The sequence below is a fragment of the Schistocerca cancellata genome, chromosome 5, assembly GCF_023864275.1.
Source record: "Schistocerca cancellata isolate TAMUIC-IGC-003103 chromosome 5, iqSchCanc2.1, whole genome shotgun sequence".
NCBI lineage: Eukaryota > Metazoa > Arthropoda > Insecta > Orthoptera > Acrididae > Schistocerca > Schistocerca cancellata.
Window position 1 is genome coordinate 455,458,769 of NC_064630.1, and position 72,089 is coordinate 455,530,857.

Genomic DNA, 72,089 nt, shown 5'->3' on the forward strand with positions numbered 1-72,089 from the left:
CCTACATAAAAAATGCAAAGGACCTTTTACAGGAATGACGTGAAAAAGTGATCCTCAAATATGTTTTCTTGAATAACTCGAAAACCGTGGACTCTAGAGAAAACGTATCTCATTACAAAATTTAAATGCGTTAGATTTTCTACATAAGGGACCAGTTCATTTTTCGTAGGACTGACAGTTTGCGTGTAGCGAGCGAGAGAATAGGAAAATCTCTCTCGTGGTATTTGAAGGTGTTGCAGGCTGCATAAATTCCGAGACACCTGAACAAGGGCATACACGGAGTGCTAGAAATGACACAGCACATCGCTCTGACCATCCGTTTTTTGACTAACGGTATTCCAAGTGAGCGCCAAGAGTTCACCCGAAACATAAATCATACAGGATAACAGAGTGAAAGTAAGCGAAGCAAGCAAACCCTCGCATTTCTGCATCAGAGACAATCATATTTACAGTGAAGTGACTGGTCCAATACGAAATTTCGAAACTTGCTCTGAAATGTTTTGTACGGAAGAATACATCGAAAGAAACACAAAGTCAAAATTTTGGCTGCTGAGACACACCGAGCGATTTTTTTTAAAATGTTGAAAATTGACAAATTCGTAGCTCGCCAGGTGGCTGGAGAAATGTACATCCTTATCGTAGCAGACAGCACATGCGCATCATGGCCGACACATAGCCTTGATTGACTGCACATCTGTAATGCGATCGTAATTTGCAAAGCGACTTTCAGTGTCCCTTGTCAGTTTCTCTGACACAAATGTTCGCACTCGAATCTGCAACTCATTTAATATCCACAATAATTAGCAGTTGCCTTTATAATATCTCTGAGTGGAAACAATGGAGACAAAACTGAATTAATTTTCTTTGTGTTTTCTTCATATACGCTTGTTAATAGCATCTGCCTCTGTGCAGGTTCCAGAGTTTCACAGGAATGTGGAATCCTATTAGAGTTTCCAACCTTTGCAAAGACGAAATATGAAGAATGTAGTAGTCAAGAATGTGATCTGTAGTCAAAATCATCTGCTTCTCCCGAAGACCTATATATGTAAGGTATTAAATTTTATTTATAATACAATCACTTTCTTATGATACAGTCATAACAGGTTCCGGCCTTCAAAGGCGATCTTCAGATGGTATGAGTGAAATTTGATGAACAAGTGTTCATGCACTGTCAACACATGAACACTTGTTCATGAAATTTCGCCCATAGCATCTGGAGATGGCCTCTGAAGGCCGAACCACTTTCGTTTGTATCATAAAAAAGTGATTGTATCAAAAATAAAAGATAGTAACTTACAGTAAATCTGTCACAATCTCCGCAACCGGAATGTCGTTTTTTTCCAAGACCGACGTATGTGTTATTTATTAGCTAATTTTTGGACGTTCATTCGAATGATGTCGAAATTTCGTTAGAAACATTAGAAGATACGGGAAATAACTGAGACCATTCCGTGAATTGTTGTCCGAACGATAAATGTTGTGCTGTTTAAAGTCTAGAACAAAACACTCTACCTTCCCAGTTCACAGAAAACATCTACAGTAACAGCTATCAGTGACGAAGGAAGCTGTAAATTTTCTGTTTAAACGAAGGAGGGAGAAAATGCTTAAAGTTAAGCAGTGTGCAAAGCCAGTATCGTCTCCTGACATCTGAACGTGAAATGTGTAAATGGAAGAAAGGTTAGCATGCAGTATGAAAAATGCGCATGAATGAAACGGGCAAAATTGTAAAAGGAAATGTTTTCAGAAGATGTAGAGCTGTTCGTGAGAGTCAAGGCACTTTTATCGATGGAGGTCTATGAGACTGGGCGCTCTGAATTACAAGTGAGATAAACACTACGGATACCAGGTTCAAATGGCTCTGCGCACTATGGGACTTAATTTCTAAGGTCATCAGTCCCCTAGAACTTAGAACTACTTAAACCTAACTAACCTAAGGACAACACACAACACCCAGTCATCACGACGCAGAGAAAATCCCTGACCCCGCCGGGAATCGAACCCGGGAACCAGGGCGTGGGAAGCGAGAACGCTACCGCACGACCACGAGATGCGGACGCAGGATTCGAACCTGCGACCGTAGCGGTCGCACAGTTCCAGACTGTAGCGACTAGAACCGCACTGCCACCCCGGCCGGCCGGATACCAGGCTGCTTCTATCTTGTTAAAGAGATTCAGGAAATTATTTGGAAAATGAAGTCAAAAATTACGAAGTTTACTTCAAGTATATATCTAGAGAAGATGTCATCAGTAACTAATAGTATAGACAAATTCGTAGCTGATGTGGAGATGAAGCTTCGTGTTATCATCTAAAATGCAATTTATGTAACTAGTTACTGAGGTTTCGTGCAAGAACTGCATGCAGACTGTGCATTATTATTTCGAGAAAAGAAAAGACAGAGGTGCTTGTGCTGTCAATGAATGCTTTGACACATTAATATACAACGGTGCCTTTGATAACTATCAGTGGATTACTGTTTCTGCAGTTTTCGGGAACCGGAAGCCAGATTAGGACAAAAAAGACTTTATAGTTGCAAAAATCTTGTAATAGACGTACAAAAATCTAGAAAAACGGGACTGAATACATTTGAGTTTTACATGTTCAATATTACGTCCTTTTACCAGATGCAGAAAATAAATCGTGGGTTTTGTTGGATTCTTCGCCGGGACACAACGACATTTCTGTCTTTAGGAGGAAAGCAAAAAGATTGATAACACGATTTGGGTTCCACCTGGAACTAATTCTATGATTCAGATTCTCGATAAATAAATTTTTCAGAAAATTGTCAAGCAATATCATTTGCGATGGCTCTTTGCCGTTTCAGGTTTATCAGTAGAGCACTATTGTAAATTTCAGTCATTTGTGCATGGTCAGTTGGCATCGACCGATCTTACGTACTTGATCAAGTGTGCCTGGTACACAGCACGACATGCCGAACGAGGTCTACGCATTTTTCTTACCCCGTCTCTATTTCTGTCGAAATAAAACTAGTATTTACTATGAAATAAATGAAACAAATAATTTTTCTTTTATCAGGTGTGCTTGGTGTAAGAAAATCACATGTTTCCGGCATTCATTACACACTTCGCATTTTTCTGACAGCTACAGGGAATAGAGAAGGAACTGTTTCATTGTTAGGAAAACATACATTATTAAAAAATTCTGATAAGACGTGTGCTACAGGAATTTCACGTCAAGAAGTTAAAGTAATGTAACATCATAACATCATACATTTCCTCGATTTTCTTTGCTCTGCAGGTCACCTATGAGACATCTGAATGAGGAATTGAAGGTGTGGTAACTTTTTGATCTCTACTTTCAAGAGGAATGTAGGTTACTGTCATAATGTATTTTGGCATAAAATATTGTGTAAGGGTAGCTTTGTTGATGTTCAGACTGTACATGTAATTTTACAATGCATCATTTTGTGAGCTTATGTTTACTTGCTACTATATGTTATTTTGGTTTTTATCTGTTAACTGAACAACATCTTAGCCCAGTAATATGTTCTAATGAACTTAAATTTTTGGCAATTACGATGTTTTGTAATACACAAAATTCGCTAATGTGCCTTATCTGATGTCAATTAATGGGTTTGTATGGTATAAGCCGATTTCTTTTCGGAAGTTACGATGTATTTTAGATTGCAAAAGTCGCCACTGTGGCATTTCCTGGTGTATTATGATTTTACATATGTGTTTTCAGGATCTATCTCACTAATGTACGGTGTTTTCGTGGTACCAAAGATTATAATATACCTCCTGTTAAGTGAATACTGCTATTGCCAGTATGTAATATAGTTTGTATCTTTCGCATGGCGCTGTCTTTGACATCCCTGGACGGTTTGCCTCATTACGTCTCTCAGCTAGTGGACTTTGCTTCTTCACGAAAACTACTGTACACAGCTATTATTGTACAAAACTTTTACTACTATAGTGGGTTCAAAAGAGCAAATTACGCTTATTATGGTATGACTTTCCAACCGTTTATGCCAGTAAGTGATACAACATTTAACCTTACATTTACACGTGAACTGTGTAATCTCTGTTGATTTGATTTCTTCGTTTTATGCTTATGCTTGATAATGATCATTTGACTAAAGCTAGTAGTGTAGCGAATTGTGCAAAACAAAGGACAGCTTAAGTTCCACTATGAATTTTAACATCCACAATAGATCAATTATCGATACGAAGAGAAAATTATTTAAAAAAATTTTCGTTTGACACATTTATCGTATGTTTTAAGTGCCTATAATTCGTGTTTCTGCACATTGGACTTCTTGTTACAAGACACTACGCGCTCTTATCATGCTGGTGTCTGCTTATTCGCGCGTTCCGAGCGCTAGGCAGGAAAGGTTGCAAAAATCACTGTTATAAGTTATTATTGGTGCGGAAAAAATGAGTAACTTTATGATTTTAAAAAAAATGTTTGACAGTGGATATCTTTAGGTGCATTTTTCCTGTGGAATAGGTTTCGACATGGATTGGATCATTCCCTTGTCAGTTTCTGTTGGTGATCTTCAGCGTGATACTTCCAAGAAAGCTTACCAGCTACCATCAATCCTAAAACGTCTCAAGACTTAGCTGAAAGTATGGCCTCTTTGGAGCAATTAAATTTCGGTTAGGTAATAGTTCTGTGTCCGAAACTGTATTCATTGCGTTTGGTTTCAGTTGTAGAGGTCAGGGGTGAATTATTTTCACACTGGAGAGTTTTTCTGAGCTAATACTGCTCAGGAAGGCCTGCAGCTCATCATCCTGGGCGTGGTCGCAGTGGTTTGGTCGGCAGGTACGGGGCGGGTGCGTGCCGGTCGGTGATGAAAACTGCGTTTTGTTCCATTCCAAAATTCATAACCTGCGGTGGCGTAGATGGAGTACAGGGCATCCAAGACGCCGGCCGGATTCGTACAGTGAAGCGTGCTTGGCTCAGCAAGCAGCCTCTAATCACAAATGTGTGTGAAATCTTATGGGACTTAACTGCTAAGGTCATCAGTCCCTAAGCTTACACACTGCTTAACCTAAATTATCCTAAGGACAAACACACACACCCATGCCCGAGGGAGGACTCGAACCTCCGCCGGGATCAGCCGCACAGTCCATGACTGCAGACCGCTCGGCTAATACCACGCGGCCTCTAATCACAGACAGTGGTGGCGTCGCCCCAGGCAGCAGTAGAGACAGAGGAAAACCGACCGGTTAAAACTGGTACCGGTATTTTAGGTATGAATAACCGATATTGTTCGGTGTCTGTTTAGTCTCGATTATAACAAGTGTTTCTATTGTTTATTTACTAATAACCGTTTAAAAAAACCGAAATATCAGTGAGCCACAGCAGCAATGCTAAAATTTTTAGTTTTTAAATAAACAGTTTTTAAAAAAGCAGTAACTTTTATTCCTAAAATTAGAATTGATTTGAAAATTGCGTTGTTACAGAAAATAAGAAATGCTGTTTTAGTAACAACGACAACAGTTAGAAACGAGCAACAAACACATGGCTTAAGAATTGGTACGGCTTTGCCGTGTGTCGTAGCTTAAGACACGCTTGTACGCGTAATGATCAAATTTTCCTCCATCTGGCATATAAGATAATTTCTGACTGTCGTTGCCAGATATCATTTGTATGACAAAATAGCACCAACCCTAGTCTGGAAAGATTTTTACAAGTTGTAATTGCACAGAAATACGGTGCTTCGTATGCTCCAAGAGATTAAGGAGTTGTCTGCCATTTCTGTGAAATAATAAAAGAGGAAGCAAATTATGATAACAGTAATATATTAAAAACCTTAAAACAATTATATATAGTATACGACAAAAACAGAAAATAGCTGATCTGTTGCCTGTGTCTACATATGATGTCTTTATCTGCTTGTAACCCTTGAAATCGGAGAAGTTAACACGCAAAACAGAATTCGTCAACCTCAGTTTTCACCCTGTAGCACTGACTAATGGTAATGCCCAAATAGTAGTATTATCACCTATTACAACATGATTATTCAGCAGAGTTTCAACAAATTATAATCAATAGGAGAATGCTGGTGGTTTTTTGTAGTATTCAGTCACTTGTTACTTTTTCAGGTAGCAACAGACGGTGGACGGAAAGTTTTCTTCTATTTGCCTATTTCATTTAGTATTTTGATTCTGCGTATCTTAAATGTGAGAGAGTCCAAATTTATGTTCGATTTCTAAGTTTGTTACAGGAAATAATAGGAATAATAAATTGAAAGTGAACAATATGTATAAATGACATAGCAGATAGTGTCGGAAGTTCCATGCGGCTTGTCACGGAAGATGCTGTAGTATACAGAGAAGTTGCAGCATTAGAAAATTGCAGCGAAATGCAGGCAGATCTGCAGCGGATAGGCACTTGGTGCAAGGAGTGGCAACTGACCCTTAACGTAGACAAATGTAATGTATTCCGAATGCATAGAAAGAAGGATCCTTTATTGTATGATTATATGATAGTGGAACAAACACTGGTAGCAGTTACTTCTGTAAAATATCTGGTAGTATGCGTACGAAACGATTTGAAGTGGAATGATCATATAAAAATAATTTTTGGTAAGGCGGGTACCAGGTTGAGATTCATTGGGAAAGTCCTTAGAAAATGTAGTCCACCAACAAAGGAGGTGGCTTACAAAACACTCGTTCGACCTATACCTGAGTATTGCTCATCAGTGTGGGACCATACCAGATCGGGTTGACAGAGGAGATAGAGAAGATCGAAAGAAGAGCGGCGCGTTTCGTCACAGGGTTATTTGGTAAGCGTGATAGCGTTACGGAGATGTTTAGCCAACTCAAGTGGCAGACTCTGCACAGAGGCGCTCTGCATCGCGGTGTAGCTCGCTGTCCAGGTTTCGAGAGGTTGCGTTTCTGGATGAGGTATCGAATATATTGCTTCCCCCTACTTATACCTCCCGAGGAGATCACGAATGTAAAATTAGAGAGATTCGAGCGCGCACGGAGGCTTTCCGGCAGTCGTTCTTCCCGCGAACCATACGCGACTGGTACAGGAAAGGAAGGTAATGACAGTGGCAAGTAAAGTGCCCTCCGCCACACACCGTTGGGTGGCTTGCGGAGTACAAATGTAGATGTAGATGTAGAAAATCGGTTCTTTCAGATATCAGTTACTTTGAGCGATTTTAACTGTCACGTAAAACTGACAAGAAAAAAGACCGATTTAACCGAAACCTGGTTGTTTCAGCGATAGCAGCCATTCCTAGGAAGCTGCCGGCAGGGTCATCATTCCTGCAGTGTATCGCTGGCCCTGGCTCTAAAGTGTGGCGGATGAGGCAGCCAGAGCTCAGTATGAGTTGAAGCAGAGCGTGCAGAACCAAACTGTGGAGAATAGCACGGACAGCGGTAAACGCCGAAAGCCGTCAAAATTTGTTCCAAAGAGTATTGTCAACTAGGTGGCTAGGCGGTCCAATAATGTCCACGGTCCCTAAAAGTAGGCAGCCACTATCAGACGCAAGCTAGCCAGTAGGTAGCCCGCCGGTCGCTAGGGCCGAAGTCAGCAGCATTCGGACAGCCCGTATAGTAGGCCGACAGTTCAAAAAATGTTCAAATGTGTGTGAAATTTTATGGGACTTAACTGCTAAGGTCATCAGTCCCTAAGCTTACACACTACTTAACCTAAATTATCGTAAGGACAACCACACACACCCATGCTCGAGGGAGGACTCGAACCTCCGCCGGGACTAGCCGCACAGTCCATGACTGCAGCGCCTAAGACCGCTCGGCTAATCCCGCGCGGCAGGCCTTCAGTTACTGGAGGAGGAGGAGTACGAAATTAGCGTTTAACTTCCCGTCGACAGCGAGGTCAGTAAAGACGGCACTGCTAGTAGACACAGCGTCTGTTGGAGGCAGCTTGCATGCCCATTTCTTGCCTGTCATAGACTTCCCCTCGTAACTGGCACCTGGTTGCGGCTGAATACTGCCTATCTAAAATGAGCAGTACTTATACGAATTAGGACCTTTTTCTGAAACGGCAGCGCTTCTCTCCCCTAAGCTGTAAGAGAATCGTGGCGCTAGGTTTGGCTGTTGACCAACCATGACATCACTGTTCCATTCTTTTCGTTGTGTCAGCAGTTTCACAGCCCTCTCTGTGTAGTACTTTCTCCTTTCAGAAGTCTTCGGCGGTACTTCTGCAATGTCAGTTTAACTTGAATACAGCTTCCTTCGCAAGAACATTTGCCCTTTGATGCTTAGATTCCTTGAGTCACCGTCTTTGTCACGGCTCTTGTTTAAGTCGGTCTGCTGCTACGACAAGCGAGGCCATGGCGCAACACAGTTAAGCGTTAATTTGTTCTCTAAGAGGCAGATGCTGGTATTACTGATTTACCTTATTAGTTGCATTATTTGACCTACATTCTACATTTCCAGAAAAGTATGTGAGATCTACAGAAACAAAGACTTTTGAGCCATGTATCATTGCTGTATATCTGAAATAGACATGATGAAGTCAAGACTGGCCACAGATACTATTTTTTGTAATGCACCGCTACTCTGAGATATTTGAAAAAGGATATCGTCACCATCAGTGCTCCTGCTATAGTAACAATTACTTTCTTTTCTGGTATTCATTTCAGTCCATCTAGATATGCACACAATATGGGTAACAGATTTTACCCGTGTTTCTCAAGATTATAGTACATAATTAGCTGTGACGGGTGTTGCCCTAACACAATGCGCTTCTTGAGCGTTTTCGAGAACTCGAGATTCAAAGATTCACGAGCCTGTTTTAATGCCGCACGAGAGCACCAGTCATCAAACAGTGAAGTTTGCACAACAATATGACGCTGGCTGATATGCATTAGAGTATTGTCATCTTCTTTCGTAATCTTGCTCCAAGCCCTCATCATGCTGCTTCATAAAGTAATAATAATAATAATAATAATAATCCTTCAAAAGAGGAATAATAATAATAATAATAATAATAATAACCATAATGTTAAGTTCGTGGTGAGATAAAATAAGAACCCGAGACACCATTCTGTCTCCTATGCAAGGCATATTTTTATAAACAATGCATTGTACTAAGAAACGACGGGAAACGGAAAAAAATGGCTATTTTATGAGCAAAACCTCTCCTGCAACTATTGCAGGATGTTTCTAAATTGTTGCACGACAAAAGAGAAGTATCTTCTCACGAACATTGCATTAGTCCTCAGCCGCAAGTACTGTATCAGGCCACAATTCGAACATTCGTATCTATGTTGAAATACACATGACTTTTTCTAAGCATTACATCTGAACAGCCTTTCTCTTTAAACGTCATTGTGGCGTTCTTTCCGATATTATTATTAAAAATCAAACGCACATGTCGATAAGACCTATTCACATAATGGATATCGTGCAACCCTGAACTAAATGTTTTATGCTATTATGGTATGTACCACACAAAATACTGTCAGCCTACCAAAGACGACGATTATTTATAAATACAAATTCTTCACTGTGATATCGTTGTAATATATGAGTGAATATGTCGATAACTAAATTTTTACTATCATTCCTTTGCAAGGTGACCTAAAACTACGATTCCTCAGATGTCACTTCACGTTATTATTAATGCATCTATGTAAATGAACATCTAATTATTAATTTTTGAGAACATTTCTCGTAGTGAAAAGCGCTTTCTCTTAGTACTTTAAAAATGAACTGTCTCGACTAAAGAAACCTGCAGTTGGCCTTCGTGGAGTTCTCAACGCCTGCTCCGTTCCCGCACCGACCAGCACGGTATGAGATCTGAAGATGGTCAGTAACTGACCGAATCCGGTAACCAAGAAATTAAGGCTTCTCGTGGTCGAAACTGTTTATGTTCATTTTAAAGAGCCTCTAAACTTTCTACTAAAATCTGTGACCCTCTTATACAGGTCTTTCATTATAAAAATAGCTTAAAAAGTTGTCTATAACAGTATTACGCTCCTCTGACAATCAGTTGAAAGATACATGTTTTGCTGCTTTTAGACGCTAACCCCTGTGAGCATTTCACGTCATTACGGCGTGTGACACAGGTGGACAAATCTAAAGAATGCGATACCAACTCGATGCGAGAGAGTGCGCTCAAAAACAATGATAAAATTAGTATTCGGGATAGAATAGCGAGGCCGCAACAAAGACGCGAGTACCACTAGTGAAATAACTGAACAGTTAATTTGACAAAGTGCTTGACATGATTAAACAAAGTGTATACAGTTGGTGCCGGCAAACAAAGTAAAAAACAGTAATTTACAATTCCGAACGAACAGTTGGTTTCTTCTTTCATTTAACCATTTTCCCATAAAATGTCATCACACAAAGATCGACCAACTCAACCAGCGCTCGCCGCCAGTTTGAAGGTAAAATAGAGCTCATTATTTCTTCTTTCATTTAACCATTTTCCCATAAAATGTCATCACACAAAGATCGACCAACTCAACCAGCGCTCGCCGCCAGTTTGAAGGTAAAATAGAGCTCATTATTGGCATTCTCTGGAAACCATGACTTAGAATGTAGACGACGGGTAATAACACACTTTTTACATAAAAGATATGGAAGTCATTGCTCAAACATAAATATTGCATGTTGCCGACCCCTTCACTAACATACCCTTTTGCTGTCAGCTTGGATCAAAGAAACATTAAAACTGTTAAGCAAACAAAAGGAAAAATTGAAATTTACACGATGACAAGCAGTAATGAACAGAGCTAAGACGGAACGAACACTCAAAAGTGGTGCAATTAATTAATTATATTAAACCTGCCAGTTAACTATGGACGGGATTCGTGCAGTAATTGTACGTATACATGTCACACCGAGCCACGTAAATATACAGCAGCTGTATTAGACCCTGCCACAAACGTGCCCTATGATTGTAATTAGCGTTATTTTTCCTCTTTGAAGAAACAAGATTCAATGTAGTGATTCCAGTGTTTGGTACTGTATTATGGTACGAAATATTACAAAAAATGGTCAAACGTGTAAAATAAATTTTTAGGAACGTTTGAGACAGTTCGTTAGCTAACATGATTTCGACAGTCATTTGACGGCGAGTCAAATGTTTCTATACTCTATTTTACTTCTTACTTTTGGCTAAATCATTTCCCAAAATATTTGGCTGACAGTTTTTCAACTTTTATTTCAAGTTTTGTTCAGAAACCATCTTATTGGCACCTCATTTGCTTCCCTAGCATTTTCTGTTCTCGAAATATCCTGTATTTAGAACCTGATTCGAAGGAAACCATTTTGACAGTTAAATATAACACAATGTAACATTTTACTCGCAAAATAGCTGGCCCTTGAAAAGATAGACTTTTGACATTTAAGCACCAACAGCTGCTCGTGAAATATTTCAATTTCCACTCAGATCACTAATTAACTTTTTCATCTGAACGCTTTCAAGCAATTAAATATTTTTATGCAAAACTAGACGTCAAGCTAGTCAGTCTGATGTCCCTTTTGTCTATTTCCCATTCTTCTTGTGACCATGGAAATTCTGACAAGACATTGTGTAATTTATACGTTTTTCTTTCGCTCCGCTTACAGATTTCACCAAAAAGTCGAAATTCAAACGTAATACGGGCATATTCCAGGCTGTCGCTATAGCTAGTTGCGGTAAAGTCGCTGCTCGATGGCTGATGGTCTCGTGTGCTTCTGAACATACTCGTATGTCATTGAACTTCTGTTGCTCGAAAACATTTAAAAAGTGTATCTTACCAGAGCAGAACTTGGTGCATGTAAGTATTTGCCACAACTGCGCGAAAAGTGAGCAAAATAGGTGGCCCATAACTGACAGTCATCCACCAGGACATATTATAAGGAGCTTGTGATTTCATTTTTGTATATTCTCACATATAACACTGGCATAAAAAAAGCAATGCGTGTTTGGTGGTCCTCATATTGTTTCCCCTTGACTGAAAACTGTCGCATTGTTCGTTATTTCTGATTAATCGTTATGTAATTCTGTTCTGTTCTATGTCCATACAGTGAGTAGAATGTCTGAAGTCAGGACTTTTAACATCTCAGAAACCTAATCCAGGTTTAATACAACAAGAAATATGCAATATAATACAACTATAGTTGCCCGCGACTGATTAACGTCGTCGACCAAAACAGTCTCCCCCCCCCCCCCCCCCCCAACCATTTGTTTGTTCAGGAAATTACTGACTTGTAGACAGCACAAATGTTCCGTTACAATTTGTATTTTTATATTTGCAACAGTACACTCTTACACATCGCCTATGGCCCGCGAATCTTCCTGGACCATCTTGTGTAGAAAGCTACAGTCAATTGTACGTCATACTTCTGAACCTAAAGAACATAGCGTCTTCAGTAGGACGCTAGGATTCTTGAGTACGTGTTTCTGGATAATATACCTTGCATTCACTCAAATTACACTTTTTTCTGTGTTATAGACTTAAAAATTAAAGTCAAGTAATTACTTTGTTTTCTATACAGAGTTTACACGCTGAAGAAAAATTTTGTGACATGCTAAATATTTATTTTTTCTCGTCTTTGCTACGAGCATTAAAATTTGAAACTGTCTTGCAACGCATCGATAATGCTTAAGTGTACCCGAAGCATGAATCATTCTGATGTGACCAGCATTAAAATTTGAAACTGTCTTGCAACGCATCGATAATGCTTAAGTGTACCCGAAGCATGAATCATTCTGATGTGACCACTCTGACAAATGATCGTTAATGGAATGTGTCTGAAAACGGTTTTTTCATTTCTTTCCGTAATACGTGTGTATCCATTATCGTCAGCATTACGGCATTCACTTATCTCCCTAAAATATGAAATTAGTGTGCCATCTCATTGAGTGACTGATGTACACTTTATTCTGAGAAAACCCTACGACATTAGAGTAAATTATTTGATGGTGAGACAAATTGGGCTATTAAATCCAAAAGAGAAAAACGTGAAATTCATAGTTCATTTAACAGTGCGCTGAAATGCGGTAAAGTACAATCAACAAAAAGAAAAACTGCGAAATACCGGTTTGATTCAGATGACATTTGATACTTCCAAGCACATACACTCTCACGTAAAACGCATTGTGAGACTCAATGCCAGAGACTCAATGTCAGAGGGTCGTCGGTTTATGGCGTTTACTCACGGTTCAAGGTTGTGTTAAGATATATGCAAATAGTGGATAGGACAGCAGAGAAAAAAAACTGTGAAACCTACTTGTGTTAAGCCCATCACGTAGGCGCTGTCAATTACTATGCTGTTTACCTGAAATTAAAGCACTACGGAAGAGAATGTTAAGTATAATATTGAAACATGCTTAACCTTGCATAATACTTGGTAAGACACATAAGGTGTTTCACATTTGCAATGGAAATCAGCAAACTTTTTATTTACTTACTTTTTCGCTCGCTAATACTTGTTCTACTGTCTGTAGACCACATCCTGAGTTATTGATTACTGATACCACGCTAGTGTATCTGCATTTCGAGAAATATTGAGAAAACATTAATTCGTGTGACTCCTGTTAGACAAAACAGAGAGGTAATACGCTTCTAAGAAGTGTATAGTAAACGATCTCAGAAACATAACTCACTGTAAGAGAAATAAAAATTTCGATCGAAATGGCAAGGAATTTTGATTTAGAAATAGTAAAATTCTTATTTCTCATTGAAATGATGTTATTCTGCATTGATAAAAGTCTAAAAGTACAATCCTATGGTATTTAATTAGAAATACAAAAAACATATTCATCTATGTTTCCATGCTTTTTCTCTGTATAATAACATACTCTGATATGCAGGACTGAAACTGTCGATTGATGTAATAAATTAAAAATAGCGCCTTCGTAGAGGCTCAAAAAGTGGGAAAATCTGAGAATGTTTCCTTCTGTCACAAAGTTTAAAGTTTTCAAGTAACGGTGTATTTGATTACTACAGTTTGGTTTTCCCAAATACTGCTGATGACGATGTGTAGCTACTATGAAGAGTGATCATTATTTTCCCTATGATAATACACTGATAAGACAAAATGACCACTGTCCATCGCGACGTTAGATGCCTCCTTGTGGCGTTGGGAGCACGTGGCAAAAGTATGTAAGGGAAGCAGACACGAACGGGGGATCACACTAGCGAAAATATGGGCTCCAAATGGAGAAATCCATTGACATAAGCGACTTGGACGAAGGGCAGGTTATTATTACGCAACCTGTGAACTAGCGTCTCGAAAACGGGGAAGATGATCGAATGTTCACGTGCTACTGTCGTGAGCAGCCACGGAAAGAGGTAGAATGCCAGTCAAATGTCGTGTGGCTAGCGCCTCCCGTCGGGTAGACCGTTCGCCCGGTGCAGGTCTTTCGAGTTGACGCCACTTCGGCGTCCTGCGCGTCGATGGGGATGAAATGATGATGATTAGGACAACACAACACCCAGTCACTGAGCGGAGAAAATCTCCGACCCAGCCGGGAATCGAACCCAGGACCTTCGGATTGACGTTCTGTCACGCTGACCACTCAGCTACCGGGGTCGGACAGAATGCCAGTGAAACTACCACTAGGACGTCCACGATTCTTCACAGAACGTGGGTTTCGAAGGCTCGTCTGCTCTGTAAAGTGGAATAGTTAGTGGTCTGTGGCATATATGCCGAAAGAGCTCAATGCTGGTGCTCGTACAAGTGTTTGAGCACACCGTCCATCGTACGTTGTTGAAGATGGTGCTCCGCAGCAGACCACTCTTACGTGTTCACCTGTTGACCCATGACCCAACGACATCGTCAATTAGGTTGCCTTGGGTAAGGAATCATCGGGATTCGACCGTCGATCAATGAAAATGCGTCGACTCTTTGGGTGAATCGCATTTTTCCTACACTAGGTCGCTAGTCGTCTCCACAAATGCCGTCATCGAGGAGAACGGCGGCTCGAAATGTCCAGCGCGCCAGGGACGCAGACTGCTGGGAGCGGTATTATGCTACGGGAGACATTCTCCTGCGCTTGCATGGGACCCGTTGTAGTAATCGGAGACACACCGACAACTGCGAACCACCCGCATCTTCTTCCCAGACGGCGATGTCATCTTTCAGCAGTATGACTGTCCGTGTCTCGAGCCAGAGCAGTGTCACAGTGGTTTGAGGAGCATTATAATGAACTCAGGTTGATGTGTCAGCGACCAAATTCGCTTGATGTAAATCCTATGGAACGCATGTGGGTAGCTGCCGAGCGCCATCATTGCGTACGCAAGTCAGCGGCCCGCTATTGACGCAGATTACATGACCTTCCTCCACAAACTTACCAACGAACTGTCTTATCCTTGATACACAGAATTAGTGATGTATTTCGTTCCAAAAACGGACAAACAAGCTATCAAGTAGGTGCTCACAATGTTTTTGTTCATCAACGTATGTAGTGCGTATTACATCCTTCAAATTTATTAGCTACACTCCTGGAAATTGAAATAAGAACACCGTGAATTCATTGTCCCAGGAAGGGGAAACTTTATTGACACATTCCTGGGGTCAGATACATCACATGATCACACTGACAGAACCACAGGCACATAGACACAGGCAACAGAGCATGCACAATGTCGGCACTAGTACAGTGTATACCCACCTTTCGCAGCAATGCAGGCTGCTATTCTCCCATGGAGACGATCGTAGAGATGCTGGATGTAGTCCTGTGGAACGGCTTGCCATGCCATTTCCACCTGGCGCCTCAGTTGGACCAGCGTTCGTGCTGGACGTGCAGACCGCGTGAGACGACGCTTCATCCAGTCCTAAACATGCTCAATGGGGGACAGATCCGGAGATCTTGCTGGCCAGGGTAGTTGACTTACACCTTCTAGAGCACGTTAGGTGGCACGGGATACATGCGGACGTGCATTGTCCTGTTGGAACAGCAAGTTCCCTTGCCGGTCTAGGAATGGTAGAACGATGGGTTCGATGACGGTTCGGATGTACCGTGCACTATTCAGTGTCCCCTCGACGATCACCAGTGGTGTACGGCCAGTGTAGGAGATCGCTCCCCACACCATGATGCTGGGTGTTGGCCCTGTGTGCCTCGGTCGCATGCAGTCCTGATCGTGGCGCTCACCTGCACGGCGCCAAACACGCATACGACCATCATTGGCACCAAGGCAGAAGCGACTCTCATCGCTGAAGACGACACGTCTCCATTCGTCCCTCCATTCACGCCTGTCGCGACACCACTGGAGGCGGGCTGCACGATGTTGGGGCGTGAGCGGAAGACGGCCTAACGGTGTGCGGGACCGTAGCCCAGCTTCATGCAGACGGTTGCGAATGGTCCTCGCCGATACCCCAGGAGCAATAGTGTCCCTAATTTGCTGGGAAGTGGCGGTGCGGTCCCCTACGGCACTGCGTAGGATCCTACGGTCTTGGCGTGCATCCGTGCGTCGCTGCGGTCCGGTCCCAGGTCGACGGGCACGTGCACCTTCCGCCGACCACTGGCGACCAACATCGATGTACTGTGGAGACCTCACGCCCCACGTGTTGAGCAATTCGGCGGTACGTCCACCCGGCCTCCCGCATGCCCACTATACGCCCTCGCTCAAAGTCCGTCAACTGCACATACCGTTCACGTCCACGCTGTCGCGGCATGCTACCAGTGTTAAAGACTGCGATGGAGCTCCGTATGCCACGGCAAACTGGCTGACACTGACGGCGGCGGTGCACAAATGCTGCGCAGCTAGCGCCATTCGACGGCCAACACCGCGGTTCCTGGTGTGTCCGCTGTGCCGTGCGTGTGATCATTGCTTGTACAGCCCTCTCGCAGTGTCCGGAGCAAGTATGGTGGGTCTGACACACCGGTGTCAATGTGTTCTTTTTTCCATTTCCAGGAGTGTACATTGAGCCCTACGCAAACTGTGGCAGTTATGGAATAATGAAAGCACTTATCAAGTGAGAGTTCATTTCAATGCTGCCATACGATCTGCTATTAACTACACTTGCAAGGGCTGTGGGTCTTCATATACATGGAATGTGTCGGATGATGCTGAGTGAATTAGATTAGGAAATGAGACACTTTAAGTAGTAATGGAGTTTTGCTGTTTGGGGAGAAAAATAACTGATGATGGTCGAAGTAGAGAGGTTATAAAATGTAGACTGGTAATGGCAAGGAAAGCATTTCTGAAGAAGAGAAATTTGTTAACATCGAGTATTGGTTTAAATGTCAGGAATTCGTTTCTGAAAGTATTTGTATGGAGTGTAGCCATGTATGGAAGTGAAACATTGAAGATAAATAGTTTGGACAAGAAGGGAATAGAAGCTTTCGAAATGTGGTGCTACAGAAGAATGCTGAAGATTAGATGGATAGATCACATAACTAATGAGGAGGTATTGAATAGAATTGGGGAGAAGAGAAGTTTGTGGCACAACTTGACTAGAAGAAGGGATCGGTTGGTAGAACATGTTCTGAGCCATCAAGGGATCACCAATTTAGTACTGGAGGGCAGCGTGGAGGGTAAAAATCGTAGAGGGAGACCAAGAGATGATTGCACTAAGCAGATTCAGAAGGATGTAGGCTGCAGTAAGTACTGGGAGATGAAGAAGCTTGCACAGGACAGAGTAGCATGGAGAGCTGCATCAAACCAGTCTCAGGACTGAAGACTACAACAACAACAACAACAACAACAACATACTTGCAAGTCAGTGTTCACAACCACTTGCAGGCGAGTTCTCAAGCTGCACAGTTAAGGGTCCATTCTCCTCAGACAGACAATGAAACGAGCGAGTTTTACGATTATGTTTTGGGGAAACGTATGAAGCAATTAACTTAAATAATTTTGCACATTATTTATTGTTTCTTGGACAACATTTCATCATGATGCCCCATTGTAAGAGTTAAATTAGTCTGTTCAGAATGAGGTGTGTCCATGATGGAAGTCCTACAGTCTGTGAATCTTACCTAAAATCAAAACATTTATTTATTTATTTATTTATTTAACCTGATCAGATTAGGGCCATCAGGCCCTCTCTTACATCGGACCAGTGTTCCACACATGCAGCATTTCACACATCAGAGTTACATCATGACAATAGTTTAAATAAGAAAATTAGATTATTCTAGTGACTAAGACTTAATAAAGTAAATGCTGGCAGTATTTTTACAACAGATGCTATACATACAGATTATGATAAAAGCAGTAATAATAACAGTAAAAAAAGTCAAATAATAATGATAAACATGAGAAAAACTGGCAATAGTAATGAAGATTTGTGTAGATTTACATTAATATCTTGGTGTGTAAAGTAGATGTTTACTAGTATAGCGAGTTTTGGGGAAGGGAGATTTAAGGAGGGGGAAAGAGGGAAGTAATGAGGTGAAGTGCATTCATGTACAGAGGAAGGCATTACTGTTGCTTAAGTAGATACGTCATTAACTGTTTTTTGAAGCCGGACATGTTTTTAAGTTCTCAAACATAACCAGGGAGGTTATTCCAGAGTCGGGTTCCCGCTACTGTAAAGGACTTGGAGAAGGTGACTGAGCGATGCAGTGGAACAGAGAGGATTTTATTATGATGGGAACGTGTGTTTCTGTCATGTCGTTCCGACATAAGCGTTAAGGACGAGGAGAGATATGCGTGCGTTTGTCTGCACGCAGCCAGGACAATTTTGCATATGCTGGTGAAATGTGATCAAAAAGTTGAACGTCACAGATATAGCGGACGCAGGCATTCATTACCAGTTCTAGACGTTGCGAATTTTCCTGAGAGAGGCCTTGTAGGATAATATCGCTGTAGTCAATGATTGGGAGTATAAGCGTTTGTACTAATTTCTTTTTCAGATCGAAAGGGAAGAGTTTTTGTATTTTTGTAGGACATGAAGGGATGCTGATGCTTTTTTACACACTGCAGTTACGTGCTCTGTCCAATTTAGATTTTCATCTATTTTTACTCCCAAACTCTTTGCTCAGGGAGAGAAGTTAATATTTGTTCCATTTAGGGTAAGAGATGGTACAAATTCCCTATGTTTTGGGGTAATGAGCTTAGAGTGATCAACAAGTACCGCTTGGGTTTTAGATGGGTTTAGTTTTAGTTCTATGTCCTGTACCCATTTTGACAGTGCATCGAGGTCAGTATTGAAATTTTCAATAGCTTTCTTGAAATTGCTTGGTTTCGCACTTAGATACAACTGAAGGTCATCAGCATACATATGATATTTTCAATAGGTCAGAACCGATGGCACATCTTTGACATACAGAGAGAAGAGTATAGGACATAATACTGAGCCTTGGGGAACGCCTGACACTACCTGCCGCCATTGTGATTTTATATGCCCAGACAGGACGCGTTGCTACCGAGAGGTCATGTATGAGCGAAACCATTGCACTGCACTTGGTGAGAAATGTAGACGCTAAGTTTGGCTGCTAAGGTGTCGAAGTCGACAGTATCAAACGCTTTGCTGAAATCTAAGAAGCAAATGATAGTCGCTTATTGTCTGTCCACGGCAAGTTTCAGGTCATCTGTCACCTTTATCAGTGCGGATGTTGTGCTTCGATGTTTACGGAAACCTGATTGGTATTCGTCTAGTAGGTTGTTAGTAATTAGGTGGTGAGCTGGTCATGGACTGTATACTCTAAGGCCTTTGATAGTGCACGAAGAAGGCAGATGGGGCGGTAGTCAGAGGGTGCTGTGGCGATGTCCTTTTTAGGCAGTGGCTCAATTTGTCCCAGTTTCCAGGCCTAAGGGAAAACACTTGTGATTAATGAATCGTTGAAAATGTCTGTTATAGAGGGCAGTAGTTGGTCAATAATAAGTTTTACCATCTGGACAGTATGCCATCATGTCCAGTAGATGCTGATCTAATCCGCATTATGGCTTTCTTGACAGTACTGCAAGTGACATGCTGTAGATAAAATTTTTCTTTGCTACAGTCGTTCATCCCCATGAAGTAATCAGTGATTCTCAGGTTTTCTTTTTTTTTTTTTTTGCTGTTCAATTGTGGTTGTATGTAATGTGAAGAATCGGATTAGCTCTTCAACTGCGACCATGAGATTTTCTTGATGTAGAGGACATTGCGCACGGTGTAATAGCGCAGTCTTTGACGCTGCAAAAAATTACAAAATGGCAGACGTTTGAAACCAATATGTACTTTTGTCGTATGTTTTTGGTCAAGCTTTCCGAAGTAGCTAATGAATAAATTAAAATAAAAACATTAGCCTACTGCTTTTTGTGGACTTGCTCTAGGAGTAATTCAGTGAAACTTCAGGAAGATATCTTTATTGATGTGACCGCAGTCCATTCCATCAGCTTGAAAGACAGTGTACTCCAGAAAATATTTCATAACTTCATAACCGCCCGGTTTGCCGTGGGATCTAACGCACGGCTTTCCGGCCAGGAAGGAGCGCCTGGTCCCCGACACGAATCCTCCCGGCGGATTTGTGTCGAGGTCCGGTGAACCGGCCAGTCTGTGGATGGTTTTTAGGCGGTTTTCCATTTGCCTCGGCGAATGCAGGCTGGTTCCCCTTAATCCGCCTCAGTTACACTATGTCGGCGATTGCTGCGAAAACAAGTTCTCCACGTACGCGTACACCACCATTACTCTACCACGCAAACATAGGGGCTACACTCGTCTCGTGTGAGACGTTCCCTGGGGGGGTCCACCGGGGGCCGAACAGCACAATAGCTCCGGGTTCGGTGTTGGGTGGCGGGGGGTGAAGTGGACTGCGGTAGTCGTCGTGGGGATGTGGACCACTGCGGCAGCAGCGGGGACGGAGCCTCTCCGTCGTTTCTAGGTCCCTGGTTAACATACAATACAATACATACAATGTTCATCTAATTTCACGTAAAGGCAGACTGATGATGATACCTTTGTGTGCCGCAGGGGAGTGTCATAGGACCGTTGCTATTCACAATATACATAAATGACCATGTGGATGACATCGGAAGTTCACTGAGGCTTTTTGCAGATGATGCTGTGGTGTATCGAGAGGTTGTAACAATGGAAAATTGTACTGAAATGCAGGAGGATCTGCAGCGAATTGACGCATGGTGCAGGGAATGGCAATTGAGTCTCAATGTAGACAAGTGTAATGTGCTGTGAATACACAGAAAGATAGATCATTTATCATTTAGCTGCAAAATAGCAGGTCAGCAACTGGAAGCAGTTAATATCATAAATAATCTGGGAGTACGCATTAGGAGTGATTTAAAATGGAATGATCATATAATGTTGATTGTCGGTAAAGCAGATGCCAGACTGAGATTCATTGGAAGAATCCTAAGGAAATGCAATCCGAAAACAAAGGAAGTAGGTTACAGTACGCTTCTTCGCCCACTGCTTGAATACTGCTCAGCAGTGTGGGATCCGTACCAGATAGGGTTGATAGAAGAGATAGAGAAGATCCAACGGAGCGCAGCGCGCTTCGTTACAGGATCATTTAGTAATCGCGAAAGCGTTACGGAGATGATAGATAAACTCCAGTGGAAGAGTCTGCAGGAGAGACGCTCAGTAACTCTGTACGGGCTTTTGTTAAAGTTTCGAGAACATACCTTCACCGAAGAGTCAAGCAGTATTATGCTCCCTCCTACCTACATCTCGCGAAGAGACCATGAGGATAAAGTCAGAGAGATTAGAGCCCACACAGAAGCATACCGACAATCCTTCTTTCCACGAACAATTGGAATAGAAGGGAGAACCAGTAGCGGTAGTCAGGGTACCCTCCGCCACACACCGTCAGGTGGCTTGCGGAGTATGGATGTAGATGTAGATGTATTGTGTCTAATAAATCCTACCAATATGCTATTTATAGTAATGCCTAAACGAAACAATGATTAAGCGAAACAAGGTTTTTGTTATTTCCTGTAATTTGCTCCTAAATTCAGGACTTGTCATATCACTCTTTTCTTCGGATGTTGAATGCAGTCTGTTACAATTAAAGTCAGTCGTTTGCAACTTTTTCGACCTGGAGTACTCCTTTGCAAACCCAAAATATCTCATGACTCCTATGTTTATTTTATTTACTTATTTACTATTTTTGCTTCGTTCGAAAAATTTACTTGACAGTAAACTGCAATCCACACTATAGGAATAGAGTGTTACCCAATATAGAGTAATAGGGAACTGTAGAGTTTCAGAGGACTTGGTAAATAACATAAGAATATAAAATTTTTGACTTGTCAGACCGTATGTTACTGCTTTCTTCTGAGCTCTCTGTGACCCCGCTATAGATCCCTCACACCACCCTTGTTGGGAACCACTGGTTTAAGTGATATTAGATGCTTGATACATTAGCTCATGAGACCGATGATAATTAACCATGATTTAAAATTTGATCTAGCAGACAAATTCTTCTCTTGTTTCAAACTACAATAGACAGATACATGCTCTTAATACTGTTGCTGTACCTGAAGTCGTTCAATTTTTGTGTGAAATCTCAGCTACACAAATGTTACAGTTCAGAAATGCCGTACTCTCAAAACGGCGTGAAAACGCACCAAATTCCCTCAATGTAAATACTGGGGCGTTTTCTCTGAAAATTAATCGTTCGGTTTTCTTACCCCATCTTTCCTCCATTCGAGCTGTTTCTGGTGACACAATGCTTGACGGGATGTTGCGATCTAATCTATCTTTATTTCCGCGGTGCCCAGTTGAAAAGAGTCGGCAAGTAAACATTGAACTCCAAACTCAAATTAAGAATTTAGAACTTTTAAATACATTACAGAAATGATAATCCAGTACTACAGTTGTACGTCACTTGTTTATTGAAACTCTTTCGGTCGATCAACAGACCATCATCTGACATTAATAACGATGTTAATTAATTAAGCTTTGAAACTTTCCGGCAGATTAAAATTGTGTGCCCGACCGAGACTCGAACTCGGGACCTTTGCCTTCCGCGGGCAAGTGCTCTACCACCTGAGCTACCGAATCACGACTCACGCCCGGCCTCACAGCTTTACTTCTGCCAGTATCTCGTCTCCTACCTTCCAAACTTTCCAGAAGCTCTCCTGCGAATCTTGCAGAACTAGCACTCCTGAAAGAAAGGATATTGCAGAGACATGGCTTAGCCACAGCCTGGGGGATGTTTCCAGAATGAGATTTTCACTCTTCAGCGGAGTGTGCGCTGATATGGAATCTCCTGGCAGATTAAATCTGTGTGCCCGACCGAGACTCGAACTCGGGACCTTTGCCTTCCGCGGGCAAGTGCTCTACCAACTGAACTACCGAATCACGACTCACGCCCGGTCCTCACAGCTTTTCTTCTGCCAGTATCTCGTCTCCTACCTTCCAAACTTTACAGAAGGTCTCCTGCGAATCTTGCAGAACTAGCACTCCTGAAAGAAAGGATATTGCAGAGACATGGCTTAGCCACAGCCTGGGGGATGTTTCCAGAATGAGATTTTCACTCTGCAGCGGAGTGTGCGCTGATATGAAACCTCCTGGCAGATTAAAACTGTGTGCCCGACCGAGACTCGAACTCGGGACCTTTGCCTTTCGCGGGCAAGTGCTCTACCATCTCAGCTAACGAACCACGACTCACGCCTGGTCCTCACAGCTTTACTTCTGCCAGTATCTCGTCTCCTACCTTCCAAACTTTACAGAAGCTCTCCTGCGAACCTTGCAGAACTAGCATGGTCAAGCAGTAGGCTGACAGTGTTCCAGTAGAGAAGTCACATACAACTATTGTGCCAAACCGTGATCTTCAAAATTAGAGACCCCGTGCTCACTACCGTTTTACGGCCGTCGCGGGCTCCGCCGCTTCCCTGGCAGCGTGAGTAACACAGTCAGCGCCCTGGGCTACAACGACGCCGGTGGCCGCGCATTCCAGCAGCCGGCGCCCAAATGGATTCCGCGAACCGCAGCCAGCCTTCGCGCGGTTCTCGAGCGCTCAGCCACAACTGCAAAACCAGACGCTGCCTCAGAACAAGCGCGGACGCCACTGCGTTTGGAAACCGAATACGCAGCAAAACATTTCCGAACAACTCTTTCCGAAATTATACAGGCCGAGTCGTGAATAGTACTGTCAGAGTAATACTTTGGGGAATTTATAAACCTCCTCCTCGTACCAAAATTCGCATGGTAGGAGCTGTGAAGGAGTGGTAAGGTGCCGGGATAATATAAATTAAGACGTCCTTCAAAGCAAATTTATTAATAAAAGTTCTTACTCAACAGTTATTAGAACACATTATCTTTGAACTCAAAGCAATTATCGCATCAGTCAAAAGTTTCAAGTCAAACTCTATAACTAATTTTGGTGAAGGGTTTAAAATGCCGAAGGCTATTTCAAAACGCATTTTACAATAATTAGCCTATAGCAATTCATCCCTAAAAACAGTATTCAGATAAATCTAATTTAGCCAAAGCACTTGAAATACATAACAAATTACAACGAGACATCCTTATCAGAAGTTTTTTTCCACGCCTCTCTTTGCGCCACAATTTCAAACAAGATTACGTTCAAACAGCTTCACATGAACAAGTTAAGGGGCGTGGATTATTCAGTTACAGAGATAATTACTTAACTCAAGAACAAATGAGCAGCCGGCCGCGGTGGTCTAGCGGTTCAGGCGCTCATTCCGGAACCGCGCGACTGCTACGGTTGCAGGTTCGAATCCTGCCTCGGGCATGGATGTGCGTGATGTCCTGAGGTTAGTTAGGTTTAAGTAGTTCTAAGTTCTAGGGGACTGATGACCACAGATATTAAGTCCCATAGTGCTCAGAGCCATTTTGAACAAATGTGCAGCATTAGAATTCATCCGCTGCTACCTCAGTGGGTTTACAGAGCCGTAAACTTGCTGCCTTATTTTATTTCACACACCAGTCTTGCGCACACTTCCTGGCAATACTTTAAACACATCATTAAACTGACGTGATACGACCTGAAACATAAATCAGTTACCACTGGTCCCACACACGCATACAAACAATGGGCCCCACCAGGGTAAACTCAATGACAACCTTGTAACATTAACTGTTAAAACCAAACAAATAACCAGTCACGAAATAGTGGAACTAATGGCACTCCACAAGAGCGGACTCAATTCCGATTTTGCAGGGTGAGCAACTAAAACACACAAATAGGAGAGTACTCAATAATAATGTTATCCAACTTCAACAGGAGTTATCAGAACTTGTGTGTCAACGCAACCAGAGCGTTGCAACAGTATATTGACGGCTGTACAGACCTACAACCGTTGCTTTAACCGCCGATCTCCTTCGGCCAACACTAGAATTGTACATGCAAATGGGGAGCTCCTTTCCAAATTACAGCTTCCCAAACAACGGTTCTCAGCTACAACTACGCCGCGCTATCACTCCAGGTGCGCCCATCGTTTTCAGCTCATACGTGGGCTGCTCCCAGCACTGGGCCCCGTTCGCCACCTTCCTCATGCCGCTGCTAGCTCAAGATTCCTCCGCTGCCCGTGCGGTTCTAGACGCTACAGTCTGGAACCGAGTGGCCGCTACGGTCACAGGTTAGAATCGTGCCTCGGGCATGGGTGTGTGTGATGTCCTTTGGTTAGTTAGGTTTAATTAGTTCTAAGTTCTAGGCGACTGATGACCTCAGAAGTTAAGTCCCATAGTGCTCGGAGCCATTTTGAACCTCCGCTGACCGAGCCTCGAGGATGACATTTGCACCACAAGCCTCTCTGGCAAAGAGATTCTACACCACCAGCGATTCCAACAGAGAGGAAAAAAGTCGAAAAATACCAAACTTGGAGGAAGGTTTCGACGCACGGCACAAAAATATTCAACAGCAAAGCGCTTTCTGACTCGTCTATTATGTACATGAACGAAGGAGTGGAAGAGATCGTCATCGAAATCGTTGCGTACGGAGCAAAATCTCAAATCGTCATCAAAACTTTATGTACCGAGCAAAATCTCAGAATCACGAGACCGGCGAAGAGAGAGAATCGCCATGAAATTTGTCAAAGTTCATTTACTTAAGCTATGCTAACGCTTAATTTGGTTAGTTTGATAAGGATTTTAAATGTCTCTCTTGCGACAGCTCGTCCATTGCCTTCGCTGGATCCATCACATCGTCTGGTTTCGGAGAAGTGGTGAATCAGGTTTTTTAAATTTCATTTGAAGAACCTGCAACTAATGGCCTGAAAAGTCACGTAGCTAAGCTGCTGATCGTTACGTATCCTCGGGGATCACTTCTTTTTTATCGTGACAGGTATTTCCGAACTTCAAAGTCATCGCGTCGTGCCTGTAGATTCGTCATTACTGATTAATGTACTTTCTTTGGCACAGGAGAATCGTACCTTGGACTGTACGTTCGAGAAAGAAAAACAACTATTTTAAATTTTGCTTTCTCACCTTTTAGACGATGCTGTCACGCGATCCGTATCGCCTGTTTCATCTGCTCAAGTTTATTAATTCCGCACGTTCCTTGTGGATGGACGATTTTGTTTTGATGTTTTATAAACTGCGTAGATGTGCATAAAATCAAATTCTCAACTGGTTTCTCAGTTTTCATCTAGAACTCTACAAATTAAAAAATTCCTACTAGTGACGTCAAAGATTTTCGAGTTTTTAGATGTAGTAAACTTCTGAAATCATTTGTGAAAGAAGAAATGTTTTCTGGAGTGCAGAAGTTTAAAGCATCTCACATTACGGACGTTAAAAAATGGCAGGATAGCTTTTTAAGTTCTTCTGTGACAACCAACAATGTGTATCTCTTCAACGTCTCACTGAAGATGATACTTCCCTACTGTTAAAAAAGGAGTACATTATTTGTTAATTCAGAGAAGATGCACAGTTGGAACCCCACGTTTTGTAGGTATTGGTTTGTGGAGATCTACACGTTCATTTCATCTATACGTTTGGTTCAGAGAAGGCCTTATAATTACGTGTGGAGAAGGAATTGTAGTTCAAGTATACTGAAAATTTAACTCAATAAATGTGTATCTTGTAATTGTAGATATTAGCATTACAAAACACGTCTTATAGGTCATACGCTGGTTCAGCTTAAGTACTCCTCCACCTGCTCTACTGAGACAAAAAATGCTACGAAGAGTATCAGCTCATAAATGCAAAAATCTTTTCCTGGGATATTGTAGTTAGTACGAAGTTAAATGTGAATTTATTTACTCTGTATCTGTTTTAAAGTATAATAATTCATATGTCTTTAAGGCTCCTGCGTCATTTCCAATTGACTCAAAAAGACTGTACTAATTTTCTCTTTCTTTAAAAAGTAATAATTCTAGTATATGAAAATTTCCGTGTACTGTGTAGTTCTGCAATCACCTTTAATTGTATGCTACTTTACGCGATGGTTCTGTAGTTAGGACGCTAGAACTGTATTCAGGAGGAGCACAATTCAGTCTCCGTCAGGATATCTTGATTTGAATTTTTTTTTTCCTGAATCGCTTGAGGCAAGTGGTTCATAGTGCCTGTGCGAAGAGCACGGCGTACTCTTTTCACATTATTTCTTAATCTGTGTCAGCGTTATATCTCGAAAGATCATGTCGACAACTTCCTATTTCGTATACAGCTATTTCATTAGTGGGACAGACAAAGATTGTGTTAAAGTTAGATATGAAATATCAGTGTGGATCTTGTTGCGACAAGAACCACTTCGCCTGTTGTAATGACAGTTAAAAATATCGTACAAGTCTGTACTTCAGATTCAAAGCAAGAGAAGGGATCGGCACTAACATGCAGGAGAAAAAGTATTGTGCTTTTAATAGCACGGAGCTCTGTCGATGTAGGATTTGAAATCAGCATAAAAGCTCTCCTAGAAACATAAGAAATTTCTTTGGCTGCTTATCTCTTTCACTGAGCAGCTCGTATAGACCATTAAAATCCAGTAATCTTACATTATCTACCCCAGAAAATAAGCAGGTACTGTTGTGGCAGAAGTAAAACTTTTCGTTTCCCTGTAAGCTAATTTTTGTTTCTTCACTTTCCATGCACAGTCAGGTCGTGGAGAAAACGATTGTTTATAAGTCTCTGTGAGCGCTCTTAAAAGTCTAATTTTATCTTAATTGCCTTCGCGGAAGAGAGACGTAGGGTTCCGAAGAATATACTGTGATTCCTCAATGATAACCGGTTCTTGGAATCTCCTAAGAAGTATTTGTCTCTGCAATGAATTCAGTAATAGATGATTTATTTTCTGTGTATTATGACACATTACTACCTCCTGGATAAATTAAACGAAATTATTCTCTTTCAAATTCTAAGGGTGGCAGGGGTAAAATACAGGAAGCGAAAGGCTATTTACGATTTGTACAGAAACCAGATATCAGTTACAAGAGTCGAGGGACATGAAAGGGAAGCAGTGGTTGGGAAGGGAGTGAGGCAGGGTTGTAGCCTGTCCCAGGTGTTATTCAATCTGTATATTGAGCAAGCAGTAAAGGAAGCAAAAGAAAAGTTCGGAGTAGGTATTAAAACCTATGTTCGCCGATGACATAGTAATTCTGTCAGAGACAGGTTCAAAATGGCTCAAATGTCTCTGAGCACTATGGGACTTAACTTCTGAGTTCATCAGTCTCCTAGAACTTAGAACTACTTAAACCTAACTAACCTAAGGACATCACACACATCCATGCCCGAGGCAGGATTCGAACCTGCGACCGTAGCGGTCACGCGGTTCCAGCCCGTAGCACCTAGAACAGCTCGGCCACCTCGGCCGGCTGTCAGAGACAGCAAAGGACTTGGAAGAGCAATTGAACGGAATGGAAAGTGTCTTGAAAGGAGGCTATAAGATGAACATCAACAAAAGCAAAACGAGGATAATGAAAGTAGTCGAATTAAGTCGGATGATGCTGAGGGAATTAGATTAGGAAATGAGACAAAGTAGTAAGAGTTTAGCTATTTCGGGAGCAAAATAACTGATGATGGTCGCGAAGTAGAGAGGCTGTAATATGTAGACTGGTAATGGCAAGGAAAGTGTTTCTGAAGAAGAAATATTTGTTAATATCGAGTACACATTAAAATGTCAGGAGGTAGTTTCTGAAAGCACTTTTATGGAGTGTCGCCATGTATGGAAGTGAAACATGCACGATAAATAGTTTGGACAAGAAGAGAATAGAAGCTTTCGAAATGTGGTGCTACAGAAGGATGCTGAAGATTAGATGGGTAGATCACATAACTAATGAGGAGGTATTGAACAGAATGAGGAGAAGAGGAGTTTGTGGTACAACTTGACTAGAAGGAGGGATCGGTTGGTAGGACATGTTCTGAGGCATCAAGGGATCACGAGTTTAGTATTGGAGGTCAGCGTGGAGGGTAAAAATCGTACAGGGAGACCAAGAGATGAATTCACTAAGCAGATTCAGAAGGATACATGTTGCAGTAGGTACTGGGAGATGAAGCAGCTTGTGCAGGATGGAGTAGCATGGAGAGCTGCATCAAACCAGTCTCGATACTGAAGACCACAACAGTAACATTCTTGGAATATATTTGATCCGTTAGAGCGACAAACAACACTACTGAAAAAACAGTTGCTATACAAAGAAGGTGTTTTATGACGTAAATGAAAGTTGGTAGGCATGTTTCTCCATCTGAAAGATTATTCATATTTTACGCCAGTCGAATAAGAGGGGCTCTAGCACCGCCACCAGGAGAATGCAAATTACGTTTGCCTTAAATACACGGTGTAACGGTCGTGAGCGTTAGTTACCTTTGGGACTGGACGTAGTGAGCAGCTGTTAGTCAAGAACGCCTTATCAACACGTTTGAAAGAGGTTGTATAATGGTGTTACGAGAATCTGGACGGTCCTTCTGCGAAACTGCAGAAAGACTTGGGAGGTATGTAGCCACTGTATATGATCGCTGACAGCAGTGGTCACGATAATTGACGGTCTCAGGAAGACCGGGCTCCCCTCTGGCACATCGTACTGCGTCTGCAGCAGCAGTCTGAGCAGCAGCTGGTACCACAGTGACATAGATCGGTTACTTGAAGGACAGGTCCGTAGCGTGCGTTTCACTGACCCCTGACCCCCGCGACTTAAATGGTGTCAAGCGAAAGTTCATTGGAGGGCAGGGTGGAGGTCTGTTGTGGTTTCTGATGAAAGCAGGTTGTGCCTCGGGACCAGTGATGGCCATATGTTGGTAAGGAACAGCCCAGTTGAGGGTCTGCAACCAACCTGTCTGTGTGTTGGACACACTGGGCCTACACCTGGAGATATGATCTGGGGTGAGCTTTCGTATGACAGCAGGAGCACACTAGTGGTTACCCCGCGCACCCTGACTGCAAATTTGTACGTCAGTCCGGTGATTCGACCTGTTGTGCTGCCATTCATGAACAGCATTGCAGATGGTGTTTCCCAACAGGAAAATGCTCGCCCATTTACCACTGTGTAACCCAGAATGCTCTACAAAGTGTCAGCATGTTGTCTTGGTTTGCTGGATCAACAGATTTGTCTCCAATGGAACAGATGTTGTTGTTGTGGTGGTCTTCAGTCCTGAGACTGGTTTGATGCAGCTCTCCATGCTACTCTATCCTCTGCAAGCTTCTTCATCTCCCAGTACCTACTGCAGCCTACATCCTTTTGAATCTGCTTAGTGTATTCACCTCTTGGTCTCCCTCTACGATTTTTACCCTCCACGCTGCCCTCTAATACTAAATTGGTGATCTCTCGTTGTCTCAGAACATGTTCTACCAACCGGTCCCTTCTTCTAGTCAAGTTGTGCCACAAGCTCCTCTTCTCCCCAGTTCTATTCAATACCTCCTAATTAGTTATGTGATCTACCCATCTAATCTTCAGCATTCTTCTGTAGTACCACATTTCGAAAGCTTGTATTCTCTTCTTGTCTAAACTATTTATCGTCCACGTTTCACTTCCATACGTGGCTACACTCCATACAAATACTTTCAGAAACGACTTCCTGACACTTAAATCTATACTCGATGTTAACAAATTTCTCTTCTTCAGAAACGCTTTCCTTGCCATTGCCAGTCTACATTTTATATACTCTCTACTTCGACCATTCAGTTATTTTGCTCCCCAAATAGCTAAACTCATTTACTACTTTAAGTCTCTCATTTCCTAATCTAATTCCCTCAGTATCACCCGATTTAATTCGACTACATACCATTATCCTCGTTTTGCTTTTGTTGATGTTCATCTTATACCCTCCTTTCAAGACACTGTCCATTCCGTTCAACTGCTCTTGCAAGTCCTTTGCTGTCACTGACAGAATTACAATGTCATCGGCGAACCTCAAAGTTTTTATTTCTTCTCCGTGGATTTTAATACGTACTCCGAATTTTTCTTTTGTTTCCTTCACTGCTTGCTCAACATACAGATTGAATAACATCGGGGAGAGGCTACAACCCTGTCTCACTCCCTTCCCAACCACTGATTCCCTTTCATGTCCCTCGACTCTTATAACTGCCATCTGGTTTCTGTACAAATTGTAAATAGCCCTTCGCTCCCTGTATTTTATCCCTGCCCCCTTCAGAATTTGAAAGAGAGTATTCCAGTCAACATTGTCAAAAGCTTTCTCTAAGTCTACAAATTCTAGAAACGTAGGTTTGCCTTTCCTTAATCTAGCTTCTAAGATAAGTCTTAGGGTCAGTATTGCCTCATGTGTTCCAATATTGCTACGTGATCCAAACTGATCTCCGAGGAACAGATATGATACATTATCAGACGACAAATCCAGTGTCATCCACGAACAGCATTAACCGTCGCTGTATTGACCAACTAAGGGCAGCAGACATAGAACTCCATCCTACAAACTGAACCGGTGTAAGCACATGTGCATACTTGCATGTGTTACCTAGATGAATGCATTCCCGAAATTTTATTATCCATCACTCTATAAACAGGGGCTGGGAGGATATTGCATAGCATATTTGAGTTCTGGATATTACCGCTTCTTTAGAAGTTTCTTCTATTAACTACCATTAATGTTTTAGGAAAAGGGTGTGTGGCAAAATTACAGCTAAAATGGAATCGCAACAAGATGTTTGTGTAAGTCCATCATCCGTTACCACCGTGACTCACTTCGGTGGGACGCAAATTATAGAGAATTATAGCCTCGGCATTATGTTCTTACACAACACAATTTCGTGAAGGTACCGAAAAGTGGACAGCCTTGATACCAACACACTCTACAGAACGGAGGTGGGCAAACAACATACAAGGATGCAGGGTGCTTAACTGCAATGTCATTTATTACCAGTGTTCTGTTACCACAAAATATGTTTCGGAACTTAACTGAGAATCTGCACATTTCGCGTTTGATTAGATATTCATTAATGTGATTTATTTGATTCCGTGACATCGCACATGCTACACCCGCGGACCATACTATTCCCTCTTACTCTTTCGTTGTTGTTTTCCACAATGTTTGCTTTCTCTGCTCCACCGAATGACAGATGAACTGTGAATTTTTCCGTAGAAATTTCCCTAAATATTATATTTCTCTCCAATATAATCCTTACATTACTTTTTTCTGAAATACCTTTCTCGAAGTGCCATGTAGCAAATGTATAGTTTCCAAACTACCTCCCGCGTTAAAGCCTACTTTTCGCAACAACAGTAGAGTTGGAAAACGGATGTTTGCTTCTTAAATATCATAATAGTTTCACTTGTTCTGCTGCGTCTCTGCACAGTGCTGACATATTGTTTGTGACTCGTTTCTTCAGCGTGTTTGTTTTCACTTTCTGCAGTTTTCAATCAAACGTGTGTCCCTCTCTCATTTTGGGACCATTCCAAGTTCACCTTATTCAGTTGACATGACAACTTGATTTACGAAAATTATTGCTGGTTCTTGACTTGTTATACAGCTATCCTTGATTCAGACGTTATCATCGCCTTCTCTGCTCATTCGGGACATAAATTAAATGAGAAGATGGTAAATAGAACCCTGCATTACAACATTTAAAATATAGATGTGGTATGTTAGAAATTGCGTCAACTGTTGGGGGGGGGGGGGGGCGATCTGATAGTTTAATATAAAGTAATGTGTGATGGTCTTACACAAATATATTCTTAGATAGTCAGGTTTGTCAAGATCGCTAACAATTCTATTACCATGATAGGTTGCAACAAATACAGGCTGTCATAATCGGATCCGATGATGGTAGAGTAGATCTGTTGAAACCTGTCTTGGTAATAAAAGTAATTGTAGTAGCGTTCTTGGCAAACTTGATTCTTCAGAAACATTATCGCTTAAGTTTCCAATTTGTTGATTCTCCATTTGTAGTTACGATACATCAGTTGACTAGTTTTGTGCTGGTTTTTTTAAATCTCATCACAATTCTTTACAGCCTGTTCTGTTTTACAGAAGATGAAGAGAGACTTCATAAACACAATAGAGAAAAATCTTTATTATTTATAAGCAAAAACCTATCTAGAAATTTCGTCTAAACCCAGTTTTCCGGAACATATTCCTGCAATACATCTACAAAACTGATTTCTAGAAATAAACCGTTTCTCAGTAATTCGTGCCGCTTGGACTGCTCGGTTCTTAAAACACATTGCTTATGAATTCTGATAGGGAGCAGCAAAGAAACGTCTATGAAGCATGGGACGGCCAAATGTTTTACGGCATACGTGCCTGACCTGCGAATAGCTTCAAAGGAGCTACATTCCGAGGTTCTATTATCACAGCGCGACGCGCTTGGAATATAGTCCTAGGGTACCCACAGCTTAGCGAGCGTAACAGACAAATGAAAGCGTGGAAGGTTTGTACAAGTAAGAACCGGGATCAAGTAGTCGGCCTCGTCTCATACCATCGTGGAGAGAAAGTTTGCGGTGTTCAAGAAATCGGAGTGCGCATTCAGAATCAAGTATGAAAATTAATAACGGGAAACAGTTGATGTTTTACTGTCGCTGTCTTAGAATCGTGTTCACATTGTTTCAGATAGTAGGCGCTAAAAGAAATCTGATTGATGTCATACAGTATAAAGAAGCACTACTGCCAATACCCCCCCCCCTCCCCGTACCACCGGCCATCGTGACAGCCTATGATAGTTCTTTGTATAAGAAGCAAGAAAGAAAACATGTGACATGATTATGAAAAGCTTAGAGTACAAGGTAAACTTTAAGGTATTCATTTAGAATAGTTGAGAAACCAGAAGTATCAAAGAAAAGATTACAGATCTATATAAGATCTTTGACAATAAAAGAACAGTTAAACGATGGATGTGACTACCATTACGTGCCAGAAAACATGGCGGCGATACTCACTCCCTCCAGAGCTGATTCGACAGTTCTGCAGCCAGTTAGTGTCATGTCATTCATGTGACACAACTTACAAAATTTTTAAGCATTTCTTGGTATTTTATTCGGCAGGGAACACTTAGGAAATGCGTAACAACGCGGTTGTCTGAATGTGACAGTATTACGTCTTCTGTAATATTTTCCTTTCGTCATGATTGGAAAATAAGGAGAAAAATATAGCTTATCAAGGATGAAAGCGTGGTGGAACGCTTATGAAAAGCATGCACTTTAGAAAGATTATTACATTATGCTCGATGAAGAGCCCTGTTTCGTTTTAAAACTTTGTTTCTCAAACATAAAACATTTCCTGACAGCAAAAAATGAATCATTCAGAAGGTGTGGTCGAATGTCAATACGCGTATAACTTCGTACACAAACACACCATCGGCAAGGACACTATGTATTCAAAAGTATCCGGACACCCGGAGAAACATATTTTTTTCATATTAGGTGCATTTCGCTGCTACCTACTGCCAGGTACAATCAGCGACCTCAGTAGCCGTTAGACATCGTGAGAGAGCAGATTGGGGCGCTTCGCGGAACTCAGGGACTTCAAACGTGGTCTGATGATTGGGTGTCACTTGTGTCATATACCTGTACGCGAGATTTCCACACTCCTAAACACCCTAGGTCCACTGATCCCGATGTGATAGTGAAGCGGAAACGTGAACTTACATGTACAGCACAAAAGCGTACAGGCCGACCTCGTCTGTTGACTGACAGATACCGCCGATAGTTGTACAGGGTCGTCATGTGCAATAGGCAGATATTTATCCAGACCATCACACAGGGATTCCAAGCAGCACCAGGATCCACTGCAAGTACTATCACAGTTAGTCGAGAGGTGAGAAAACTAGGATTTCACGGTCATTAGCCACACGTCACGCCGTTAAATGCCAAACGACGCCTTGCTTGGTGTAAGGACAGTACACATTGGACAATTGCTCATTGGAAAAACGTTGTGTGGAGTGACGAATCATGGTACACAATGTGGCTATCCGATGGCAGGGTGTTGGTGTGGCGAAGGCCCAGTGAACATCATCTGCGAGCGTGTGTGGTGCCAACAGCATTTTTTTTAATTAAAATCTTATGGGACTTAACTGCTAAGGTCATCACTCCCTACGCTTACACACTACTTAACCTAAATTCATCTAAGGACAAACACACGCACACCCATGCCCGAGGGAGGATTCGAACCTCCGCCGGGACCAGCCGCACAGTCCATGATTGCAGTCCAACAGTAAAATTCGGAGGCGGTGTTCCCATAGTGTGGTCACGTTTTTTTAATGGAGGGGGCTTGCACACCTTGTTGTTTTGCGTGACACTATCACAGCACAGGCCTATAGTGATGTTTTAAGCACCTTCTTGCTTTCCACTGTTGAAGAGCAATTCGGCGATGGCGACTGCATGTTTCAACTCGATCGAGCACCTGTTCATAATGCACGGTCTGTGGCGGAGTGGTTACACGACAATAACATCACTGTAATGGCCTGGTCTGCACAGAGTCTTGATCTAAATCTATAGAAACCCTTTCGGGTGTTTTCGAACGCCGACTTCGTGTCAGACCTCACCGTCCGACATCGATACCTCTTCTCAGTCGAGCACTCTGTGAAGAATAGGCTGCCACTCCCCAAGCAGCTTGCCAAAACCTGATTGAAGTATGCCTGCGAGAGTGGAAGGTGTCCTCTAGGCTGAGGGAGGACCAACACCAAATTGAATTCCAGCAGCCGGTCGTTGTAGCCGCTCGGTTCTAGGCGCTTCAGTCCGGAACCGCACGACTCCTACGGTCGCAGGTTCGAATCCCGCCTAGAGCATGGATGTGTATGATGTCCTTAGCTTAGTTAGGTTTAAGAAGTTCTAGGGGACTGATTACCTCAGATGTTAAGTCCCATAGCACTCAGAGCCATTTCAGTTCCAGCTTTACCGATCGAGAGCGCCACCAGCTTGTAAGTCATTTTCACTCAGGTGTCCGGATACTTTTGATCACATGGTATATGTAATTGTTCCAAATGCCACCGACTAAGGTGGCGAACTGGGTAGCACATTGGACTCGCATTCAGGAGAACGATGGTTCAGACCCGCGTGCGGCCATCATGGTTTAAGTTTTCTGTGATTTCCCTAAATCGCTTCAGGCAAATGTTAGGATGGTTTCATTGAAAGGGCACGGCCGACTTCCTTCTCCATCCTTCCCTAACCCGATGGGACCAATGACCTCGCTGTTTGGTTCCCACCCCCAAATCGACCAACCAACCAAATGTCTGTGACAGTGCACTAGTGTTGTTCGTGTTTAATTATGTCACCAGATCTGTGGCGTAAACAACGTCAGTTGTTGAGTGATCCCTGTGGAGGACGTGGAGATGTCGCATACTCATGAGATCATGAGAAGCACCAGGACATCAGCTAACAGAGTTCGCTAAGAGCCTGATTATGAGTCTCCATTTGGCTTGCTAGTCGAATCATGCAATATCCAGATGCGTGGGACATTCGGATGTCACAGTGGCACGATTTTCTACGGCACTGGAAAGTCGAGGCAGGCATACTCTTCGTCCAGGTTCTGGTCGTCCAAGTGTGATCATCACAAGAGATTGTCATCTCACTCCGCTCCTTCCCAATTCCAGCTATTCTCCACAATAGGCAGTTTTTTATGAAAAATTTGAGAGAAGCGAAGATTAAACTTTCTAGTTTACTTGGCTTTTTGCGTAGAGTTGGCTCCAGTTCCTTCTTTCTAGGAGTTTGATTCTTGAAGCTGAAACACTCAAATTTTACGTCCTCATGGAACTGATGTAAATAAATTTGAAAACTTTTGTTGCAGAATTTTGTTATTACTATAATGTATTTTGTCACATTTTAGTACATCATACAGACGTTTGAATTTCCACATTAACAAAGCCGAAATTATATAGTTCGCCCAAAGTACAAAACTACGTCCGGTCACATCAGAGGCATGCTTATTACTACTGTCACTCAGCAGAAGTAATATTCCAAAGCGTTTACATGATTCTTTGACAAATGAATTTCTGTTAGTTTCGATCATTATTTCATAAGTGAACCCAGAAATAAATATAGTTATCAGTACTAGATTGCGTAATCAATAATAGAATTTTGAAGTATGCAAAATAATTCGCAATTTCAAATGTTTCTAAATAACATAATTGTAACTGTAGATTCAGTGCTAGTACTTATCGACTGTAACGTTGAAAATAAAGTAATTTCTTTTCATAAATTTTAGCTTGAATTATAACCAAAAAATGGTTCAAATGGCTTTGAGCACTATGGGACTTAACATCTGATGTCATCAGTCCCCTAGAACTTAGAACTACTTAAACCTAACTAACCTGAGGACATCACACACATCCATACCCGAGGCATAATTCGAACCTGCGCCCGTAGCGGTAGCGCGTTTCCAGACTGAAGCGCCTAGAACCGCTCGACCATGAAATATGACATGTTGAGTATAAAATGATAGGAAAATTTTCAGAAAATTGCAAAATAATATTGGTATCGACAAATACTGTTCAGGAAAAGTAATGCTAGAGGAGGATATCCCGTTTCAAGGTGATCTCTATATTGTGCACGAAGCACGTCGTACCCCCTCATATATGTGCCTCCCATTCGAGAACAAGCACGTCGTACCCCCTCATATCTGTGCCTCCCATTCGAGAACGTGCAATAGACTTCCTGGAACCTTTACTGTCATCCCGCACCACTGGTCGGAAACTAGCTTCAGCCGGACTAGGTAATTACCCATGTAAGATAATGAAACACCTACAGCCGTCCTTATGATGAGCTGTAATCGCAATTTTGTCTAATCATCAACTATCAGCTTACTAAAGGCTCCAATCAATTGATAGTTGGAGAGACAACATTGCGAGTATAGGCAGTCTGCCAAACCAGTTATAGATGTTGGCCCTGACAGATTGTGTATACAGATTGTATTAATCCCCTCGGCATCAGCTAAGTTCTGAAGATGGTGCACTGAAGAACCGAAACTGGTAGCCATACAGCAAATGATATCATAAGGACGGCTGCAGGTGTTTTATTTTCTTACATAAGTCAACGGCCGAAGTCTACCAGGCCTCCAGGCGTAATCTTTTGTTAAACCAGGACACAAACGGCTGCGATTGGAGTAGTGCCGTAACTGGCCACCACTGCATGTTGACGAATGCTGCCGCATTGAGTTCGGCGACGAATCGGTGTTCCGAGCTATTCAAAATCACCTTCGTCTGCAAGTATGGCGGCGACTTTGGGAGAGGTTCCTGTCTTCCAATATTATGGAGAGGCACACGATGTTATTCCTGGGAAGCCATCGCACATGATACTAGGTCACGCCTGGCAGCGAGTGAGTGAAGTCTGACGGTGCAACGGTACATCACGTGTGTTACCACCATTGCTACATCATACAGGTATAATTTTTCAACGGGAATTATACACGTCCACACACGGAACACGTCTCTGTGAGCAGTATGCATGATGCTGATGTTCTCCTGTTGCCAGCAAAGACCCCAGACACGTAACCGATAGAAAATGTGTGGGGCCCGCTGTGGCGTCAACTCTGCCCCTGCCTGTATGAAGGATATCAAGGACCAGTTGCAACAGCCTGACTCACTAGAGGATAGAATGGCCTTACGACACCCTCTCTAACCGAATCAGTGAGTGTATTCAGACGAGAGGGTGTGCAGAGTCATGCTGACAAATGAGCTGATACTCGTAAATTATTTGTACATTTGACTTGATATAGCAATCACAGAAATAAAATCACGTACCTTCTCAGTCAATTAGTTTCATTACCTTTCCCACTATCCTTCTGGGTTCTTCACGTATTGTCAGGTAGTGTACATTTAATTGACTAAACTCAAATCCCGGTACAGTATGTATAATAAAGTCTGAGGACAAATCAGTTTCCCAGGTGATATATTTCTAAAAAAAATCTAAGAAAATGGATTACAACAGTATACACCGTTAATTTACAAATTTAGCATTGGAGGGCAGCGTGGAGGGTAAAAATCGTAGAGGGAGACCAAGAGATGAATACACTAAGCAGATTCAGAAGAACGTAGGTGGCAGTAAGTACTGGGAGATGATGAAGCTTGCACAGGATAGGGTAGCATGGAGAGCTGCATCAAACCAGTCTCAGGAATGAAGACAACAACAACAACAACAACAACACTGTTAATAAAGAATAGTGCAACAGATAATACTTTAACTCTTGGCTACAGGTCTTACGTGGCAGAAAAATTAGGAAGGTGAATAAAAGTGGAAGAGCGGGAGAAAGATAAAACGCTAGAGTTTCATGACGGCTCAGCCTTTCCGGCTGGGTGTGAGAAAGATTTACAAGACCTGTTGCAAGGAAGAGGCACCGTACTTAACAAATAATATGGGATAAGGCAGGGGTGTCGAAACTTTTTACCTTACCTGGGCCGCAACGGAAGAAGACGAATATTTTGGGCTGCATATAATGTACTTAACTCTAATCATAATCCCTGACAAAAAGACAAAAAAGGAAAAGAAAAAACAGGGTGCAAGATGGATCAATGAGAGATGCGTATCGTTTGGCGGGAGTTTCAAACGGAATATCTTCCTTTTATCATAACTTTACATAAACGGAATTTTATGGTCTTTTTTTACGATTGTGTGATAGATGTTCGCTTCTTGAGCCACATTGAATCTTCCTTTGGGCCGCATACGGTCCGCGAGTCGAGGGCTGGATACACCTGTCTTTAAGGTTAACAGGTCAAAGGCAATAATGAAGGGTATCAGAAGGAGAGTAAAGACTAGCATAATATCAAAGTAGAAGAACTGAAAGATGTCCATCTCTATGCAGCCAGATTGTACTTAAAACTTGACACGAGTAAGATTTCAGCAGTAGACTTGCTCTGTCGTAAGAAGCTTTCTTCAGTAAAAGAGCGGTACTGATATGAGATGGCGGCATGGCAATGAGGAAGTTCCTTCAAGTGCACGTCTTATGCACAGCGCTCTACGAAATAGAAATGTGGGCTATCACAATACACAGAGGCAGAATTTGGGAGCATTTGAAATAGGGTTAGAATTATAGACGAATAATGTATGAAATAAAGGTGTACCAAAGAGGGCAGAGAAAGATACAGTTTAGTGAGACATCCGGTACGGTATCAAGGAACATTTTGCTTGATACTGGAAGGAGCGGTAGACAGCAAAGTGCAAAACAGATTACAGTGTATTTGGGTATAGTAGTGAAAAGATTAGTATGTCACAGGAAAAAATGGAGGGTGGCGTTAAAACACTTGAATGACCGGTGATTCAGTTAAGTGCAACATTCCCACTCTGTAACTTACGACACGTCTATTATGACATATACTTTTGGTCCTACAAGTGACATATGTCGTAGCTGATGTCCCTGCTGCCAGACAGCTCTCTTTAAAACAAATTTCCATTGTGTAGTGTCATGACGACCCATACATCAGGAAATCAATTTCGTTATTTTTTCATAGTAGGCATAAAAATTGCTGAGTACTTCTCATGTGAAGTTATACTCTTTTGTAAATTATAGAAACTGCGAAGTCTATTAAGGTAAACAATACTTTTCAGATTTAATAAAAAAGAAAGCATATCCGTATAGGGAATATGGTACTAGTAAAGGAGCCTGTTTTTTTCTGCCTTTTTGTCATACTGTTTACTTATAATCGGAATGGAACAAATGCTCTGATGTTACCGATAGCACAGTTTGTCCACTTGCTTGGCGAGTGTCAACTACCACGCCTCTAATCCAGTAAATGGTCTAGCAAACGAAGCGATCGATGCCTGCCCATTCTGTGGCACACCGGCAGCTATACCAGCTTTTTGCTACACTTTTAGATTCATCCGTTGCTGCTCTTTTCATTCGGTGCTATACCTTCTTGGCACTATCCGCTACTAGTGGGCAATCGATTTACTTCTGCAGCTCGATATTCTTCACATCTTCTTTCATATTCTCTCCTTCCTTTCAGTTTTGTGTCGTGAAATATGAAAGAAGACGGTTATCCCTCATGTACCCACGTTGAAGATTATGCCTTCGTTTTCACAAGTCTTAAAATGTCTCGAAACGAGCTTCTTTGTTCATTTTGAACTACGGTGGTGATTTGTCCTTCTCTTTCAGATATTTACTCTAAGCCTCAAGACGCAAGATACAGGTTTGAAAGAAAAAAGAAACACACTAACAACAAGAATCCTAAACTTATAATACTGAAATGTAAATAATAGATTTCAGCTATCAGTCGTCCTTTGGAATATTTATTGGCAGATCTAGATTTCGGCTAGCAACTAGCCATTCTCAATGCACTATCCTTTTTTGGTCAATACATGTAATACCTGTTGGTCTGGCTTTGTGCACAGTTCATGAACTGCACAGAGCCAGACCAACAGACATTACATGCATTGACCAAAAAAGGATAGTGCATTGAGAATGGCTACTTGCTAGCCGAAATCTATATCTGCCAATAAATATTCCGAAGGACGACTGATAGCTGAAATATATTATTTACAAAGCAAAATAACGGTCAGTGCGTGCAACAGCCTCTGAATGGAGGGTAACTTGATAATACTGAAATCTTCAAAATGGTGTACGACTCAGCCCTAATTTTCTGTCGCTGCCGTTTCCGTTAATTCCTTGGTAAAAGAAAACGAGTACGAATCAATCCTAGATTGTCTCTCGCTTCTCCAACAACAGGCGGCGAAAATTTGTCGTGGGCAGTTTATTGTTCCTTGGAAGGAAGATAAGAATTTAATGTCCCGTAGAGTACTAGGGTGTTAGAGGTGACGCACAAACTCAGATAAGGGCAGCTTGGGGAACGAAATCGGCCGTGCCCTTATAAAGGCAACCATATCAGCATTTGCCTGGAGTGATTTAGGGAAATCACGAAAAACCTAAACCTGGATGGCCGAACTCGGATTTTAACTGTAGTCCTCACGAATGCGAGTCCAATGTTCTAACCACTGCTCTTCCTCGCTCGCATTTCGTTTCTTGGTAAGGAGCTGCGTTTCAGACACAACTGTTGCCGTTGCCCATGTCAGACTTTTTATATACAAAGAGTGCAACGAATGCTTTTTGTTCATATAATGTTGTGTACAATTGCTTTGACTCTCATATTTTATTTTAACGTAAAAAAACTCATCTGCGAGGTTGTAGCAGACTTTTATCGTGTAACGCCCGCGTGAGTTCGCACATAATCTCTTTTTCACTCTGTGTCCACAGACGAGAGTTACATGCAGCGTCATCCGTTAATATCAGCAATCCTCCGCTGGACATCTTGTCTGAGATTTCGGATACGAATCTTCTAACCGACGGTTTACGACGCTCAGAAACATAAAAGGTGCTAGGGTATAAAGTTTTGATGAAATAAATGACATGTCTTCTGAGCGAAATGCCACAATCCCACAAGATATGAGGACTTATATTTTATTTGTTTATATTCAATACATATTTTGTGAAACATTTTCTATCCTATTCCGTTCGCGTATTGATCTACGTGGTAAAAGCGTTATGTGCCTCTGTACGTGATCTAATCGCTCCCATGTTGTTTTCTGATACCTACGCGCTATATTTGACGGTGGCAACAAAGTGGCCACACAGTTTTCTGTGAATATGGATGCCCTGAGACGATACAGAATTTCGCAGGAACTATGTATTCTTTCCTCAAAGGATTCCATTATCTTGTCTGTATTACTTTCTTAAGAGCCCTACCGACCTGTTACGTACTAGCACTGCATTTCTGGATTCGTTTGACGTTATGCCTACTTTCTAAGGAGTCCAAACAATGGAACAATGTCCTGTAATTGGTAGCACTGGCATCCTGGACTTTACAGATGGACTGCCCTTTCCCAGGACCCCAGCGCTGTAACAAATGCATTTGGGAAGGCTGCGCGCAATGTCATGGTTTGCTGGGGATGGGGGATGGGGAGTGTCCTTGGCGGTGAGCTCCTATTTGAGCTAGGAACGTGGGATAAAATGTTTTTGATTTACCCAGTCCGGCGGCCATTTGTACAGCTATTCAGATATCTGTCTTACTGTATCTGTGTTATAGTATATCAAGCAACACTAGAACGACGAACTGGATCTGGCGCACAGGAAAATTGTGCGTATTGATTAATTTCTTCTGCAAAAGCTGTTAATCGAACTGAAATTAATGCTGAGCTAATGACACCATTTGTATGTTCATTGTTCGGATTTTACGTGCAACTAAGCGCAAGTAACACGTTTTTAAGGGAGGTTGTTGAAACGTGCTTCTATACTCTAAAATTTTACGTGTCTGTTCAAACTTTTCACTAAAGTAGATAAATGGATGTAGTCAAAATGAATTTTCTTTTACCGAATAATCTTTATCGGTTGTCGAGATACGATAGTTTAAAGTCGACTAAATATGGAACTTAAAGTTTGCTCTTTCGTGAAATGAGCACGCGTAAATTGTTTAAAGTGAACCAAATAAATAAAAAATGCAGTCTTACGATATAATTGAAAACTCTCTTTCAAAAATCTAGCTTTATTCGGATTTTAAGTGCAAAATACACATTTTTTTCTTTTATGCGCGCTACAATTCTATGTTTCAAATTTTTACGAATCGGTTCAAATATCATAAGAAGGTAGACAAATACATGTAATTAACGGTCATACTGTTGTTTTATGAAAGTTTCATTGATTGGTACGATACAAGCGACATGGTTCGAAAGACAAAAAGCCTATTCCGGACCAGTCGTCGCATGTCTCAACAAAACGCTACATAGGTTGCTAAGCTATGGCGGTCTAATGACAAGCATAATAAGAAATCTCTCTATTGTAACACAAAAGAGGTGAATACGTTTTGGGCAAGTGTATGTATATGAAATATGGGTTCAAAATGGTTCAAATGGCTCTGAGCACTATGGGACTTAACTGCTGAGGTCATCAGTCCCCTGTAACTTAGAACTACTTAAACCTAGCTAACCTAAGGATATCATACACATCCATGCCTGAGGCAGGATTCGAACCTGCGACCGGCCGGTTATAAAAGATGGGAACTAGCTTTTCAACGTATCTGGCACCTTCAAAGACATACTTCGAAACATCTTGACACATTTCGCGCTTTTGTACGGGTTAACCCTACTTCCCCAGCGCAGTGAGCTGCCTTAGCTGGAAGTTAATGGCACGCCTGCATCTTGCAATTTGTAAGTTTAAGTCCCTGATCCTTTGCCCAAAATCCAGAAGATTCACCATCCACAGTAATCAATACATAATATCATAAGGCTGCAGAGCATACATGTAAGAGCTAATAAAGTTTCTCTGGGGAAGTGAATAACATTTCTGGGGGTGGATTTGTTCCTAGGGGAATGACGTCATGTACCATGTTACTTTACTTGACATGGTGCTTGACATAACGTGAATGGATACCAATACTAACAAGTAGAAAAGCGCGAATACGTGAGGATGTTTTGATTTAAATATCTTTGAAGCTCCCAGATAAGTGGATAAGCTAGTTGCCGTCTTCTACATCCCATTCCCTGTCCGCAACCTACTGGCTTCATTTTGTGCTGTGGTAGAAGCATTTTTTCACTCTGGTCAGGAACTATTACCTTATTTTTTCTTGTTATACGTATATATTGCATTCATCCAAATTTAAACAGAGATGTCATTCATTCCACTAAGTGAAGAGTGTATTCAATTTTTTCCGCAATTTTTTCCCCTTCTCAACGACCAGGCCTGTTCAGGAGGTAGCTGAGCATTAGCGCTCACACACTCTCGCCATCTGGGTAGACAGAGCTCGCTGTAAAACAGGGTGGTGAGACGTCGTTACGTAGTGAAGTGCAAACTGTGTGCTGTCTTCAGTGGAATGCCCGTGTGCTAAGTTTGCCGTTCCCTTAGATGTAAGAGCATGCACAAATGTAATAGGACATGGGGTCGGAGAAGCTAGCTTAAGGAAATATGGAAGTAAACTTGTCTCCCGCTTTGTCTAGCATTTCTGCTTTCCAGCTTACTTACAACTAACATGCGTACAAATGGTTCAAATGGCTCTGAGCACTATGCGACTTAACTTCTGAGGTCCTCAGTCGCCTAGAACTTAGAACTAATTAAACATAACTAACCTAAGGACATCACACACATCCATGCTCGAGACAAGATTCGAACCTGCGACCGTAGCGGTCGCTCGGCTCCAGACTGTAGCCCCTAGAACCGCACGGCCACTCCGGCCGGCTTCAACATTGTCACCCGGCTGTAAATCCGAGAGCTTCTCAACAATACATAATCTCCTTTCCTACTTCTATATCTCTGAGTGCTGACAAGAGAAACGAGCGATCAGTAATGGCTTCGCCTATTCAGTTGGACAGACATTGAGATGAGAGAAAGAGAGGGAGGGAGATTGAGGTGTACACTGAAGTGACATAAGTCACGAGGTACCTCCTAAAATCGTGCTGGACCTTCTTTAGCGAGGCGTAATGCACCAGCTCAACGTGCTATGGACTCCAAAACTCGTGCAGAAATATTGAGCCATGCTGCCTCTATAATCGTCCATAACTGCGAAAGCGTTGCCGGTGCAGGGGTTTGTGCACGAACTGACTTCTAGATTATGTCCCATACATGTTCGATGTGATTCATGTCGGGCCATGTGGTTGGCAAAACCATTCGCTCGAACTGTCCAGAACGATCTCCAAACTAATCAATAACTGCGGTCTGGTGACAAAGTGCATTGTCATACATAAAAGATCCATCGTTGTTTGGGAACATCAAGCATTAGAATGGCTACAAACGAAGCAGAAAAACATAGTAATTTCCAGTAAATGATCTTTTCAGTTGGACCAGAGGACCCAGTCCACTCCATGTAAACAGCCCACACCAATATGGAACCACCACCACCACTCTGTACAGTGCCTTGTCGACAAGTTGGAGCCATTGCTTCGTCTGATCTGCACCACACTCGAACCCTAACATCAGCTCTTATCAACCGAAATCGGGTCTCATCAGACTAAGTCAAGGTTTTCTATTCGTCTAAAGCCCAACCTATATGACCGCGGGAGCATGGAGGCGCTGTAGACGATACCATGCTGTTAGCAAAGGCACTCGTGTCAGTTGTTCGATTCCACAACCCACTAACGACAGATTCGCCTAACGAATGCGTCCGTCGTACATCCCAGATTGATTTATGCGGTTATTTCACTTAGTGTCGTTTGTCTGTTGGGACTGACAACTCTAAGCAAACGCCGCTGCTGTCGGACGTTACGTGAAGAGGGTCGGCCACTGCGGTGTCCATGGTGAGAGGTAATGGAGAAAATGTGGTATTATTTGCACGCTCTACAAACTGTGGGTCTCAAATGATGAATTCACTAATAATATCAGAAGTGGAATACCCCATGCATCTAGCTCCAACATCCATTCTGCGTTCAGAGTCTGTTAACTCCAGTCATGCCGTCATAACCATGTCGTACACCTTTTCACGGCCGGCCGCTGTAGCCGAGCGGTTCTACGCGCTTCAGTCCGGAACTGCGCTGCTGCTACGGTCGCGGGTTCGAATACTGTCTCGGGCATGGATGTGTGTGTTGTCCTTAGGTTACTTAGATTTAAGAAGTTCTAAGTCTAGGGGCTGATGACCTCAGATGTAAGTCCCATAGTGCTTAGAGCCATTTGAACCTTTTCACGTGAATCACCGGAATGCAAATGACAGCTCCGCCAATGCTATGCCCTTTTATACCATGCATACGCCAAACTACCGCCGTCTGCATATCGCTATCTTACGACTTTTGTCAACTCAGCGTAGTACTGGAGTTGGAGTAATTCATCCTCAGACTTTTATTCCTACCCAGGGATTTGAGATAAGCAGGTATTGAAAGTCAAAAGTAAACACTTCGTAAATCGTAAAATTCAATTGTTGCACGTGCTGTTCTGCATTCAAGCCACGAGGTCGCGTCAGGAGTTTGCCCGTCTCCTGGGCAACCTGCAAGAACAACGCGCTCTACCAGCAAGTGTCAGTTCCGACTCGGAAGAGCTCTGCGGGGACCACTGGCATTGCCTTGAGGACGACGCGTCGTCCGCGGCCTAATCCTCTTACGGTCGATTGGGCGCCTCGGTACGCCGCGTGCTGCGCCACAACAGAGGCGCCGCCAATTGGGCGCCGAGGATTCGCGGCACCGTGCGGTCTGAGGCCGGGCGCGCACGTGCTGGCCCCCGGCTGGGCGTCGCCCCCTACTTGTCGGACCGGATGCCCTGCCCGGTGTCCTGCCGGGTCCACGACACGTACAGCTGCCTGTCACGACCGAGCGGCGGGTGCCCACATGAACACCAGCGCCGCCCTCTCTGTCAGCGCGTGCTCAGATTCTTAGACATTCCTTACCTAATATCACGCACGTCGTATACATCTGTATAAACATGTCTCGGCACAACGTATTACGCATCGTACACTCCCCGATGGGAGAGAAATTAGACGAAAATATCGCTAGGAAGTGGTTATCAAGAGCAGACATGAGTCCAACAGAAGAGTCGGCTGACGGCGGTTGTGTGACTACATTTTTACGTAAATTAGTTTACAAATTTTTGAGTTTATTTCGGAGAAGTAGTAGCTTCAGAGCTTGTTATTATACACGATTTATTAATAAAAAGATCAATTCACAACATTTCACTGTAGTCCTTCAATATTCTGCCATCGCCTCAATGCACAATATAGAGTGTAATACCATACACATCAGCTTTTGCGCTACCTGCATATTTACGAAAGTGAGTAAAATAAATAAAAAAATAATAACCAAATCAGTGGCATTCCGTTTAAACTGTTGACAGTTTGAAATTACAATGAAATGAATACCCTTAGCTGCATATAGGCGTTGATATAAGTCAACAGGAACTCGAAGCCGGGATCTCCTACTTACATGGCAGACGCTTTATCCATCTGAGCCACAGAGGATAAAGAGGGTAGTGCAACTGCAGGGACTTATCTCTGGCACGCCACCCGTAAGACCCACATTCGCAACTTATTGTCCCGCACTATATTCGTAGTGCCCCTGCCCATCATACTCGTTACTCGCCGCTTTACTGCCGATTCCAGTAAGAGTTCGGGCTCTGTTCATCCGCACAAATGGCCGGTGAGCCTTAACTATGTATATATGAAGATGGTATCAGTTCTTTCGGACATGTCCGAAATAACAGATACCATCTTAATATATATTTGTTGACGGTTCCAAATTACCAGAACGAGTTCTCACTCTGCAGCAGAGTGTGCGCTGCTATTAAATATTCTGGCATATTAAGACTGTGTGCTACACCGGGCATCGAAGCCGGGATCTTCGCCTTTTGTGACAAATACTCTATCGATTGAGTAACTCAAGTACCACTCGAGATCTCTCCTCAGTGCTTTACTTTCTCCAGTATCTCATCTCATACTTTTCACACTTTGCATAAGTTCTCCGGCAGCTTGTGGCTCTAGCACTCCTGGGAGAAAGGATGTTGTGGCGACATCGCTTAGCCACAAGGTGGGGAGTTTGTTTCCAGAATGAATTTTAAATCTGCAGTGATGTGCGGTGATAATAGTTCATTTTGTCTCGGCAGACAAACTTCTGGCGATGACCTCGAAAAACGCGCCACGGTGTTATCTTTACATAGTTCTAGGAGTATGTACAAGACCTAACTTGTAGGTTCAAATGGCTCTGAGCACTATGCGACTTAACTTCTGAGGTCATCAGTCGCCTAGAACTCAGAACTAATGAAACCTAAGTAACCTAAGGACATCACACACATCCCTGCCCGAGGCAGGATTCGAACCTGCGACCGCTACGTAACTTGTAGGCAGGACCCATCAACTGTTGACATTGGCCTAGGGCGACCACTACGAGGGAGATCTTCATTGTTCGTTGTTTCATTACAGCGGCTGAACACTCGAATCAGTTCGGTGTGGTGTACGCCTATCTGACCGTCGACTTCCCGTGCTGACAATCCTTATTTTCAAATAACAACATGCGCATGTCTAAGAATAAAATAACGTTTAGTTGCACATTGACCTACTGAACAGAGCCCACAAACCTCTTTGTCTAGGTTGTGATTGGAATCATATTACTCTCCACTGAATATCACCTAGAATGCAGAAGTAATATCGTTACCTTCATAATACAGATATCTAGCGTTTTTCTCTGGTGAAAAATGAATTCGTTTCTGTTCACCATAAGTATAAGTAATGAAGATGTTGTGAAAGATTAGGAGCAATTTATAGAACTAAAACACAGCAACAGCACTGCAACAGCTGCTTCTCCAAAAACCAGGTGGCAACTGACAGTAGCTTCCACACAACGCGTTTAGACTCTCGATTATCTGCCGCCACTGCAGACAGTGCATTGTGCACTGGTGTGGCTCGCGTAACCATTGTCATATATGGCTGTAGTCTCAGATGTACACTGATGTGATAGTGATACGCATGTATGCACATGGTGGTAATATCGCATGCACAACGTTTAAAAGGAAGTGCATTGGAGGAGCTGTCATTTGTACAATGGTGATTCATATGAAACTAATATATAAGAAACTATCAGCCTCGATTGCGGTAACGAAACTAACCTTTACGTAGGTTTCAGCCCAAGTAATTGAGCCTTCTTCAGAAGATAAACCTGATTCTATAATACGTCTACGAGGGCATGGTCTAGAAATAAAACTAAAACAGCCTGAATAAGCGTCGTCACATTTTAAAAATGTGGTACATAGATACTACGATGGTGAGTCAAATGAAAACCTTAAATTTGTAATAACAAACCGAAATTTCGCGCTGTTATCCTGTAAGTTGGTAAGCGTGCTACAAACAGCGTGCAGAATGGCCTGTAGGTGGCAGCATATTGCAGATGCACATATACCGTCGAAGTATCAGTATAAAGGTAGCCGTCCCATTTGCGACTTTCATCAGGGAAGAACAGCGCTCTTAGTGAAGGTGTGAAACCTATTGAAATTCATCTACGAATGAAGGTTCAGTACGGTGATGCATGTTTGTCACAGCAGCAAGTCTACGAATGGAGTAGGAAGTTCGCAAATGGTGTGACTTCAGTGGAAGATGCTCCTCGTCTAGGTCAGGCGCAACGAGTTGTGACTCCACAGAAGATTGCAGCAGTTGAAGCCATAGTGAAGGCAAAGCGCCGAGTGACACTCAATGACATTGCAGCATGATTGTGCTCAAGTTTCACAAAGTGTCTGCAAGATGGGTGCCACGGCAGCTGACTTCTGAAATGAGAGAACGACGCGTTGATGTTTGTGAAGAACTTCTTCAGCGCTTTGAATGAGAAGGTGAATCGTTACTGGGGACGAAACCTGGGTTCACTTCCACCAACCGGAAACGAAGAGAGCGAGCAAGGAATGGCGCCATTGCTCATCACCAAAACCAAAGACGTTTCGAACAGAACCATGAGCAGGGAAGGTTATGCTGAATCTCTTTTGGGACGAAAAAGGCATCATTTTGGAGCATTTCATGCCTAGAGCGACCACTGTCACCAGTGCATCATACACAGATCTCCTAAAAAGTCATCTGCGGTCTCCAATCAAATCAAAGCGACGTGGATTGCTGTCAACAGGTGTCCTTTTGCGACATGACAATGCAAGGCCCCACACTGCCCGTACAACAGTTGCAACAATCACAGACCTGCATTTTGAGTGTCTTCCTCATCCACCATACTCATCAGACCATGCCCCAAATGATTTCTGTATGTCTCGACCATTCAAAGACGCAATGGGAGGAAATAAGTTCCGTTCTGATGAAGAGATACGCCACGCAATGCATGAGTGGTTGCACGGGCTAGCAAAAGAATTTTTTTCTAAAGGAATTTATGCACTTTGTAAGCGCTGGAAGACTTGCATTGAGCGTGGGGGAGATTATGTTAAAAAGCGATACAGTTTTGTACCACTTCTGCACAATAAATAATATTTTTAAAAGTATTTACGGTTTTCATTTGACTCACCCTCGTAAGTCACCACCAAGACTTAAGCTCCGGCGAGCGCCTGTCCCCATGGACGCCGTGCGGTGGGCCTCGGGAGCTCACGTGAAACTACGTAGACCTCGATGACGCGCTGCATATCCTGCAACAAAATTAAATTTCAGACATTATCTCTCACCACGGACAAAGCAGTGACCGACGGCCTTCACTTAACGACCCTAGAGCAGTGGCGTTTGCGTAGAGTTGTCATTGTTAACAGACAACCAACTCTGCTTGAAATAACCGCAGAAAACTTTGTGGGACGTATGAAGAACGTACCTGTTAGCACAGTGCGGACGAACCTGGCGTTAATGGGCTTTGACAGCGGACGTCCTAGTCGAGCGCGTTTGCTAATAGCACATCGCCTGCAGCCCCTCTCCACGGATCGTGACCACATCGAATGGACCCTAGAAGGCTGAAAAAATCGTGACGTGGTTAGAAGAATCCTGCTTTTAGTAAGGTAAGCGCCGATGGTAGGGTTCCTGTGTGGCGTAGACCCGTCGTAACTATGTTCAACAAGACAATGTGCAGGTTGGTGTTTTCTTCATAACAGTGTGGGCAGCGTTTACATGGAACGGACTTCTGATCCAGCTGAACCGAACATTCACTGGAAATACCTATGTTCGTTCCTGGAGACCATATACAGCCGGTCATGGACTTTATGTTCCTAAACAGCACTAGAATTGTCACCAAACGACTATTGTTCTCGACTGGTTTGAAGGACATTCATGACAGTGCGAGCTAACGGTTTGACTACCCAAATCGCCCGACGTGAAACCCATAGAACAATTATGGGGCATAACCGAGGTCACTTCATGGGCAAAATCCTGGACCGGCAACAATTTCTCAGTTGTGGACTGCTATAGATGCAGCGTGGTTCGGCATTTCTGCAGGGGACTTCCAGCGACTTGTTGAGTCCATGTCATGTCGAGCTGCTGCACTACGCCGGGAAAAAGGAGGTCCGACACAACATTCGCAGGTATCCCATGACGTTTATCACCTGAGAGTGTAAGGGGGTCAGTCGCTCACATGCGTAGCATGCAGCGCTACCGATCACCTCAGGGCTAAACCCCGTAAAAAGTGCTCTTCCTCTACTGTTAGTCGACAGGCAGACACGATATACATGTTCTCACTAAGCTGAGTCACAGGTCTGATCAGCAGAAACATTCAACATTAAGTGACATAAACCTGCCAATCAGTCCGATCGACTAGTGCCATACAGATTTTCTCTAGTTCGTTGTAAGTTCTTTGTGATACGCCAAATTCACCAGACCTAGGCTGGCAAGACACAAACGAGTTACGACTAAATTTGTTTTACAGGCACTAAAAGAACAAGATCTGTCACGAACGAAGTGATCGTGCAAGGAAGACATTATAGAGGATGGAAAAGCCGAAGGTTTCGTCACAGTCTACACTCACGTTGTCCAGATACAGTTATATACCAGCCCGGAAAATCCAAATGACAAACCAATAGGAGTTGTAAGGTTGCCGAAAAAACTACTGCTGTCTGAAACAAAAACGTACGTCCGGTCTGAATATCACTCTAATAGTTTTCGAAACATAGATGTTTAGTCTGGAGTTGTACGAAATGAAGTAATAACTACATACACTATGGATATTCATGGTTATGAAGCAATGTACAACATACCTACTTCTCTTTGTAGGTATCTCCCTGAGACTGATGTGATTCAATAGTTCTACAGATTGATCGCCGCCTGTCATGCAGGAATTTTAACTGAAATATAATTGTCTGAAGTGATTAAAATTATCTGATACAAGCACCTGGCAGCAATACTCGGTGGTGTGGGGTGGGGAGGGGGTGGAGGTGAAGTTGGCAATAACGACTTCATGGACCCAATGATAGGGAGCACATTCATACACAGTGTTATTAAGGAACTACGGAAGGCGCGCTACAAGTTGGTAGACAACGTTCAAGGTGAAACACAAAATCAGTACGTACATCCTTATTTGATACGGAATCACATAGTGCAGTACTATATCGTCATAGACATAGACACAGACACCATTTCAGGCATCCCAATTAGTCCTATGTAGCTGAGTATGCTGATATCCGGGAGAAGTCAGCAAGTAGGAAAATGTCACGCTGGCGGTCGTTGCCACAAGTAAGGACGCCACATAAATAGCCCTAGCCGGCAAAACATGAACTTCACCGGGAATATTAATCAATGCTTTATAAAATGCGTGACACATAAATCCTGACTTTCTTAACATTTAATTCCAAGCGGTTTCAGTCATAAATCATGCTCACAGTCCTGGGAAATACAAAACAAAAGTCATGTGAAATTCAGAAAGAAAATGACCGACAAGGTCACAAGATTATTTCGAATGTACAACATAAAAATTACTTAGGTCGAAAAATTAATCTTCAACCAACGTTATATGTCAGAACTAAAAGTACAATTGATTTTAACCATTACAAGTATTATATATGTGTGTGTGAAAAGCAACACGAGGTATAAAGTGGCATTACAAGGCCAGAAGACACAGTAAACAATCCACATATCAAGGACTACAAATGTATTACATTCCTAGCCATGATGTAGATATCACATCTCATAGCAAAACTGTATTCCAAATAAACGTTTTCAAGAAGACAAAGTAATACACTTTCTAAATTACGTTATGTAAGGCCTTTTTTGTATACATGTACTCTATGATAACAACATTCTTTGTTGTCAGAAAGACTAAGGAGTAACATCTTTACAACAAAATAGCACAAAGTTATCAGAATGGGGTAAATAGCATACTGCCGAATCCCATTTATGCTACCATACATAGCTAAAAAGTATTGACTGAATTTACAGATTTATCCAGGTAGAAATTGTACTGCCCAATAATGCATTAACTATTAAACACAATATCTGAAACATTCTCAGCAAAGGTAATCTGAAACTGCCACAGTCACAAACATGTGAAACGATAAAAATAGGTATGACCCATTAGTCAGCTATCTGATGGCATGATCAGGATCACAATCCTTCAAAAGTGATACATTAGTAACATATCAAATTAGCGAAAAGTGTACATTTACATAATCTTTTGCAAGAACTTGAAGAATACGAGCAGTCATAAACTTTGTGTCAGGGAATCCTCTCCAGCAATGCTGTTTGTCCCTAAAGAAGTTTAAGTACAAAGAATATACACAATTTACTAAGTAAAAACATAAAAGTTATAAAATAGCTTAGAGCAGCCCATAGCATACTTAATCAATGTATGCTAACACGTAAAGCGTGGAGGTAGTAGACCAATACAAAAGTTAACACTCCTTCATTTAAGGCAATCAGATAGTATCATAGTCAGTAGCTGCATGAAGGTTAATAGTATGCATGAGGATTAATAGTATGACCATATAAGAGGTTACCCAAATAAGAACCAGCATCATAAATGCATTTGCTATGATGTATCACATAACCTGTCACCAAACACAATATGTAACATAGAACTATAATACAATGTGATTATAAGCCATTCCTATGATGTTTAGGTAGCAAATATCTCTAACTCAATGTCATGTGTCACCAACATGGGTGAAAAAGCATCTTGACCAAAGGTACATATTCATATCATATGTGATTTACTTTTTAGCAGACTAAGGTAACAACCCAAATACAGTCATTTATCACTCTCTAAAAAATGTATGATACAGATGTTTCCGCTATCAAGCATCAGAAATTCTATCATGTCATGCATGAGATATGTGAGGGTTATGGGCTGTCATTTGCAAGTTTGTTTCCCTTAAATAGACCCTGTTTATATTCCTTCCACCTTTCAGCTTTTCCTTCATACTTCGTAGTGGCTTCCTGTCTAAGGTCATACCACTGCTTTTCTTTTCTAACTCTCCTTAACTTTTGTATGCATGTTTCTAGAACCTTGGATTTGTTCTCTAGCTGTTCCGCTTAGCCAAATGGCAAATTTATGTCAATCTCATGTTTTATACATCTATACATCTTACGTTTGCTTCATATGCTGCATTTTTATATTTTCTTCTTTCTTCAAATGAAGTATCTCCTATGTTACCTAAGGGTTACAACTAGGCCCCAGTTCAACTTTCCCCTGTTTCAGTCCAACGTAATCTAAAGCTCCCTCTGAATCTTTCTACAATCTCAGTTTCGTTCATCGGGGCCCCCTCTCCTTAAATTCTTATCTTTTGGCTGTTTCTTCAGTTTTAATCTCTAGTTCACAGCCTATAACGGATAGTCAGAGTCCACTCTGCTCCTGAAAATGCTGAAATATTTTACAGTTCAAAATCAGGTTTCTGAACCTCTATCTTATAATTAAATAAAAAGTCCGACTGAATTTTCCAGTGTTCCCATGTCTGTTACTCGTATACAACCTTGCCTCAGACTCCTGAAACCAAGTGTGAGCAAAGATTAAATTATGTTGTGTTCAAAATTCTATCACGCGGCTTCTTATATCATTCGTCCCCTCATTCCTTATTATCCCACTGTTTTATCTTCTCTTTCTTTAACTACCATTGAGTTCCAGCCGCCCATAAAAATTTAACTCATCATACAGTCCTGCTCTCTTCTTCATCTGCCGAGCTAATTGTCATATTAACTTGTGTTACTGTTGTGGGTGTTGAGTTCGTGCCTATTTTGGCTACAATAATCAGTTCACTGTGCTGTTGACAGTAGCTTACTCTCATTCATATTTGCTTATTGGTGATCAGGCCTACTTCTGCATGATCCGTATCTGATGTAGTGTTGATATATCTTTAGTGGAATGACCAGATGTCTTGTTATTCCTGCCGGCGCTCTCCCTATCCTACTTACCTGATTAAAATATGTAACATTCCACGCTCATACACGTATATTGCCAGTTCTGTTTATTCTGAGGAGGATATCTTCGTATCGCCCCCCTCCCTCCCGGAGTTCCGAATAGGGGACTACTTTAGTTCCGGCATATTTTGTACAGGACGACATCATCATCATTAAGCCATACAATAGAGAGGCATGGCACTAGTATAAAAATAACGGCTGTAGTTTGCTAACGCTTTCAGCCATTCTAACTAAAAGCACAGCAAGGCCATGATGGATAATGTGACAACTCCAGGTCTGTTAATCGTCCAGACTGTTGCTCCAGGAGCTACTGAAAAGACTGCTGCGTCTTTTCGGGAAACAAGGGGTAGTCTACCCTCCCCTACCCGTACCTACCGTATCGCTGACGCACACAAGGCTACCACCACGATTAGGTCCATTGTGAATGGTTCACCATGTGTCACGTAAACAAAACAAGCAATAGAAAAAGGATTAAGAATCACAACACTGAGTGACCACAGCCAGAGTATAGAGCGATTTAAACTAGTGGGCATTTGGCAGCTAGAGAGCTGAACTGCTGCCGCCAACACTACAACTGTGGGAACCTGGCGTTGGACGCTCTCTGTGTTGTGACTTTCGCCGCCCATACCACTATACCTGCCAGTTCGCAGTGAACCGTGGCCGTAGGAGATTAGTTTTACGTTTATTTTCACACGCCTGACGACGTACGATGAAAATAGTCGAAAGACGGATATTCGCGAAAGATGGATAATCGCAAATTTTGGAATTTTTACCTGAGACTACAAACATTGACAAAATTGCACCAGTGAATGTCGTTTGACGAAGCTTATACATGTCTAACTTTAATACAATACGCTACTTCACTGACGAGCGAATATGTTTGATAATCAAAAAAAATATATTGGTCAGCAAAAAAATTATTTAGTTAAGTACATTGGTTTTCGAGATATGCGGTGATAAGTTTAAAGCTGTTTCCGTCATGGGAAAATTTTACCCGTAGCTAAAGAAATTACATAACTCTACTCCTCCTTGAAATTAGAAACGGCTTTTTTGACGTGTCTAGAAACACTAGAGAGATCTGTACTGTGCGCGAAGGTCAGAATTTTTAAATAATTTTTGTAGAACATATAGACTTTAAAGCGATTTTGTATGGCTGCGAAGAACGGAGCGCTGTGGCGGCGCCCTGCAGACAGTACTTGACGCGGGAACGACGCATCAAGACGTTAGCGGGCAGAGCTAGAAATATTTGTGAACCCGAGTTGCTCGACCCTGAGATGGAACATCTCCACAATGCACTAATGAAGAACGGATATTCGTCCGCCGAAACAAAACGTGCGTTGAGGCAGCCACGCAGAAATCATATAATGACGTACAGGCTACAGCAAAATCTAAGGTTTTTCTGCCGTTTGTTAAAAATGTAACGGAAATAATAGGGAGGATCTTGACGAAGCGGAATATCACCGTAATTTACAAGCCCACCAGGAAGATACAGGAATACCTCAAGCCTGCCGAGGACGCTCGCAAACCATTGGAAAAAGTTGGAGTGCATAGGATTCCATGCAGCTGTGGAGATGTTTATGTAGGTACCACTACAAGAACGTTTCAAGACGTTTGGAAGAGCACAAGGGCAATTGTAGAAGAGGAGAAACGGAACGATCAGCTGTTGCGAAGCATGCTTTCCAGCCAGGGAACCACCATATTCGTTTCGAGAAGACGCAAGTGCTAGCGGCCGCAAGCGGATATTACGAAAGGCTCTACAGGGAGGCAATCGAAGTCGCTAAACACCCTAATAATATCAATCGTAAGGAGGAAGGCGTGAAATTAAACGGTATATGGATGCCGGTGTTAAAGAAGATGTGTACCACCCGTCCACTACTGGGTGATGGCAATGGCGATCGACGACAACGAACAGCGGCCAATTGCACTGACGTGTTCAAAACACGTGACGTCACGCCGCGGCGCGGGGGCGCGCGGACACGGAATTTAGCGACAGTCAGTAGCGAGCCAGTGGGTGTGATGGACCTTCCATCGAGACACAGACCCCCTTGAAGATGTCTCCCGCAGACGGGGACGAAACGTTGGGATTTCACAAAGAATTCACCAACCGACCACGGCATAACAGCCCGGATAATTGTAATGGACATGACATTTCCGGCCGTGAAAGTCTACATTTTAGTATCAGTGTAAATGTCGTTATTTGAAAAACTTTGTGGTCCATTCTGACGTTACGTTTTGTTTAGTTCGGCGTTTCGTTCGGTGTGAATCAACCTTAAGCGGCGAAGGATCTGGTCTTTCCGTGTCTTCCGGCGCTCCGTGCACGCGCAGACCGGTTCTCGCCGACATCGCCTGCGTGGCCTTGAAGTAGCCACAGCTTCGCGGCTGCTAATTGCAACGCTAGTAGGCCAAACTCGTCCCTTCACTGCACGCGGACGGCATTCCGCATCGTTACGAACCTGTTTCGCTTATATAGGACGACAAGTTGCACATCGGAATTCGGCGCTCTTAACGCCCACCAAGTGCCGGCATAACACGAGTGAACTCACTTTAGAAAACGGGATGAGCGAAGAAGGTGGTTTCAGAAATCGTATAGTTTTTATGTTCTTTCTTGTTCGTCTTTGTGCCTAACTGTCCAGTTGGGAGATAAGCGTGTCTGCCGGACACGCGGACCACTCGCGTTCCTTGTAGTCCATTACCTGGAAACGCCTTCCCTGATTGATGAATTGTCACTGCTGTCCGTGATAAAAACTTAGGAAATCTTTTACAGCCCCGATTAATATTTAAAAAAGTACGCGTAAGATTTATGTGAGCCGTTCCAAATTTCTCATCCGCTTGCGTCTTAAGTAGAAAATCAGCTGAACGCCAGTGCACGGTCATCTTGTAATGTCACCCCACGCTTCGATCGGTTCACCACAAAGACTGCCATCATAGCGTAACAGATTTGGAAACAAGGCAGCCGACCCGAGACAAATCCATGACGTAGCAGGGACTTGGGCAGTTTTCTGCCAGTAATCAAGCACAGATTTGAAATATTTATACTGTTAGTGGGATGTAGCGATCGCAATAGAGTCAGTGACATAAAAATTCATTTCCATCCCGATCGTGACGCATTTTTATTACCTTACGACCGGTTTCAATCCCTAGTGAACAATCGTCAAACACATGGTGAGGTGGGTGGCTAAGACAGGATACCCCAAATATACCCAGAATGAAAAAGTATATCGATGTTCTACTTTTGCCAAGTTATAGCGGAGAGTATTGCGAATTTTCTTACGGCGCGAGTAATTCTTATCGTTTATAGTCGCCGAATTTCGACACTGACTGTGTTTTTTTCTAAAGTAGCAATATAATTTTCTCTGTGACATTTGAAACTAGTTTCTGGAAGAACTTCAACGACACAATTTGTGTGGGACTTCATCAAATAGTATCAAGATAACCGAGCCGCAAACTATTGTCCCGCTGTCAAGAGAAAAGGTTCCACAAACGTCCTCCCCACTGCACCAAATGTGAGCAAGTATGTAATTCAGGTACGGTTCGTTTATTTATTATCACAGCTGTCATATCCAGAGTTCAGAATGATGACCTTAAGCATTGCTACAGGCTGGAGAAACAATATTGCATGTTCAATTTCATGTGGAGTTAAAAGCACCATATTACCGTGTTACAAGGCATTTCATGCCTTCGGGAGTCCTCGGTGTCTTCTAACAGACTAAATGTTTTAATTTTCACCCTAGATAATAGTATAGACGTGTTAAGTTTGCTGAGCGTGCAGACCATTTGCGCTTCCTGAACAATCGTTATAACGGTCTCCAAATGTTCTGTTGCGAGGGTCTGTCATTACACATTAAATGTGCGGAAAGAGAAGTGACATCAGTCACGTTAGTACCACACTGTCTTATGTCCTGGGAGCTGTCGTACAATAAATACGGTAGTGATATATGACGCGAGTCTTGAAAAAGGTGCACCAAATGTTAACAGACCGAAAGCATTGTTCTTATCCACTTATTTGAATAAGCGTGGATTTGCAACGGACGTTTAATGCATTTATTGTGAAGACTGACTTGCCCATGGTTTGTAAACGACGCTTCTTCCTTAAATAAAATTTTGCGCAGATACGTCACACGCTTTGCGCTTTTCGTAGATAATATACGGAGAACGGTAACCAGTTTTGGAAGCCACTGCCATAAAGCTGTGGATGCAGCGCAATGTCAAAAATATGAGGTGCGATGGAATTTAGTGGGCGCAGAACACTTGTCTGATTGATCCCTTTCGTACTTTCTAGATGTCTCATAGTGATAATTTCACTCTGTATTACTGCTGCTAAAAAGTTAGTTTCATTTTTTACTTCAGTTTCCCTTCTTTTCTCTTGCGTATTTTATCCTCCACACATCTAGTTTCTAGAATTTCTTCTTTATAACGTTTGCAAAGACAGATCGTGGGTCATTGGCACGATGTGGATACTCTTCAGCAAACAGCTACATCGCTGCACTAACGGTCTGGCGACATACACCATTTTTCGACTACCGAGGTATGTGGCGGAGTGACTAGCAGACTGGACTGTGCATTCTGAAGGATGACGGTTCAAACCCGCGTCCGGCCAAATTCAGGGATGGTTCCTTGAAAGGGCTCGGCCGAGTTCCTTCCCCGTCCTTCCCAAATTCAGTGGGACCGATGACCTCGCTGTTTGATCCCTTTCCCCAAATCAACCATCCAACCATTTTTCGACTGCGGTATGCATCCCGAATGTCTCAATAGCTTTACGAGCAAGTTATCTGATTGCTACAGCAGCAGAACACACAGTGATGGGCTTCAAGTGCACAGGTAACACAATAACCATACCTGCGTTATGAGTTTGCTTACGTTTGGTATAGTCCAGAGTATAGTCCAGAGAGGGGATAATGGTGTTGGACTCTATTATCTTGATATTGTCTGATAAAGTTCCATACAAACCATGTCGTTGAAGTTCCCTTAGAATAGCGTTACCAAATCAATCGGTTTACCGGACTCCAGTTGGATTTTAATTCTCTGTTTCAGTCCCCCGTTGCCAATTTATAAAACAGTAATAAGTTCCCGATTTTCTCGCCGTGTTAGACACTGTAGTCAGGTATGTACCGGAAGTGCTTCAGAAAAACAACCTGTGACGAAAACGTGTTGGATTTGCCCAATGTCAACTTCGGTGGACTACAACGATGTGGTTTCAACAATGTGCTCAGTAAACTGAAGAAATAATCGGGGGACAACATTTTAGGAAGTGGCTATTCATGCCGTGTTATACATAATGCTGGTAGGATTGCTTCAGACATTACGAAGATGAATGTGGGAAATTTTTTCTAGAAAGTATCCTCTCATTTACCAATTTATACTGTGAGAGCACAAAATTTGGTTGAACTTTGTAATTCTGTATGTACTGAAACTAAGGCAATACTTTCTCATAGTAAGACCAATGGCTATCACTTATGCCTGCGATTGAAAGAATTTTACAAATATACGAGGCTCTTGAACCTTACTTCGTGTCTGAAAATAATGTCACCACTACAGTTTGGCTTTTCCTGGAAAATTCTCTGGCGGGATGACATCTTTGCATTCTTCATACTTCTTCGTACTTCTTCTTAAGTGCACAAAGAAACACTGCGCACTGAAGGCGAAAACTGAAGATGAAAAGCCCGCACCTCGTGGTCGTGCGGTAGCGTTCTCGCTTCCCACGCCCGGGTTCCCGGGTTCGATTCCCGGCGGGGTCAGGGATTTTCTCTGCCTCGTGATGGCTGGGTGTTGTGTGCTGTCCTTAGGTTAGTTAGGTTTAAGTAGTTCTAAGTTCTAGGGGACTTATGACCACGGCAGTTGAGTCCCATAGTGCTCAGAGCCATTTTTTTGAAGATGAAAACTGAAGGCGAAAACAGACTGTATCGGCGGTGTGTTCTTTCCTCAGTGATACTACGCCAAGTCTGCAAGACAGGGCTTAAAACAATTTTATTCCTCTAAAAGTAAGAGATGTCATCTCTAAATGTTACAATGATGATTTTGTTAATGTGCTGAAAAAAGCACTGATTACGTTAACAAATGGATGAAGCACTACCTAATTAACTGTCTTCGATTGACTAACTCTTACCACAGAACATTATTGGAGAAGTGTGTAAAATGCTGAAACCTGTGTGAGAAACTGAAACACTGTTGTGGATGACAGTGAATTGTTCGATGAAGTAAATCGTCTAAAAATGTTTCTAAGTGAAACCGGATACACATTTTTACAGAAAATTACATCCGATAGATGGTGTAATTATTGAACAGTCGTTCTGGAGATGAATATTCAGAATTTTTTAAAACTGCACAATACTTTTCTGAAATCTCTGCCCACATTGCAGTCGTAGAGTAAATGTTTCCTTTACTAAGTGTACACGGGCTGACGAAACAAATAGACTATCCGTACAGTGTGCAAAGAATTTGTTGATCGTCAGTTGTAAGTATAAAGATCTCAGTTGTTCTCAATACTATGATAGTATCAAATCCAAGAAAGTGTTACTTAAGAAGGTTCGAGGAAGCGAGAAATATACTTTTGTAAAAATGTAGTCATTGTTGAATACATAGAGAATCTTTCTAATAACCCATGGCGGTTTCATTTGGAAATATAGTAATCCTGTCTTAAAAGCTTCTTTCAAATTCCACAGAATAAGTATGTAGTTCCATTAGAAAAACATCAAAGTTGGTGTCGTAATTCGGCTAAGGTCATGAAATTCAACAATTGTCGGCTGTAGTCCGGCCGAAGTGGCCGTGCGGTTAAAGGCGCTGCAGTCTGGAACCGCAAGACCGCTACGGTCGCAGGTTCGAATCCTGCCTCGGGCATGGATGTTTGTGATGTCCTTAGGTTAGTTAGGTTTAACTAGTTCTAAGTTCTAGGGGACTAATGACCTCAGCAGTTGAGTCCCATAGTGCTCAGAGCCATTTGAACCATTTGTCGGCTGTAACTTGGCAAAAACCGCTCCCAGACATATTTATTCATGCTGTTTGTATCTGGAGTGGTCCTTCTCAGCTTCCTAAACGTGTATAATACAATAGCACCACAGTGTGAACTGCAGTATCACAACCAGCAGACGCACACTGATATTCTTCTAGTTGTTTTGCATTCCATATACTCCTCTCTTCGTCGGTTCTTCGGAAGAGCTCCTCGTTTCTTTTCTTATATCCACTTACTTTTAGGAAATACTGCAATACCAAACACTTCGAATCTCTGCTTTTCCATTTTCCCAAAGCCCATGATACACTGAAACGGCCGGTCGCTGTGACCGAGCGGTTCTAGGCGCTTCAGTCCGGAACCGCGCTGCTGCTACGGTCGGAGGTTCGAATACTGCCTCGGGCATGCATGTGTATGATATCCTTAGGTTAGTTAGGTTTAAGTAGTTCTAAGTCTAGGGGACCGATGGCCTCAGATGTTAAGTCCCATTGTGCTTAGAGCCATTTGAACCATTTTTTCATTGAAACGCTTGTTTCGTCCGCGCCTCGGAGCTTCCGTAGCATTGCAAGAAGTTACAGTAGCGGCCGCGGCCTATCTCACTACTGGGGATATAAGGCCAGCGAGAAAATTACGTGACGTATTGTTCCACGGATTTAATTGGAAACGTTCATTGGCGGACCCGAATTAACTGTCTGTTCTGCTACACTACCAAGTCAATACAAATAAGGGTGGTCAGGCTCAATTTGACCTGAGAGACAGGATTCAACTCCTGCATCCACATCTATACTCCGCAAGCCACCTTAGGCGTGTGGCGGAGGGTACTTTACGTACCACTGTAACTACCCACCTTTCTGTTCCAGTCCGTGGTTCTCGGAAAGAGCTATTGCTGGTAAGCCTCCGTGTGCGCCCGAATCTCTCAAACCTTTCGTAAGATATATGTAGGAGGAAGCAATATTTTGTTTGACTCTTCTAGGAATGTACGCTCTCGGAACTTCAACAGTAAACAACACCGTGATGTAGACCCCTTCTCTTGCAGGTGTTCGCTGAGCAGCGTGACGCTTTCCTGCTCACCAAATGATACTATAACGAAACGTTCTGCTTTTCTCTATTTCCTGTATGAATCCTATCTGGTACGGATTCTACACAGACGAACAATATTCAAGTATTGGTCGAAGGAATATTTTGTAAGTTGCTTTCTTTATTGATGGACTACATGTCCTGAGAATTCTCTCAATGAATTTCTGGTGTCAGCCTTACTCGCGATTAATTTTATGAGGTGGCATTTTTAATCATAAAATAAATGGTCTTTCTTTCTGCGTACTCTCAGTAAGCTAATTTGAATATGTTGAGGGTCAATTGCCACACCCTGCACCAACCGTCGCTCCTCTGTCGCTCTTCCTGCATTTTGCTCCAATTTCCCACCGTCATGGCTTCTTTGTATACAACTGTAAGGTGGTCATGTCATTTTGAGTTTTGTATGTCATCGATATGCAAGTGAGAGAGAGAGCAATTTACGCTACTGTTAAATAATCTTTGGTCTTGTCGTGGCACAGTCTTTGCCTCTGCGCAGTCTGATACATTCTACCACGGAAATAAAAGAAAGGTTCAGGAGCAGGACTAAAATTCGGGGACAAAGGACGTCACTGATTCGATTCGCTGATGACGTTACTATGCTCAGCGAAAGAGAAAAAGAATTCCAGAACGTACTGAAAGGAATAAACAGTCAAATGCCTACAGAATAGGGACTGGGAGTGAACCGACGAAAGACGAAAGTTATGAGCACTAGTGAGATAAGTGATAAACTTAAAATAAAATTTGAGGACCACGAGTAATGCAAAGTTACGGAATTATGCTTCCCTAAAAGCAAAATAACACATCAGGGACGAAGAAAGGAGAACATAAAAAGCAGACTAGCATATGCAAAATGGGCATTTCTGGCCAAGACACTGCTGACCTTTATTACGAAACGCATTCGCATATTATGTTTTATCCCTCCTTCGCTACTTACAAAATTACAGAGTTTGCTAGATACGCGTAGAAAGAAGTTACAAGAAGTGATTTTACGGGTGACGTAACTCAGCGAGTTCTGCGAAGGTCTCAGGATGCCTTCAATAAGGCTCCAGCAACTATCTCTGCATTGGAACAGAGACTTGTTGATTTATAAGAACAACGTACGTGGCGAGTTCAACACGAGAGTGTTTCCGTCTCGACAACAATCATCACTGGGCATCAAACCTAAGCTTACTAACCAGGAACGAAGAGAGCGGGTAAAGAATGACTCCATCATTGCACCCATCTCACTCGCTTTCGCCAAACGGTATCCTGATTTTTGGAGCAACAAAATAGCTATTCAGGTGAAAGAAGAGGAAGACCAAGCGGAACACAATTACGTTGAATATCAATACAGCTTTCCTCAGGTGTGCACAATAAATAATATTTACATAAATATTTTTGGTTTTCGTGGCGGAGATTCCGTCTATAAATAGTGTTAACAAACGATAAATCATTTGTTGTACACGTGAAGACAAGCGCAGCAGAATACGTTAACGCTTACTTGCACATATTTGCTTCTCCTACACCAGTTTGATCTACTGGAATTTATATTCATAATAACTTAAATACCACAGTGTCATACGAGAACTCTTTTAAGGACGTCCGGCGTTAAGTGAATAACACCATTGCAAAACGCTGGATTGGAAGAAGAGGAGCAGAAGATGAACCTCCTCGTCAGTGGCCTTGTAGGTCTCCAGTCGTCACACCTTGTGACTTTTATCTGTAGGGTTACGTAAAAGACCGCGGTTTTATCCCCCCTATGCCAGACACTCTTGAAAGTCTGCGACATCGCGCTGCTGAAGCTCTAAATTCGATAACGAGAGACCGGCTGATTCGTGTGGGGCAGGAAATGAGACACCGTTTTGATATTTGTCGTGTAATACTCGGTGCTTACATTCAATGCATAAAAATTTAAATTTTTCTCTTTCCAGGAACGTTGGAATTGTGTTTCTATCTTTTGTAGACTGGAAGAAATAAATGTTTCAGTAGCCCTGAATATTATGATGAGATAATACTGCATGAATACTATGATTAGGTATACTTCGTGTTTCCAAGGAGAGAAAAAAATTATTTTATTAAATATGTCGGGGGATTACAACCAGGGAATTGTTAGCTCACGTGGAATACTGGAATACATTCCATATAATGACAACTTAAGGCTCGAATTTATCACATGCAGAGTATGTAAAAAATGCATGTTTCGTCATACTTCTCTGTACCATCAGGAGATGCTATTTAGGGAATCTCCTCGAGACTGTGTTGTTACGTGAGCTGGATTTCTGACTGCACTGTGAACGTACTTATGTGCTGCGGCTGCCTGTGTACGTTGATGTATTGCAGAGGCCATAGTTATGTCTAATTAATTTGTAATAGAGAAGATACGATGTTTTATAGCATGCGGCTTCACGCACGTAATGTGAGTTTCCAAGAATAAATACACGACGCAGCTACTCCCTCTTTAACGACGTTCCTGCGAACTATCTTCTTCGCCTCCAGTAACACTCCGGCATAACTTGATTATGACGTTGCTTCGCATACAAAAAGTGGGCGTTTGCACTTATAGTTCGTGCGTCGAAACGCTAAATAAAAATATCACTGCATTGTGGCTTGAATGAACAATTGTCAATTTCACGTTATTATCATTAAAACTATTGTGAATTAATTGGCGCTCTGCTCCAGCACTGCAGTTGTTGATGTGAGACAGTAAACTAGGGGTGTGTATGTATGTTCGCCAGTGAATAAGCGAACACTGTGTATTTATTTTAACTAAATACAACTTAAGGAGGTACAGTCCTCTGAAATTCGTAGCGGAAAGACCAATAAAAGTTGCTGGTTAGAGTTATTTGCGTATTTTTTTTATCATTTTCACGTATTAACTTCCCACAATATGACTGAATCTCCCTTATCTTTACTCAGAATACCTTGAAATGTAACAATAATATATCAAGCAGCTTTCTCAAGGACAGAGCATTTTCTATCAGACTTGCCGGTCGATCAGTACAAGATCAGATTAAAGAGGGCACGCAGGAACTTCTAAAGAGAGTGGATATATCAAGACCAACCACGTATTACCTGGACTAAACAGGAACTGTCGCACCCGAAAGACAGCACAAGATCTAAGTATCAATAACAACTGAAGAGCACCACCAATAACATATGACCATTAAAAATCTTCATCAAAATAGGTGCAAAGGGGTGTAGTACTCCAAACGTTACTAAATCTTAGGTAAAATAAAGTTAATCTTATACCATTTAGCCAGGAAGTCCAGCCACCGAAGGTAGAAACAACTCTGCCAAACCTTAAAAATTAATAAATGAAATAGTCAGGGTGGTTTATACCCAGTGCGAGTTCTTGGAGCTGACTGAATCAGTTTGGAAGCAATTGGTAATAAATTATAAGAGATTCCACTGGTTTGACACAGCACTGTGTGCTTGATTATCTTGTGCCGGTTTTTACTTGTTTTCATACTTGTCCATCCACTGGTGTATCTCAACAGCCTCCTCCGAAGCCCCACACATTATTGTCCTCAAATATGCGCATCCGTGTTCGATGTTTCCTAATGGCATCTACCGATCTTCCATTAGATCCCAGCCTTTTTTTGTACCTCCGGGAATCGCGCAAGGATCTTCGTTGGTCCTTCCACTGTCCATTCTCCTAGCGATATATCCTGCATGCCTCCGTTTTATTTTCATTACTACTCCTCCAGATTCTTCTCTGGTCCGTTCGCTTGTTTCCATGTTTCTCTTAGAAATTACAGACACGCATCCGTCCATGTTTTCTGAGCAACCGTCTCTTACTGGAAAGTTTCCATGTTAACAGTGAATGTCTAATAGCCATACGTCAAACTGTTTATACTCGCAAACACTGATTACGAACTTCCTATTTCACATCTGACACTGAAATTTGATAATCTTACTCAGTTTACCACAAACACTCATAACCATTTTTACGTTTCTGTCTATACTTCCTTGTCAATCCAGCCGTTTTCCTTAACATTTCTAATTTAAAAAAAAACGCCAGCTACACTGTGTGAGAAAAAAAGAGAAGCACCCAGAAGACAAGACCGTACGTCAGTTTAGCTTGGTGCACGAACACGCCATCGGCGGTTACCTAAATGGTAGGAGTGGTAATTCTCTGCGAAGGTCAGAACCGAAGTACATTAGCGCTACTTCTATTTAGTGTTGTTAAAGTCATGGCAGAGTATATCACGATCTCGAGGAGCATCAGATGTTTAGTGATCACTGTGAAGGACATAAAGATGACATGTACACGTGTGAGGCAGCGCTGTCAGCACCTGACGTGGTTTGAGACAAGTCTCTATCCATCCGATCAGCTGGTCGAGTCGTGATATATCCTGATTTTTTGTGACAATGTCCTGATGCTATAATACATGGGGACGTAAGGGCAGGCACACTCGTCGTCAGTGTTGTGGTCGACCACGTCTGACCCCCACAACGGAGGATCGCCGTGTTGTGGACCATGAGCATCGTAACGCCATCACGTCCGAACCTCTCAAATGAGAGCAAGTAAAGGACCCCCAGCAACTTCATGCGTAATTACGCACTATTGTTGGGAGACTAGCAACAGTCAGAATAGGGAATAAACATCACAACGCAAACGGTTGCATTTCGAGTGGTGCCGTGACTGCAGACCATGGACTGATGGTGAATGAAGTCGCATTTTAAACGATGAACTGCGGTTCTGCACTACACGGATGACAATCGTTGCCGAATATGATGGCAACCTGGGAAGATGTCTCATTCTTCCAACGTTTAGGAAGGGAAAAGTAGTGTTACTCCCTCCTTCATGGTGTGAGAAGCTATCGGGTGTGACTTCACATCACGGATGGCACTCATCGAGGGAACGGTGATGGTACAACGGTACGTCACAAACGTCCTCCATCCTCTCATTATCTCTCATGCAACAATAGGGTGGTGCCATTTTTCAATAGGACAATTCTCGTCCATACAGGGCACGCGTCTCTGTGAACTGTCTTCAAAGCTTTGAGGTAATCTCGTGGCCAGACATGTCCCCAGATCTGTTCCCAATATAATATGTGTGGGACCACCTCAGACGTCAGCTTCGTACCAGTGCCGGTATTCTACGATATCACGAACTAGGTACAACAGTTTATAATTGCATGTATCCAGGACGGATTGGTCCCTTCTCGTACTCATAAGCGGGCCCATAATGACAATAATTTCGTGAATATCACTCGATTTTGAAATAACGTCCCATACCCTCTGAATCTCTGAAGTTTCATTACGTTTCCCCCTGCCCCTCCGGGTGCTTCAATTTCTGTATAGAACAGTGTATTTGGTAGAGTACGCACAAAGTAACTCGGCCCCTGTCTTTACAGACAACATTTTTGGGGAGGTACTCGTTGTAGGTTCCATTGCGTGCCGCCACCGCGTGGTACGTGAGGTGAAGTACAGCAGCTGAAGCCTCTCACAAGCTGAACTTCTAAACTACAGCTAGCGAGTCTGCAAACGATCGTGGCAATAAGTTATGCCAGTACAATCAATAAGCTGGCCAGAATTCTGAATAAGAAAATCAACGCATAAACAACCGCAATGGTCGCTTCTATCGGTCGAAGCGCAAAGCGCAGCAGATCACAGCAAACTAAGACTGCCGCGCCTTTGAAGCAAAGGAGCGGGCTCGCCCAGTGCTCAGTATGGTTCAAAATGGTCCAAATGGCTATGAGCACTATGGGACTTATCATCTGAGGTCATCAGTCCCCTATAACTTAAAACTACTTAAACCTAACTAACCTAAGGACATCACACACATCCATTCCCGAGGCAGGATTCGAACCTGCGACCGTAGCAGTCGCGCGGTTCTGGACTGAGGTGCCTAGAACCGCTCGACCACCGCGACCGGCTGTTCAGTATGAGAATGCATTTCTGCTCATGGGTACGTTATTTTATGTAAGATGAAGTATGTACCATTTTCTTTATTTAAATCTCGTAATAATTAATTTCCATCTCTACATTAAAACTTTCTCTACTTAGTTTTTCCATTAGTTTTTCACATTTATCTGAACTAGAGACAAATGTGAACATAATTAACTTGATAAAAATATTATCTTGACAAGTACTGTTTCTACGTAACTACTTCTATTTATTTCTAGTTTAAAAATCTAAACTAAACTTCGTCCGAACAGGCCATGAAGGCCCAACGGCACCGACCGATCGCCGTGTCATCCTCAGTCGGCAGGCGTCATTGGATGCGGATGTGGAGGGCATGTTGTCAGCACACACTCTCCCCGCCGTATGTCAATTTACGAGACTGGAACCGCTACTCTTCAATCAAGTAGCTCCTCAGTTTGCAGCATACGGGCTGTTTGCACCCGGCTTGCCAACAGCGCTCGGCAGACCGGATGGTTACCCATCCAAGTGCTAGCCCAGCCCGACAGTTCTTCGGTGATATGACGGGAACCGGTGTTACCACTGCGGCAGGGCCGTTGGCTATTTCTAGTTTAGGGACATGAATATTTCCGCTACTGCAATTTCAGTGACATTTTGACTCCTCTCTCTACTGCTCTTTGAGTTCTATATTTCCACTTATCCTAGCGAAATCTAATATATTATGAACCAAACTTATGTTACTGTCTTCATGCGTATTACAGCCATATTCTTGACAGGCTGTTACATATTTTTTTCTTTGTTTCTCCTGAGTCTTTCTCCTCCTCCGCTCCTTCCAGTGTGATGAACAGTCCTTAATACACTCCTGGAAATTGAAATAAGAACACCGTGAATTCATTGTCCCAGGACGGGGAAACTTTATTGACACATTCCTGGGGTCAGATACATCACGTGACCACACTGACAGAACCACAGGCACATAGACACAGGCAACAGAGCATGCACAATGTCGGCACTAGTACAGTGTATATCCACCTTTCGCAGCAATGCAGGCTGCTGTTCTCCCATGGAGACGATCGTAGAGATGCTGGATGTAGTCCTGTGGAACGGCTTGCCATGCCATTTCCACCTGGCGCCTCAGTTGGACCAGCGTTCGTGCTGGACGTGCAGACCGCGTGAGACGACGCTTCATCCAGTCCCAAACATGCTCAATGGGGGACAGATCCGGAGATCTTGCTGGCCAGGGTAGTTGACTTACACCTTCTAGAGCACGTTGGGTGGCACGGGATACATGCGGACGTGCATTGTCCTGTTGGAACAGCAAGTTCCCTTGCCGGTCTAGGAATGGTAGAACGATGGGTTCGATGACGGTTTGGATGTACCGTGCACTATTCAGTGTCCCCTCGACGATCACCAGTGGTGTACGGCCAGTGTAGGAGATCGCTCCCCACACCACGATGCCGGGTGTTGGCCCTGTGTGCCTCGGTCGTATGCAGTCCTGATTGTGGCGCTCACCTGCACGGCGCCAAACACGCATACGACCATCATTGGCACCAAGGCAGAAGCGACTCTCATCGCTGAAGACGACACGTCTCCATTCGTCCCTCCATTCACGCCTGTCGCGACACCACTGGAGGCGGGCTGCACGATGTTGGGGCGTGAGCGGAAGACGGCCTAACGGTGTGCGGGACCGTAGCCCAGCTTCATGGAGACGGTTGCGAATGGTCCTCGCCGATACCCCAGGAGCAACAGTGTCCCTAATTTGCTGGGAAGTGGCGGTGCGGTCCCCTACGGCACTGCGTAGGATCCTACGGCCTTGGCGTGCATCCGTGCGTCGCTGCGGTCCGGTCCCAGGTCGACGGGCACGTGCACCTTCCGCCGACCACTGGCGACAACATCGATGTACTGTGGAGACCTCACGCCCCACGTGTTGAGCAATTCGGCGGTACGTCCACCCGGCCTCCCGCATGCCCACTATACGCCCTCGCTCAAAGTCCGTCAAGTGCACATACGGTTCACGTCCACGCTGTCGCGGCATGCTACCAGTGTTAAAGACTGCGATGGAGCTCCGTATGCCACGGCAAACTGGCAGACACTGACGGCGGCGGTGCACAAATGCTGCGCAGCTAGCGCCATTCGACGGCCAACACCGCGGTTCCTGGTGTGTCCGCTGTGCCGTGCGTGTGATCATTGCTTGTACAGCCCTCTCGCAGTGTCCGGAGCAAGTATGGTGGGTCTGACACACCGGTGTCAATGTGTTCTTTTTTCCATTTCCAGGAGTGTATATATGAAGCAGAATTGGTCATTTTTATACGGAACACCAGTGTTATAATTAAAACAGATACAGAAACAATTAATGAAATTGTTAATACCGTATTGCAGAGGTTTAGTAATTTATTATCTCCGATGGCCACTCCTTAGATTATGGAAAAACACA